The sequence below is a fragment of the Pholis gunnellus genome (assembly GCF_910591455.1).
Source record: "Pholis gunnellus genome assembly, chromosome: 1".
NCBI lineage: Eukaryota > Metazoa > Chordata > Actinopteri > Perciformes > Pholidae > Pholis > Pholis gunnellus.
In genome coordinates, this window is record NC_136528.1 from 28078775 (window position 1) to 28150487 (window position 71713).

Below are 71713 nucleotides of genomic sequence, written 5' to 3' on the forward strand. Positions count from 1 at the left end.
TCAAAAGACACTGAAAGAATGATTTCTCTTTTATTGGGAAACTTTAAACCCAGGAGAGATATGCGAGACATCATATGGTGACAAGTCAGCAAGTGGGCTCAGGGAAAGAGACACTGCCATGAAGCTAATAAGCTAATATGAGCAACCAAGTTGCCAAGATTATCCCAGTTCTAATTCCGAATCAGAGGTATCAGGAATTTCAGACAGGTACAATGTCTCCTGCTTGGTGAAAAGAACTACAGAAAGTGTCAACTAACCGCCAACCAACCTCAAAATGGCTGAAAAGCTACCATCACTGATAGTTACGCCCCAAAAAAATACATTGTAAAGAGTAATAGGATTGATTCAGGTAATTAAAAAGGAGCTATACAGTTTGTATCTGTTTAACGTTGCAAAAACCACAAACGTAGCTGATTTGAGCTTTATTTAAATTATTTGACTACAAGGCTCGAAGTCCATCTTGAAATAACAAAAGTCAGAATAACTGAAAGTTTTTCCCATTCTGCCAAATAAGGTGAATGCAGAGGACAAACAAATAAATGTCAAATTTGCGCAGGTGGGATGGAAAAGCTAAATTACAATTACAGGGCATCACCTCATCTCAAAACATAAACAAGAAAAATCAATATGAAATGTGTTTGAATGGGATCGTTTGAGTGTGTGTGAGCACACCTCCCAACCATTAATCGACCTTAAGTGATTAGGTGCATTGAGAAGGGAAATTGATTTAGCTTAGCGTGTCTGCCTGTAATGGCTTCGGCATGTAATCTACCGCCACGTCACACACAGTCTGACTGACAGGGAATATCTTGTAAAAGGTTTATTCTAAAGGTTTCTTCTGGCTGGAGATATGTCAAAACGCCCACTTTGCAAACACATGTGAGCTGACATGACCTCTGACAAGGAGTATGTTTATAAGTAATAATGTTCAACAGTTAGGTTAAGTTGTACTGTTACTGCCTAGGCAGATTTTTAGGCTTTTTTACAATAAATCTGATTCATATGCTGATAATCTTGATTCAAAAATAAGGTAGATGTTTGTATCCAGAAACAGGTTAAATAATTAAAGTGAAACAGTCTCTTATTTTTCATGTTAGAATTTCATAATTTCTGGGCAACATGAATAGTGGAGAATAGTGAAACCCCTCGTGAACTTTTATGCCACTGGCATTAGTAGTTTTTGTTGCTTTTTTATGTGAAGGGAAAGACGTGCATGACGGAGTGAGGAGGAAAGAAAGAGCATGAGTGGGCAAGAACGAGACTTATAGAGGCAGAAAACAAAAAGTTAGAGCAAGAGGGAGGTATTGACAGATAAACCAGTAGGTAGAGAGTGTATGTAGGCCATGACGGAAACGATTAATATATAGATTAGATGTGTTTAATCAACTTGATTGGTAATATAGATCTACCGTCCTGAAATGTGTCACATCAATGACCACCCTGCCATTTTGCCAGATAGCTATTAATATTAAAACAAAGAGCACAATGTATCTTGAGTGGGCCTGAGACAAGCTGTCAATCAAAGTGACTTTTCTGACAGTTAAAAGTAGTCGGCCATCTGGCTCCAGGCAGAAGACTAAGTAACATTTAATTACCTGTCAAACTGACTCATCAACCAACAAAGCCAACTTCACGAATACGCTTTAATTGTTATCTCCGCCAGGAGGATCATGCGATCGGTTGCGTGTGTGATTGTGTGTGCGTCTGTGAGTGTACGCCTCTGGTTCTGTCCACTGCTAATCTCACATTCTGCTACAGCCAACGGCATTATATTTTGGGTGGCCAGTTATGGCTGCATGTACAAAGACCTCTCGTGGTTGTGCAGACTCACACGTCCTCAAAACAGGTCGGTGTGTTTGGCTAACAGCTAACAGCTGAACTACCAGTTCACACACTGCTGAGTACCTCTCAGCCACTGCTCTGCGGCTCATTTCTATTGTTTTGAACTATGTGCTAGGCTAACCGCTAACAGCTAACGGAACTGCCAGTGCACACACACTATACTGTGCTTGTATTATTGTTGATGTCCATCAGGGTTTTGTGTCTTTTGCAGTAACCTGGCTGCAAACTAATTTCCTAAGTGGGCAGACTGCTTTGTGGGTTTAATTTTGTTTCTGCAAGATTCTATGAAGTGTATTATGCAACGACTTCTAGCCAATTGCCTGCATACAACGCCGCTTGTTTTCAAGTTTATATGAAGTGGGTTTTACAATGCCTTACAGGTCATTGATGTCTAGGCGGGGGGTTAGCCAATTGTGGTTTGTATTAATTCAATCACACAATACAGCAGTTGTCTCTGCAGACACACGTGACGAAGATCTGCACTCTAGTGAGTGCACCTACTAGTTTGTTTTTATTAATATGCTGGTTCTCTCTCCTTTACGGGTTGGAAGTTTTATCAGTTTAATCTAAAGCTTTTCAATTTAAAGCTGCAGTTTATAAGGCCAGTATGTGTACAATAACTTTAATGTATGCACTTAAAAATATCTTTAAATCCCTAATTATATAAGTTATTATTTCATCGCCCTTTTTTCAGATGCATTCCGGCTTTTTATACATGAAAGGTCAATAAAAGAAAACTTAATTTGCATATTAATATAGACTGGGTTTGAACTACATTGAACTTTTAAATTAGATTCAACTTGAGTCTTAACAAGACCACACCTTATAGTCTCATGCAAACGCCATAGCACAGAATACAAATTAGGCAGAAGTGCATTAATACAAAGCCAATGTCTGTTTTTTTTGCTGTTTACAACTACAGTGTGTCCACATGACCGGACCAACATTATATAGAAAGCACCTACAAATGCTCAGAAAAGAGACAGCCAAAGTACACGGTGTACTGATGTGAATATTGCGGTTATTACATTTAAGTTAAGTAAAAATTTGCAGTCCGGCTTTTGAAAATAGAAAAGCGCTGCAAGACAGGTTCACACTGCTCCTTCGTTCAACCACGCGTGCATAATCCGGCTTTAAGTCGCTCTTCAGGCTGAGAGTTATTTATTTTGTACTTCCTGTTCTTGATGAGAAAATGGCAATAATGGAGAAAAATAATGGTGGATATGGTTGATAACACAGGCGGTTGTGAGCTGTCGGACGACAAGACCATGAATCAGACTTAAACATACATTTGAATGTTTCTGTAATTTTAACAGTACTTATTCATGGTTGAGGATACTTTTTAATCAACAATGTGAAGAGGTCTCACTGTGAGTACTTTTTCCATTTAACCAGGCAAAGCTCATTGAACTCACATACAGCTACACATATGGAAACCTTCCAAGGTGACATACGTGTGCTGTCGTGTGTCATTTAATTTATATTTGTCTCAATACTAGCTAAGTTCTACAAAATACCATAGCTGCTCCTTTGGTAGCCTTAAATTGCAACTTGTGCAACATTTCTTTTCAGGTAGTAAAACAGCTCAAATGGCACATCAGCAAGTGACAGGTTGAGCCTGGATGGAGATTCTACTGAGAGATATTCTATGAACGAGGGTTCCTTTCATCTGAATATATATTATATCATCTACCGACTGCACACCTCCATCAGCCGTGCCTCGGAGCAGCACCGGACAGTAATGACTTAATTAACTGTTTTATTTAGCGGTTAATCAGTTAATTAAAAGCAGAGTAATTGGGTTTTTAGAGCTCCAGAGAGAGGACCTGGCAGACGTCAGTAGCAGGATGAGAGAGAGGAAGAACACTGCAGAGGTGCTCACCACAAGTGTCAAGGAATAAAGTTGCATAATCGTAGTCATGATGCAAAAAAATAATGTAATGATTTACCACTTCTTCTGGGTATTGAGGGACAGGTGTTAATAAGGGGATAGGACACAGGTGTGCTCAATGGGCGGCGTGTCCTCAATCATATTTAAACATTGTGAGAGGAGCACATACCTGATTCATCAGACATTTAAAAGTCAGAAAAACAGTGTGATTGTACAGTCATCAAATAGCACAGAGTACTTTACATACAAGAGGACAGAAAAACAGATAAAGACAACATTCGGGAGTGCGTACCTGTCTGCGTGTGCATCTGTAATATTCTGAGTGAGTGCAGCCAGGCTGTATGCATTCTGTGTTGGTGTGTAGTTGTTAGGAAATCTGGAATTATTTGTGGTGAGTGGGAATGAAATTGGGTTGAGAACTGCCAGTACTGAACTTGGCCACAATAGTTAACTGTTCACTGCAGTTTCCCTGAAGTTGAATTTAGACTTCTCCATAAACCTCCAACGACAGCTGTCAAATCATATTCTGTGATTCATGTTTATTCATGTTTCACAAAGTTAAGGTTATTATGGAAAAAACCTTGCTCACAGGTGAAGACAATTGTCCAGCCTTTGCATGAACCCTTACAGGGAGCATCAGCATAGACGTATATGTTTCACTTAGCGTTAGCTTTAGCTTTAAATCATATTGCTTTTTGTCCACCACTTTGGTCCGGACTGAATCATCTCAGTATTGGATAGATTATCATGACATTGTGTGCCCAAAGTTATGGCTCCCACATAAGGAATCCTAGTAACTTTGGTGATCCCTTCAAGGTCCCATATTTGAAAAAGTAAGATTTTCATGTCTGTTTTTATTCTAAACCATGTAAAAGTATCGAAAGGCTCAATCCATGGAGTAATAAACACAGCCAGTATTCAGAAACTGTGCCTGTAAACGAGCCATAAGGATTTCTTTACGGTTGTGATGTCACAGCCTTCCAATATAGAGATCATCTTACCGTTTTAAATGTGTCCCATTATTTCTGTTTGCAGTGCATGTGATTGACATCAGCTGACAGGAAGTAAACATGGACCCACGCTATTGGCTAGCCACGCTGTTCTGTTAAAACATGCTAAAACAGGGAGTTTCAGACAGAGGGTGAATACAGGCGTATTCAGACGGACAGTATGAGAAGGTTTTCTGATGATTGAAGCATGTAATAATGCTCTAGTAGAAACCCAAAATACAAGTATCAACCTGGAAACAAGCATAATATGTCTCCTTTAAACGTCTACCAAGCATCAGGGAAATTGGTAACAAGAGGTGCCTGCGAAGAGCCTAAAGCATAACAAAAGACAATACCAGCCAATGCTCGATCACCCTGCTGCTGCCGAGCAAAAGATACAGAAGTATCAGCTGCCGTACCACCAACCTTCAGAGCAGCTCATTTCCTCAGGCTGTGACACGCCTTAATTCAGCCTCTGTCCTCCATTTTTATAATATTTTTCTTTTTGTGTGTTTTTCTTATGTTGCAAAACGGGACCACAAACTGCATTTTGTGGTACAACCCTGTTGTACAATGACAAAAAAAATAACCTTGTAACTTACAACATTGATGATGATCATGGTAAACCTGTTAAATATGTCCCAAGTATAGCCTTGCAGAGTTGCTAGCATGGCCGACTCTTATTCTTGTTAGACTACATGTGACGCTATGGTTTGATAGTATGAAGGTAAGCATGTATTCCACTTTTCTTGTCCTCACTCATTACCGCATTAAGGATACAGCATCTGTGTGTGTATGCATCCTCGGTCCACACCTCAGTAGATAACAGAGATGAGAAGATGGGAAGTCTCCGCCATGCTTTATCCTTGATGATGGCAGCTGATTTTTGGAAGCCAAGTCATCAACGAAGTCAGTGACAGGAGGTTGGAGTATGAGATGCATTTTGGACAAATGAACACGCCCAAGCGGTTTGTCTAAATCCACTGCCATCTGCCAATCTGGTCCCGCCCTTAGCTCTCCTCCAATATTCCCGCCTAAAATGACTGCCCTACTCTTTTGTCCTTCACTGATAAACCCAGTCAGTCTTTCCTATCGGACTTAAGACTCGACACACGCTTTTATTGTTTGCACACTAGAACGCTGATTAATTCTGCAGAGCTGACGTTTTATGGGTAGCAAGAGATTGGAATGAACTGTAGTGGAAGTACTCTTTTATCAGTTTTTAATTACTCTGAATAAATTCAAAATTTCTACATTATGAAGTAGCGATTGATTGAAGACAAATTAGTTTTAATTTCAGCCACGTCAGTTTAATAGATAATGACAACCTACTGCTAAAAGTGTGTGTGTGTGTGGGGGGGGGGGGGGGGGGATGTGCCCACCAATGTACTGTGTAGCGGGCATACACACATTATCATGTGTGAGAATTCATGTGTTTGTGTGCTGCGTATGTTTGTGTGTATTTATGTTTTGTGCAAGTAAGTTTGAGTGTGCATGTTTGTCAGCAAGAAACAATGACTCAGTTCATTGCCAGCAGCATTAATTGAGTCATCAATTAAAGTAGTTAATGAGTTTGTTTAATGAGATGAAAACTCTGGTTGTGTTTCTGACGTCAGACTCACCAGACGGGGCTGTTCCAACCAGAATAAAGTCAAACTATTTAGCTTTTGCTCTTTTTCTTCTATTCTCCAAGTCTGCTGTGTTCTCTTTCTGTCCCTTAGTCTCACTTCCTTAGTGTTGAAAACCTCTAACAACGCAGTCAGCGACACAAAGGAAACTCTACGAGCAGACTGTATGAAATTGTTGTCGTACTGAACATATGCATTTGCTCTGTCCTGTGCTGTGCAGCAGACGGTGGGACCATGAAGACTGTGGTGGCTCTGCTGCTGCTCTGTCTGTGTGATCCTGGACAGAGTGATTGCCAGGCGGACTGCGTGTCCTGCAGCAACATGCTGCCTAAACAGCTCAGTTTCAACACCGTGGTGAGGAGTCCACACACACACACACACACACACACACACACACACACACACACACACACACACACACACACACATACACATACACAAAGACACTGCAGATTGCACGACTGGAGCTCCCATCCCAAAACACAGGGGGGAAAGTCCATTGTGTCCGCTGGCATTACAAACTGAAACTAAGTGGAAAACAAAGCCGGTCTGAACTATTAGTTGTAGCAAACCCTCCATCCAGACAAAACTAGATTACACTCTCACAGTCAAAAACTCACTCAACTAAAATCCCTCCACTCCCCATGCTCACCCCACCTTCCTACATTCCTCCCATCCTGACTCAACGCATTGCCCTTTTGCCGTTTTGCTTTTAATTTGTTGTAGCTAATTGATTCCTGGGGATAGATGTGTGTTTCTCCCTTCAGCGCCTCTGCCTGGTGGTTGTTTCTGTCTGGATAACGACATGTCTGCGTCTCAGACGTTTTGGCAGGAAGAACACAAAAAGATATTAAAGGGCACATGGCTTGGATCATAAAGCTTTGAACTGTTAGAGGTCATATTGTTAGGCACTTAGATCCCTCATATTTAAATAACCTCAAGTGATCCTTTTGAATTGGACATGTATTGCTTTGTAAGACATAAGATCCTTAAAGAAAGACGTAACTTGCTAAATGTCATCACCTGACTTACTGCTCCCTTTTCAGAATCCCTGTCTTCTTCTGCTGATTCTAATTTCTACTCTCCTTTATCTCCATCCCTCCCTCCTGGCTGAAAGGCATTTTATTAGTAAATCAATAAGCGAGCATGGACCAGACCTCCATGACTAGTCGGCTTCATGGAAACAGTAGATGATGGTCAAAGCAATGTTATTTTCAAAGCAAAGGTATTTCATGTAGTATCAACCTTTAATCTTATAGGGACAGATACATTCCCTCACATAATAACACACACACACACACACACACACACACACAAGCCTATTGAACCATTGAAGTGGAAGATAAAGACGATAAACGAGCTGGAAATCCAATCAATTTCCTTCTGCATTCTACTCAAACAACCCTAGTAAATCAGATGCTTTAGGTAATACTACTGTAGCGTGTTTATTTGTATACTGTTCCATACATAATCTAGATGTAACATTAAATCAAGTAAGTCCAACAGTCTATCCACGCTAACGACTGAGCTAAATGTCAACATCGGCATGCTAACGTGCTCACAATGAGATTGTTAACATGCTAATGTTCCCTATCTTAATAAGGCTTGTTAGCATGCTAACATTTGCTAATTAACATTAAATGCAAAGCCCGCCTGAGGCTGATTAAAATGGTCATGGGTTTTGCAGGTAGCTGGCCCTTAACCAAAGTTGTTGGCGCTAAATGAAAAGTTAAGGGATCATCAAAGTCATTATTCATTCTGAGGGGAACATGAATGTGTATACAAAATGTCACAGCAATGTGATGGTACTGCGACAATGCAGTGGACCGACCAGCTATAGTCGCCCTATACAGACCGACACTGCCATCCCGAGAACTAGGCTAAACGCTGTCCACCGTGAGGTCTGTTATTTCATGATACGAATGAGCTGACCTCATACAGAAAAATGAAGACGATCTCTTGTCTTTATCTCTGCCAGGTGTGTCTCACTGAGTGCGAAGCCGACATCTCCCCGGCCTTCTCCTGGGACTTCTGTCGTAAAGTGATGTCATCTCCAATTTCGGCCCTTACTGGTACCATGTGGAAAAGATCTCAGGAGGAGGTGGAGGCCCTGTTTCCTGAGGAGGAGCCGGTGGAGGGGGATCTGTTGCCGCCCTTTGCACTGCAGGGGTACGATCACATGACCCAGGCCCTCGGGGTGGACGAGAGGGATCTGGGCGGCAGGGGCAGCCAGCCGAACACTGCCTACAATGCCCAGAACGCCCTGTTTCCTGAGGATGAGTATGAGGAGGAGGCGGAGCAGGAAGACGGGGCGGCTGACACGGCGGCAAGAGGACAGGGCGATGCAGGGCTGAGCGTTTTCAAGAGGTTCGGCGGCTTCGTCAAAGGGAGGCACGGCTACAGGAAGCTGATGTCTCCGGGGAGATCGTACCAGAAGAGGTACGGCGGCTTCATCGGCATTCGGAAGTCCGCCCGCAAGTGGAACAACCAAAAACGTTTCAGCGAGTTGCTGAAGCAGTATCTGGGGATGAGCACTAAGGCCACTGAGTTCAACAGCATCTCAGAGGACCTCACCCAACAGAATGAAGTTTAACACACCTTTACGGCACTGACATGAAACAATTTGCTGATGTATTTCACCAACATGTCAAACTAAAGTTGACCTATTCAAGTAAATTACCAAAAAGTGAAAACTAAGCCCGTAATCCAAGAGTCCCATTGCAAGCCTCTTTGTCTCAAGACATAAGAATTGCCGCTTCTGTTTTCCATCCCTTTTAATTATGATGTAAACAAATGATCAGACCTTGATTCATACATTCTCAAGTGGCTGAACGCTCCAGTAGTACAAACAACTCCTTCTGAGCAGTGACACTCCTGTCCAGCTCTTGGCCCCCTGATTAATTCGGGCCTCCCATTTAGTGCCCCTTGTGGGATGTACCATGGTTCAATTAAGTGCCCAAGCCCTGATCCTCAGAAGCTTTGAAGGAAGCTCTCACTTTGGGAGTTCTTGGTAGTCCTGCAGTGATATGCAGTAAAATATAGGCTTTAATTTATTGTTTAATATGAGCTGCTAGGTATTGGCATAATTATTGCTTTTTTTCCGATTCCCATTACACAGTTTACTTTCCCAATGAATTACTGTGTTGGGTCATGTGTTGAAAGTGCTTAATCTTCTTACATTGAGGTCTCTAGCTTTGAGGGGGGGGGGGGGCATTACTGTTGACAGGGTGTCATAGGTAGAACCGCTCCCTTTATCATACTACCATCTTGTGGCAAAATGCATAATGCAGTCTCTTTTAAAGGACAACGCCAGTGTTTTTTTCATGCTCTGCCATAACGGTCGGGGTCATGTTAGCAGTAATGTGAAGTATATTGTATGTGATTTGTGGTAAATAAATGAAAACATGCAAACATCCTTAAATGTGGTGCGATGGTGAAGTGAAAGACAACACAGCACTCAATATTCATACATATATGCTACATATCTGTCTGCCAAACTGACGTGATGTACAAGTGGCTCTTGTGTCCAGATGCCAGATCTCGATATGTACAAACAATATTTGGTCTTTTTTTCCCCCTTCAAATTGTAATGGTGTAAAATGTTGCCCACAATGAGAACTTGTAAATAGCTGAATTTAAAAATTGTCAATAAAAATAGTTTACTATTTCCGTCGTGGCTTGTTATGTAGCAACTGATTCTGTGTCTTGAGGTGTTTTGTTCTTAGCATTTTACATTTACAGTGTGACAAGTAAAGGGGGTTATCTTAATCTCACTTCTTTTATGTATATACACTACCGTTCAAAGGTTTGTGGTCACCCAGACAATTTCGTGTCAATTTTCAGTTTCTTCGCAATTTCTTGCATGGAATAGCCTTCATTTCTAAGAACAAGAATAGACTGAAATGAAAGACATGAAAGTTCTCTTTTTCTGGCCATGTTGAGTATAATCGAACCCACAAATGTGATGCTCCAGATACTCAACTAGCTCAAAGGAAGGCCAGTTTTATAGCTTCTCTCACCAGCATAACTGTTTTCAAGGGTTTTCTAATCATCAATTAGTCTTCTAAGGCGATTAGAACACTGGAGTGATAGTTGCTGGAAATGGGCCTCTATACACCTATGTAGATATTTCATTAAAACCAGACGTTTCCACCTAGAATAGTCATTAACCACATTAACAATGTATAGACTGTATTTCTGATTAATTTAATGTTATCTTCATTGAAAGAAACAGTGCTTTTCTTTGAGAAATAAGGACATTTCTAAGTGACCCCAAACTTTTGAACGGTAGTATAATTAAGAAAATCACTGTAAAATAATCCAGCGGGCTTCTGGCGCCTCCTCGTGGTCAGTCCTGAAGGTGCACAGCTGCAAATCCTACTTCATATTGCATGGTAGAAAAATGCTATTTTGAAATATATACTATCTTTGATAGTATTCTTCAGCAGTGGAAGAAGCAGACTACTCCGATCTGTTAAGTAAAAATAGTAGTCACACTGCAGCACAACAATTACTTTAAATGATTAAGTAACTTAAGCGTGGATAGCTGTCTGTCTCTGTGTGTCAGCCGTGTGATTAACTGGCGACCTGTCCAGGGTGTGGAGGCTATGTCTGCTGGTGTTGGCTCCAGGGGATGGATGGATGGATAATCATTGATAGACTAATGTACGTATAGGCTGCCACTTTAATGCAGCAGGTGAAGTGGGACAAATTCTAATTGGTGGCTTGATATCTACTAATATATAATATTTTATTTGTTGATAATATTTTGTACAATTTTGAATCTGCAAAGTATAGCAACTAGATTTGTTAAATAACTGCAGCCAAAAAAGTGGCCAACAATATTTCTCTTAAAGTAGTGGAGTAGTTAGTGTCAAGGAAATAAAAAAGACTCAATTAACGTTACCTCAAATGTACAGCAGCATTACTTGAATAGCGTTAAATGTAGTTACATTTCACCACTGTACATAATACATTATTTTCAGCTTCCCCAATGACCTTAACTTATCTAAGGTAATCAGGTTAGTCAACGAAAGAGGCCCACTAATGTATTTTTACTAGTAAATTGATTATACGTTGATTGACGGTTTATTCGTCTATTACTGCATCCCGATTAAACAGGCGGAAGAATTCTATTTTGAAGGTTTAGACCGGAAGTGCCAGTCGTGATTGAAGCTAGTTTGACATTGTTTGACTTCTGAACCCAAACAAGACTTTCTGTCACAGCTCTCAGTCTCTGGTATATCTGTCCTCAGAACATCATAACGTGTGGACTTGGCTGACTCGGTGAGTTATAAACATTGAAGGAAGCGCACGGTTGACGTTTAGCTAACCTAGCTGACGTTTCGGGGGCGAATAACCAACATTAGCTCTTCGATAGCCTAAGCTATGTAACGTTACGCTAGCTACTAGTACCACTGAAGGTAACTTTAACCATCTCTTAAAACACTAAATGTCAAGAAACGTCTACGAAACTTTACGAATGTACAGGTGAGCTAAGACTCTTCAACGTGACCTCTAAGTTAAAGTTCTAAGATAATTCACAGAGTGAACGTGCTCTAGCTAAAGCTAGCTATGCTGCTAGATGGATAACTACGGTTAACGTTATATGACTGACGTTAAAACTAACATTAGTCTGCAATATAATTGTGACAGCTGAAGGACTATTGTAAGTTAACCTTGCTGGCTTCCCGGGGCCACGTCGTCGTTGCAAAGTGTTGAATGTTACGTTACTGTAACATTGTTAAACGTCAACCTGCGTTAGTTGAGCTAACGTTGAGTACAACAACTTGATAAATGGCATTCGCGAGATTATTCTCCTAAAACTACAACCGAATTAAAAACAGCACCGACGTACATTGTCATGTAAACATGTGCAGTGTCGTCACCACGTTGTAACGTTACAGTAGTAACCTTAAACTCTTGAATACGTGAGCCGTAAGTGAGAGTGCGTTTTGTTTGTGACTGCAGAAAGCACAGCTATGTGCAGCTGTGTGCGGAGCTCCAGGGCTCTGTCCCCAGTTCTGCTCCCCAGGCTGCTGCTTCCGCCGACGGGGTACAGATTGGCCGGCAGGGGACTCTCGACCTCCCCGCACTGCATGGCTGTCAGTGGAGACTTGCAGCCGCTCCCACTGCCCAGCCAGGCCCGCGTGGTGATCTGTGGAGGAGGCATTGTGGGGTCATCAGTAGCCTTCCACCTCGCCAAGATGGGCTGGACCGATATAGTAATGCTGGAGCAGGGCAGGTGAGATACATGTCTTTAATTTCATTAGTAGGTTTTAGTGGTTGGGGTTAACATTTTGATTTAAAAGCTAAGGGAGGGATATAGACAGTTGTCTACACTAGTAGGCAATAGAGGATCGGTGGAAAGAGTTGTTGATTGGATATTGTTCTGCTAATGCTGCATTGCCCTTCCCTGATGTCCTGTTGGCAGGCTTGGTGCAGGAACAACCAGGCTGTGTGCGGGCATTGTGAGTGTGGCCAAGCCTATTTCCATCGAGTGTCAAATGGCAAACTACTCCAATAGTCTTTATCAGCAGCTGGAGGAGGAGACCGGAGTCAAGACAGGTCAGCCACTTTGATATGTTTTACTTTCAGTTAGTGCTGGGCTGTACGACCAAAAATGTATATCATGGTATTTTGCAGAACTCTGGCGGTACCGCGGTATATCACGGTACTCTTTTCAAACTCATACACCTCACCTTAAGTTCAGGTGTGCGGAAAAGAAAGACTTTGATTGGAAAAAGAAAGACTTTGATCTCAACATTTTCGCAGCGCTGGTTTGGGAATTCGGTCTTTTTAGCAATTTAAATTGCTTTAATCAACCACAGATATTTTACTTTCACATACAGATTCTCATGATATCTGCTCTATGATGTCTTTCCTTGTCTCTCCTCCCTGTGTCAAGGTGTGGGTACATCTCACTGGAGTAAGGAAACGTATCAGAATACCCTTATTTGATTGGCTAAACTGCATCACGTGACGTGATTTACAACACATTGGCCTGTGTTTTTCCTGCACCGCTGAACAAGTGCCGTAAATGCTGGAAAGGAGCGTAAATAACTCCGCTGCTTTAAGGCAAAGGCCCGCGACCCACTAAAAACGGGTCCGTGACTACCCACCACCAGTTGAGAATCTGTTCGACAGGATCGTAACCGGTGAACAGCTGTTTGTGTGGCGTGTCTTCCATCTCTTTCGGTTTCCTTCATCTATATTCCCCAGGGTCCTAAGCCCCTCCGAGTACAGCTTCTTATCACCCTCTATGTACCAACATACATTTATAACAAATACCATACATGTTACACGTAATCAGCGTTGCATATGTGTCAAACTCTATCGGTGCATCTCCGGTCTGTCTATGTTTATCCTGCATCGCTGTTCTGTAATGTAACGTTACTGGAGGACGGAGCCTCTCCCAGCTGTTAGCAGACTGTTGTGCTAGCAGGCGAGTGAGCTGTACCCAGCATGCAGTTCGGCGGTAAAATTTTATAAATGTACAATTATTAGTGTTACAAATTGTTTATGTGTCACAGACTGTTGTGTTGTGGTGTTTTGCTCTGTTAAAGAGCGTTAGTTGTGGGTTGTTAATTGTTATAAAGTTATAAAGTTATGACCATGACTAGGGGTCCGTCTCAATACAGATAAGATAACTAGCTCCACCACTCATGTTTTCGGTAGTAAACATGATCTCTAGCAGCCTGTTGAAGACTGTCAGCCGGTCTCCTGGCCTCCTGGCTATGCACGGTATGACGGTATGTAGAAATTCATATCGTTGAAACTGGTATACTGCCCAGCACTACTTTCAGTCATATTTAATTCATCCTGATGCTATTCGTGAAAACAGAGTTTTGCCTTATGACTTATTTTGTTATCATTACTGCTTCCCATACATATTTTCCAGATGCATGTACCTACCTGTCCTTTATCTTTTTTTTAGATATTGTTAATATTAAGAGCATTTGTAATTTTATCTCTCCTGGGAATATAGAGGCGTGTAGTGCATCTGGCTTTTTAGACAATGAAGCAAGCATTCACTGCATACTCATAGCATTGTATGCATTTGCACTCATTTTTACAGTAGTGCAGCTGAAACATATGCACGAGGCATGCACTATTTTACATTTATTATAGAAGCCTGAGATCGTTTGATGTGCCTTTCCATAACATTTCCTCTATGTTTTGGCCTTTTTCTAAAGCTAGAATGATATACCCTTCAGTTTTGAGGTGTATTATCCTATTGGCTATACTGTTTTTTTGAGTAGAGTGTTTGAGTGAAGACCAAACATGGGTAGTTTGATACCTGTCACAGAATATGTGGTTTTGTGTGTTTCAGGTTATGTAAAGACAGGCTCTCTTTGTCTGGCCCAAAATCAAGATCGCTTCCTCTCTCTGAAGCGCCTGGCATCACGACTAAAGTAAGACCCTAAAACCTCCAGTCAACATTTAGTAGAGAACCCTTTGGCAACTTTGGTGTTGGGCTATTTTGAAATTCCCTTCCCGATGATATTGCTTTAAGAAAAACAACGATATACGAAATATATCGGCCCCCCCAAAAAAATGCTTGAGAGAGAAACCCAATGGTGACGCAGTTACAATACCCATAAGTAGCCACAATGTACAGGCCCCAAACGCTATTTCTCACAATATTTCATATGCTGATGATACACTGCCTACATCTCCGATTTGATGAGATATTTCAAATGATTCAGAGGTCTGGAACCAGTTTAGATATGCAGTGCCCTTTTAAATATAGATATTTGTGAGTATCAGGCCTTCATCTTTATCTCCTTCACTTTATTCGTAGGGTAATGGGGATCAGCTGTAACATCATTAAGCCTAAAGAGGTGGCCAAACTCCACCCTCTTGTCAACATTCATGACCTGGTGGGGGCGCTCCACCTCCCTGCAGACGCTGTGGTGTCTTCACCCGACGTTAACCACGCCCTGGCTGTGGCTGCTGCTGGACACGGTGAGAGACTCACACTTTCAACTTGCCATTGATGGAGCATTAATGGGCAATTATAACACATGTCTTACAAGCATTACTTATATTCTACCCCTATGCTGTTTCTCTGTCTGATTCTCCCCCTCTTCATCGGCATCTCCTTCCTTCCATCCTCCACCCTTATCTCCTGTTTGCTTCCTCCTACATCTCCTTGTCTCCCTTATCCTCTCCAGGGGTTCAGATCCTGGACAGAACCACGGTTCAGCAGGTGCTGTTAGAGAAGGGTCAAGTGATGGCGGTGGAGACTGATCGTGGCTCCATCGAGTGTGAATATTTTGTCAACTGTGCTGGACAGGTAAACCTCGGAGTGGGATAGAAATGTAGGAGCACCAACAAGTCCCAATGCCAAATTAGATCAAAGAGTTAATGAGGGGAAATCTTTGTAACCGTTTAGGATATTATTCTCAATTTCAGCCTTAATTATGCATAAATCTTGATCTGATTCTCGCCTACATCATGCTCCTAGATAAGAACAGTATGACTCAACACATTTACTTCCAGGACAGATTGCAGTGTCTCCAGTATTTGTCCTGTCTGTCTCTGCTCTAGTGGGCTTACGAGCTGGGCCAGGCAAGTGAGACGAAGGTGTCGATTCCTCTTCATGGCTGTGAACACTTTTACCTCCTCACCAAACCTCTCCAGGAGCCACTCTCACCCAGCACGCCAGGTCTCATACAAGAAAAATTCACTTTTTCTTTCAGCAGGCACAGTCGCTAATGGATTATAAATCACAGCCAAATATGACGCCTGTAATAGAGAAGTACTTCCACATTTTGATTGTTTTTCTTTGGCAAATTGGCTGATAGAGTAGCTCATTGCGCAGTATATTACTGCAACAATCATCTCTCAGCCTGTGCCCTTGTTTTCTCCTCAAAGATGTAGTTCCGAGTTAACAACCAATGACACAATTTGTTGAATTCAATGTCTTTCTTGCAGTGACATAATTTAGCCACTTGACCCCTTGTTTTGATTGATAATTTACACGGTTACACGAGGTTACAGAGGATCTGATCTCACCGCGCGTGTGTCTCGTTTCCAGTTGTGATGGATATGGACGGCAGGATATACGCACGGCCATGGCAGGGCGGCCTTCTGTCGGGGGGCTTTGAGAAGAACCCCAAACCCATCTTCACCGAGGGCCGCAACCAGCTGGAGATCCAGAGCATGCAGGAGGACTGGGACCACTTCGGTAATAATGGGAGGGAGGAAGAAGACACATTGTTAAGTTTTGCGACACAATGGGGTGTCTCATTTGTACTTAACTGATCTGAGTAAAGTCATTTATTTAAGCATTTGTCTCCCAATGAGATCAAATAATGTTGTAGGTGGAGAGTACTTTTTAAATCTTTGTGAAGTATCAAGTGCTGGTTTTACAGACTCAGCATCTCTATTTTAGGAAACGTGTTTTTCGGCCCCGTGTAGCCCCATATCATTCCTGTGCTGATGAACCCAGATTTCCTTTCTTTGCATTTTGGACATTTTCCGGTGAGGTTAAAGTCATGGTGTTCAGTTTATTTTTATATATTGTCTCCTTCATTGATTGAAAACAATATTGTCTGAGTCAGTTCAGTTTGCGAAATTCTTTTAATTTAACTGAAAGCAATGTCAGTTCCAAGTACACACACACACACACACACACACACACACACACACACACACACACACACACACACACACACACACACACACACACACACACACACACACACACACACACACACACACACACACACACACACACACACACACCTGTCTTTTGGCCTTGGCCTTATGATGGTAATCTGAGATTCCTCATGCAGCTTGACGGGTTGTCGTAAAGACGGCCCTATATCACCAGTCAGCCCTGAAGTGGAGCAAGGCAGAGGGTCAAACCAATCCGTCTCAGGAGGGTCTTACATTGCCCAACATTTGCATTTTGTACTTTAAATAAATATACATTACATGGATTGAACACCAGCTTACCTCCTGTCAACAATTGTTGTTATGAATGGAAGGTTGCGTAATGACTGGAATAGAGTTTTCCTTTTTGTAAAAAACAAGAAATCAACATTAAGATCTTATGTGTTGCATTGTCTTATCAAATGATTACCAACAAGAGTGCATCACATCGCTTAGTTTCTCCTGGCAATGCATTTTTTACATTGTGCTGCCACATGTGACCCACCGGGTCAGCTTTCATGGATTGTTTACAGCACAACGTGAGGAGAAGGGTGCAGCTCCGGCTGCGCAGCATGAGCTTCAGCTTGTTGAGTCTTTGCAACAGTGGATGGTTTGGGTGTGGTGGTGGTTGGGCAAAGGCAACTTGGAGCCAACTCGAGTGTTTTGTTTGTTTTTGTTATTTGTCATTTGAAAAGCCACACAGAGGGCCAGGTAGTAGACAAGTAGCAGCTTCACTTTCGGGGCAGGAAGCAGTTGGATTTTGGCAAAATGTGGCTTTAAATGCTGAGAATACTAAGACTGACAATACAGTTGGCGTAGCTTTAGGCCAACCGTTTTCTTGATCATGATGTAGTTTGTGTAAGTGTAATATGTTTATTAATAATGCAATATATTGATGTGAACACAGCACCTTTTTGTTTAGAGGATTTCTTATTAGAGATTGTATAGAAACCGTATTGTCTTCTGCTTCCAGAGCCGATGCTCAGTGCCTTGCTGAGGAGAATGCCGGGTCTTGAGTCAGCTGAGATCCATCAGCTGGTCAACTGTCCGGAGTCCTTCACCCCTGATATGCGCTGCCTCATGGGGGAGATACCCGGTGTCTCTGGCTACTACGTGCTGGCGGGGATGAACTCCTCTGGCCTGGCCTTTGCTGGAGGAGCTGGCAAGTAAGCATGGGTTTAAGTGTATTTGTCAGGGGATAGCCTACAGTGTTCTTTTAAGTCTAACATTACCAAGTGAAGACATTACTGCTCTTTATTCTACACCTGAAGACATTATTTAAGAGGCTGAAAAAATAATTGAAAATAGAAAATAATTCTGCCTCGGTTTTATCAGTTTCAGTGATGAGCTTTGCGATCTGGTCATGCTTCGATTGCGTCACAATGAAGCACAAACGGCATTGTTTGTGTGTTTTGGTATCCAGGTACCTGGCCGAGTGGATGACCTACGGCTACCCCACCGCCAATGTCTGGCCACTGGACATCAAACGCTTCGGCAACTTGCAGAGCAGCCGAACCTTCCTGCGACACCGAGTAATGGAGGTCATGCGTGAGTAGCGAACTCTTGTTGCCGTCTTGATGTTTGGCAAGTCTTAAACGAAGAGATCCATTCCGATCAGGATTCCGGCGATGGGAGACAAAATCCCCCGTCCTTGTCCTGCGCTAAAAATAAATGTAAAGTTCAGCTGAAGATGATGTGTCTGTACCAGATTGTATGATTGAGCTGTTAGCACAATTACCACCTGATAAGTCACAGATTCATAATGTAGTGTTTCCAACACCTTAAAGGTGAAGTGTTTTCTAGTTCTGCTTCTGTATGATTCCGTGTCCGTGTTTTGCTTCCAGCCCTGCTCTACGAACTAAAGGTTCCGCGCTGGGACTTTCAGACTGGGCGTCAGCTGCGGACCAGCCCTCTGTATGACCGCCTGGACACCCAGGGAGCTCGCTGGATGGAGAAACATGGTTTCGAAAGGCCCAAATACTTTGTTCCTCATGGAAAAGGTACAGAATACTCACCTGCAACACACTACGCTCTCTTTATCCTGACGTCCTCAGTAAAAAAAACATCCTGTGTGTTTGTGTGTGTGTAGATTTGCTGTCTCTGGACCAGAGTAAGACTTTCTACAAGCCCGACTGGTTTGACATTGTTGGAGCAGAAGTGAAATGCTGCAAAGAGGCCGTCTGTGTCATCGACATGTCTTCCTTCACCAAGTTTGAGCTGACTGTAAGTCACGATGCGCTGGTTTGGACCACTCGTAGTGGTTCACCAGCAGGGACAGAAAAATCGCAGCAGATTATGCCGTTCTATTCTATATCGATGAGTAATGCATCCGCTTTTGTGCAGTAATTTAAGTAGAACCTTGTGATCTGTCCTGATGTCCTAGTCACAGAATAGCCAGGCCCTGGACCTGCTGCAACATCTGTGTGCCAACGACCTGGATGTCCCCGTTGGACATATCGTCCACACCGGCATGCTGAATGAGAGGGGGGGCTATGAGAACGACTGCAGCGTTGTCCGCGTCAGCAAGAACAAGTTTGTAACACCTCGGCAATAGTACCTCAGACATGCGGTTGGATATGACCATTTCAAACAACTTATAAATCATTTTTGTCCCATCTGCAGCTTCTTCATCGTCTCCCCGACAGACCAGCAGGTCCACTGTTGGTCCTGGATAAAGAAACACATGCCCAGTGACCCACACCTCCACTTAGAGGATGTCAGCTGGAAGTACACTGGTAAGCGCACCCCGCCATTGTTGATTTCCTTGCAGTGACGTCGCCATCTAGTGCCCACACAATATTAAAGGGTGGAGGTAATGCGCCAGTATCCCACATCCTCTCTCTGCTCTTATGAGTTTGGTGTTACAGTCAGACACTAAGGTTAGGTTAATTACGTGTCCAAAATCTAATGTGCATATCTGTGATGGGATTACCGTAACTCTCTGAAATGTGAGCAACACTAGGCCTACATTCTTTTTTTAATTTTATTGGCAAGATAAAGACGCAAATTGAAGCTCTATCCCAAAACTTACCCATGGCCTTGTACAGTATGTCCCCACACTAACGATCCAAATATTCATTGATGATCATGATGATGATGATGTTGATGACGATGATTATTATGATGATTATGATGATGATGATGATGATGATGATATTCATTTCCGACAAAGTTACAGAGTTAGCTCAGGTTTTGTAAAAAGTATGAAAGAACACATATGACACACTATCTACTCTGTATTTTCAGACTCCAATTCCTTGCCATTTTCAAAGGGGGATAGCTTATAATAATAATGATAATTGTTGTTTGTATTATTACTGAGTTATTTAGGCAGTACTTGGGCTGAACTTTGTAGGAGAGGAAGTCCAAAGTGCTTATAACTCATAATTCTTTGCCCACAGCTTTGAATCTGATTGGCCCTCGTGCAATGGATGTTCTGGCTGAGCTGTCATATGTTTCCATGACACCTGACCATTTCCCCTCCATGTTCTGTAAGGTAGGACACAAAAATCTCCTTTCAATAACTTTCATAGAGTAATTATCCTCCTGGTGGTGAGAGCAGTAGGAAGAGCGGTGATATTAATTGTTCGAGGAGCTGGAATATTTGCAGCTGCAGCACTTTAGACTGCACCTGTGGTTCTATGAGTGTTTCCACTCTGTTATTAGCCCCACATTCAACAGTATTTAACCGTGTTTGCATGCGCGTTTACAGGAGATGAGCGTTGGCTATGCCAATGGGATCAGAGTGATGAGTATGACTCACACGGGAGAGCCGGGGTTCATGCTCTACATACCTATAGAGGTGCGACACACACACACACACACACACACACACACACACACACACACACACACACACACACACACACACACACACACAAAATATGAATCCAGTCACCATTCCACAGGATGGATGGTCAGGTTTAAGAAAGTGCTTCGTACCGTACAGTACATCATAATTCGCTCTGCTCTCCACAGTATGCCCTGCACGTGTACAACGAGGTGATGTCGGTGGGTCAGAAGTACGGGATCCGCAATGCGGGCTACTACGCGCTGCGCAGCCTGCGCATCGAGAAGTTCTTTGCCTTCTGGGGTCAGGACCTCGACGCCTTCACCACCCCGCTGCAGTGTGGACGAGAGTTCAGGGTTAAATTTGACAAGGTCTGTTGCCAGTTCAGCGAACTGTATGTCATCTGCCGGTGTGGATAATGACTGCTGCTTTCCCGTTTTGGGGTTACAAGAAACATTTTATTGCCAATTATGATGTTTCGGTCAACAGCAACTCCTCGCACACTATTACACTACGACTTTGCCAACCACATTTACTATTGAAGCTTGAATTTTACACTACTTTTCATGCCTCTGTGCTGACAATAGCCAAGAATCATCAAGGATGAACTGATTTGATTTCGGTAGTCAAAGGTCCCGTCCCGTGGGATACCTCAGGACCGCCTGGAAGGAATTTCTTCAAATTTGGCTCAAATGAACTGTTTAGACTTTGATGGTCAAAGGTCCCTGTGACAGAATCCATATGCTAATTTTGACAATTTCAGACAACAGGATTTGTTCAGCCGTGGTTATAAACTGCAGCCGGTTGGCAGAGGCATACAACAGCTAGGCTGTAATGTAAGTTTTTACTTCAAAACGGTTGGGAAAATGAGGGAATGATTAACAAAAGGCACTATGCCATCTGCTTTGCTTAAACATCTGTTCAAATTGTCACCAAGCTGCACCTGCAGGCACAGCAGGTGGCACATTTTGGAAGCAGTGGAACATCAGGTGTGCTGCTGTCTGCTGCACACAGTAATAATTGCAGAACAGTATTAATGACCGGACCTCACCGTGTAAAATTGGTTTCACAGATTGCTTTCAGATGTGTTGTCGTATTTCGTTTATTTGAAAAATGTATGAAATAAAAGTTTTCTGTAGCTCCCAACGGGACTGTGCAGTGTTTGTATATTGTTGGTAGACCATTGTCCCAGAACACTTCATGATCTTCATTCTCGCCTGTCCTCTCTTTGCCTCACACCAGGACACGGATTTCCTCGGTCGCGAGGCCTTGCTGCAGCAGCGTCAGGACGGCGTGTCTCGGCGATTCGTCATGCTGGTTCTGGAGGACCACGACACCGAGCTGGACCTCTGGCCGTGGTGGGGCGAGCCCATCTACCGCAACGGCCTGCTGGCCGGCACGACCACCAGCAGCGCCTACAGCTACACCCTGGAGCGCCACGTCTGCCTCGGCTTCGTGTCTCCGCCGCCGGGCCCGGAGGGACTCCCCACGCCCATCACCCCGGACTTCATCAACCGCGGGGACTACGAGGTGGACATCGCCGGCCAGCGCTACCCGGCCAAAGCCAAACTCTACCCCTTCAGCTCGCTCTTCACCCAACAAAAACGCCGCAAGGAGGACATGGAGTTCAGCAACCTCCAGGGGAAGTGATGCACTTACCCGGCAGTGCCAACCGATTTCTTAATGCTCGTAATCCAAGGGCTGTGCGCACAAGCACTCCTTGTCTCTCTAGTATCTAACTTCCACGCAGCATCTCCCTTCTTTTCTGTTTTTTTTCAAAAGTGCAATATTTAAGAGGCACCAAATGCTTGAGCTGTTGGAACCACAGCAATGCAACAGCACTCGTGTGTCGTCAAATTGTTGTTGTTTTTTCCAGCCCCTGCCCTGCCTCACACTCAAAAACATGTTCCACGGTTTACCGGGACAGTCTGCGCCGGTCTAGTGCCTTTGTCAAGGCAGCATCAACAATATTTGTTGACCTAAAACCCATCGAGCGGGAGTTTAGACAGACAATCGTATCCGGCGGTGTTCCAGTCACTGTAACGCTTCGACAGTCTGAAAGGAATGTCGTTCGACGCCGACACGGTCGATATGCAGTTGTTGACTCTTTTTGTCAGTTTACAAATTGTAAATCTGCTGCTGTAAATAATACGAGTGATGTGATGTAGAGTGCGATGTGGCCCAGTTCAGATGCTTAATACTGTCCACCACCACCATCCCCACTACATTGTCCAAGAATCAAGCAGCCTGATAAAACCATGAGCTAACCAATATTTACTCCTCTTGAAAAGGCTCCTAGAGGCCCCAAAGCAAAGTGAGCTTTAACGTTGTCTTTCTCATCAACTTCCAGCTGTTCTTCTGCTGTGTGTCGAGCTTGTGGGAACGGTATTCACGGTAATATAATCCGCACTGTTATTTATGTTTTGTGGTCGTTGCGATGCACCGTTGCTCTTCTGATGCTCAAGTGTTGCCTCATTGTTTTGCTGAATGTGTGGCTGACGTTAGTTGACCCACAAATGAGGGAAAGCTGCGACTGGAGCTGTTGGTTTGAGTCCACAACATCTTACATTAGTGATTGTTGTTTGTTTGTTTTTGCTTGGTCCAGAGTTACGATGTTTGTATAAAGGAAGGACTTCAGGGCGATTTGAAATAAAAATATATGTATTTTTGTATAGCTAGTATGTATAAAATCTCTATTTTCAGTACCGCACCTTTTTTTTTTTTCTCTCCTCCCTTCAAGTCGATGAGCTTTCAGTCACAGCAGTGTGAATCATCCGGACCACGTCAGTTGTGTACTTAGAAACGTCATTCGTCAGCCACAGCTTGGTGTTTTCTTACACGTGTTCACCTTTAAAGCAATCTGGTCCCCTAACTCCCCCCCCCCCCCCCCCCCCCTTTTTTTTAGTACTTTGCTAACATCTCAGGCTTTTTCACTACAAACGGCGTACTACACAAGCTCCACTGGCGTATAATATTAGTTTCTGGTGTATAACGTATGAACTCAGAATGCGGGGAGTCAGATATCACTTTTTTTTTTAAAAAGGGCTAATTTCTCTTTATGTCCGTTAAGTTTGTAAAAAAAGGCGTTCCTGTTAAATGAAGCGTCTTACATGTGAGAGTGCAGAGAACCACCATCAGTCTTTGTGTCAGTAGTCTGGTTTCACGCCGGGTGCTTCAGTAGCAACATTTCTCTACATCAGTAGAACTCTGTGCTTTGGCTTCATGTGACACACTTTTGGGTCTTACTTGATTCTACTTTTCTCAACAGTTTTCTCATCTCAGTGTCTAAATAAGCGTTCATATCAATCCCAGTTTAACTGCAGCAGCTTGTGCTTTAATAGAGTTCCCTTTCAGTGTAAGAGCTTCACCGACGGCTTCATGTTGAGTCCAGCAGCTGTGAGCAGTTCTGGATTCAGGGTGAAGGTGTCTGAAACGCATTACTGCAAAAATCACTTAAGATATCATTTTCTTTGTTTTTTTTTTTAACTCTCCTGAATGTATGATTGAAGGGAAAAGGCCCCAAGCATTTGCACTAAACGAGAGCAGCGTGCTGTTTTCTGTTACTGTACGCCGTCACAGGATCTCTAAGGTGTTCTAAGTATCCTGGAGTTTGAGTTTTCTTGTATTTCAAAGGTAAATTAAAACAAAAATAACTACACACTATAGCATGTGGTGCAAAGAGCGCTACAGCTGAATATCAAGTATGCCATCCAAAACGTTTAGGCAAAAAAAAAGTTAGAAATTGAATGTCAATGGAGGTCTGGAAAGTGTTAAGTCTGTTGTAATGATCACTGTGAAGTGGTTGTGTTGAAACACAAACACTCCACTTTGAGTTTGGCGCATGTTTGTCTCACTCAGTGTTTCAATTTCTACGCTGACTGGACTGATCTGATCTGTCAGCGTTTTCTTCAGAGCTTTACGATATTGTATTTATATCATGTGTCTGGCTGTACTTTGAGTGAAACATAAAGAGAACTTTTGTTTGAATTTGCTTCGTGTGTTCACTTCAGATGGTTCACTCGCGTGTCCACAGTCGCAGCAGATGACTGAGACGCCTGCGCTCTGCTCATTAATAACACCATCTGCAATCATCTCCGCTGGTGAAATTATATGTGAAGGTTCAAGCTCGGAGCCGGGAAGGTTACACAACAAAAAAAACTTTATTAGCATATTACGACACAACCGCGCCCTCCCGGTGCATTCTGGCTGACGGAGATCACGTCCTCCTGGCTTTGCGCGGGCGGCATCCGTTGTGCGGCACGGGGGTGTTGTCGGTGATCGATATCACCTCCAGGCCTCCCATCGTCAGGCCTTTGATCGCGGACTAAGCAACGGAGGAAAAATACATACATTCATTCATTAACGAAGCTAACGGGGACAGATCAAGATGTCTGGCTCCTCAAACAGCCTTAAAATGACCTCATAAAAACGACTGACATGAATGAGGTCTTCTTTCTTCATGCAGCGATTGGGTTATTTGAGTTGCACTGCCACTGTTAGACCAACAACACATTATTTTAGGATCTTATTGTGCCTCTTTATACTTTCATGTATCCTGTAACTTTGAAATATGAGGCCAGGAAAATGGCGAGGTCAATTTCCCACTTTTGTCCTGATAATTGATAGACTAACTTAAATAATCAAGTATTATGTAACAACATTCAAGATTTCTAACAGTTGAATGAGATGTTTTGGGGCCCAAAAGATGCACAGTAGAAACAAGTCTTCTTTATCTACTCACCAGACGTCCAGGACCGAGACCTTTGACCACAACTCGGACAAACGTCACTCCCTTGGCTGTGGCTTTCTGTTGGGAGGAGACGCACAGAGGATTGATGTCATCCATCGACCTCACTCGGCTATTCACAAACGCTAGAAAACTGACTTGACTGCATTGTCTTAATGCTAATAAATGTTTTATTATTTGTACCTGACAAAAATAAATAAATGCCATCAACATTTTGTTACATGATTGATTAGAGCTAAAACGATCGGTTCATTAACGCCAAACATACACGAGTTACAGCTTCACAATTCTGAGGATTTGCTGCTTTTCTTTGTCTAAAAGCTGAACAGCTTTCGGTTTTGGACCTTCAGTCACACACACCACCTTGGGATTCCTGATTGGCATTTTATCAATATTTTCTGACTGGTCAACCTCTAATCTATTTGGGGATTTCCCATCTGGGCTTTCAGTCACAAACAAAAACAAGAGATGAAGCTCCTATTAACATGTAGTCACCATATTTCCATTTTCTGCTCGAGAACATCTTTAAGACAGCAGCTCAGAATAATCTGCCCATGCAGGTAAAAGCTACGGTAGCATCACGATAATACGCCGTGTTTACTGCGAACCAGTGTGACCTTAACCCTGTCAGCCAGCAGCCTTCATAAATCAGCTGAATAGAAAGTCTAAATGAGCGCTTAACACCGACGGCTGCGCTCCGTCACACTCCTCAGTGAGGGCAGCTTACCTGCAACAAACGTTTAATATTCATCATAAATTACAGTTATGATGCTCTAAAAACGCTACAACTCACTTTATTATAAAGCAGCTTGAAAACCCCCTTCAGCTTGTGTGCTGTAGATAGACTAATGATTATGGAGATTAGCTCAGTCGTTAAAACCATACTCCCTCAGATCCTGTTGAAACGAGCTCAAACAGATGGAGGCGGTGAACCCCTACAGTATACGATCAGATGCTGTCCTGTGTTTCTCATAGGAAGACAACAGCAGGTGAAAGTTAACTCAAGCTCCTATAGGCTGCGGAAGCTCTGCCCTTCTTTTCACATTATATAGCAATGATTGTAGAGACCAAAATATATATTGTGTGTGTGTGTGTGTGTGTGTGTGTGTGTGTGTGTGGGGGGGGGGGGGGGGGGGGGGGGGGGGGTGTAGTGCTACGGTACTTGTGTTCTCTCCAATGCTCTAGAGCCATTTATCCTAAGGGAGACAAGAAAGGCTAATCCAATATAAATGATTATGTTACACAGAGTGGAAGAGCAACAATTTGGTCTTAACTAATATTGCATTCATTTTAAAAGAATACGAGTCCCGCTTCTATAATGGAGGGGGGGGGGCCTAACAAATCCTCACGTGTTGTTGAGAAACACACTGAACCTGATCCCCCACGGTGAGTTCCCGGGGGTCAGAGTACCACATGGGAAACGTACCGCAGCAGCAGAGATGCCCGCAGTCTGAGCAGCGATGGGCGTCGACTTCTTGATATTCTTGAAGCCCTCTGTTCCGCAGGACGTCCGGACCATCGACTGCCCCGTGCTCTCCGTCAGCTGGATGTGTGTGCTGGTGCAGGATAGGACAGGACAGTTGACTAGATTTTTATTAGTAAAATAAATAAACCATATATTGCCTAATTGGGGCTAAGGACCTTTTCTGTGGCATGAAGCTACAAATGTATTCACTCAGTCCACCAGGAAGAACTAAATAAAGCTGAACTTCTGGTTTGTAGAAAACTTTTAGAGATTAAAAAAATGAATGTTTGACAGAAAGAAAAGGTGGAACTAATAATAATGTTCCAGCAGTTCAGTACATCTGCTGTAAAAAGGATCTACTCAGTTTTATGTTCATATTTGTTCCCACTAGTACAATTTGGGATCCAGCAACCTTACCTATCCTAACTGATTTGAGGATGAAAATGATCTGAGTGAATCACTGTTTATTTGTCACATTTGCAGATTCCACTTACTTGTTGTATGTGGCTTTAATGTGAGCGATCGGTAACTCCTCAAACTTCTTTCCACCCCATCTCAGTGAACTCTCCTGGCCAATCATTGGAGGAAAATGGCTGGAGGTTTCAAATTGAGGTCAATATCACATCAACATGCAGTACGCAAACACATACATTAATAGAGGAAAATACAAGATATGAATCCAGAATTATTCTCTCAGTAGACGAACGTGTACATGAGCATGTGTGGCGTTGTCTGACCTGAACTCTCTGGAGGTTTTCCCAGAGTCTGTGATGGACGCTGCGGTCTCCTGAAGTCTGGCTGCACTGGTACACAGTGTTCGCTGCAAGCCAATGCTTCCACAACTGTAAACACAGAATCGCATTAGCACCATCGTCAATCAGCTCAAAACTATTGTCTGCTACGATCAAAACAAGTGCCATCCGGACATTAAGTACAATGTTGTATAAAAACCCATTGCTACATAACATGCAGCAAACTGACTTCATCAGGACTAACTGTTAGCCGTTAGCCAACAAGGATGCTAGTAAAACATACCCATAGAACACTTTCTGAGAGCTTCCACTTGCATTTAGGGAGGCAGACAGCTGTTGGCACACGTTACTCAAAGAACTAACTAATGTACAATTTAATTTATACATGTTTAATATATTAAGATACAAATTCGCTTTCAGAAACTTAGCTACTTCTCACACAACAAATGTGACATTGAAGGTCTGCCTAGACCTGGGATATCAATAATTGTTGAGGGGGGGGGCAAGGTCATTATTACACTATATACATTTATTACACGAGAAATACATGTACCATTTGTAAAGTGGATTGGAAAATAAATCTATTATGAATATTAAAATGTATCTCCGTAATATGTAGAGTGAGATGTTTGTTTTTAAAAAGTATATTAATATCAGCCCCCCCACACTTTTATCTGAATAGACCGTTCGTCTTGTTGCATGGAATTGTGGGTAGAAGTAGAAACATGCTGCCTTCACCGCCTCGTAAACCGTCGTAAATATAAAACCTCTCTTGTGAACACATATTTGATCCCTTCAAGTTACAATCATTCTGACTTAAGCTTTAGAGAACACACTTTTTACCACCAATCGGGAATTGGTGGTAATTTTTGCCACCGCAGGGAAAAACGTGGTAGAAAACCCCTCCTTCCGACATCTATAACACCAGGCTGTTTTCCTAAACAGTAACCAGGATTAGGATTTTCTTGGATGGACATTAAATGTAGCAAAAAAAGATGGCTGCGCCCTGTAGAAGGATGGCCAGTCGGTCTCTCTTACAGTTTCTGTCTTGCTTTACTAGGACAGCGGTCGGGAACGCGGGGTTTCGTCAGTTTTCCAGCACTTCTGTTTGTCGGGCGACTTTAATGACCCACAGTGTGATGGAAAGAGCTCGTTCTCCGTGGACTTTGATGGCAGCCGTGTGTCTGCAAAGGCTTCCGGTCATTTCAGCGGACTGCACCCCGATAGAGCAGCAGTTCAGACGGCTGATGCGCCAGGTGCGTTTGTTCAGCACGACACACAGGTGTAGACCGTGAAATGAAGAGTTATCTATCCCGTACAGCATGTGACCATGTTTACCATCCAAATACTGTTGAGGCATCAATTTTGGTAAAAAATATTTCCAAATGCAGCATGTGACCATGATAAAAATACATGCGGTGGCAAATGTGATTCCCAATTAGGTTTAATGGGTCTCAGAATCCTGGGTAACACCCGCTTTTATTTAATACATTTACATTTAATTTAGAACTCTCTCTAATCTTGTGGGGAGGCTCTTGAAGTTAACATACTGTAAATAAGATTATCTAACAGTATGTTGAGTTTATGGAATCAATTCATATTTTGAAATAACGTGCTATGATCAGTGAATCATGTCTGTGCTTGGATTTCTCCCCCTCCATGAACTCTGTAATTTCCAGCACATACAATTGTTGCAACTGTGCAGTCAAGAGGGGGAGAAGGCACACGTTAAACCAAATACTTAAATTCAGGTTTAGCAATCTATCTTTTTTGATTCCTTTTATTAGGATCATATCCTGAAGTAAAACATTGTAATATTTCTGTTGCCTGAATGAATAACAAAAACACTCTCAAATTGGGATCTGAAGCAAATTAAGACTTCATATACCGCGAGGTTCATTGGAGTAACATTTGATCTGCGTCAGTGTACCAGTACAATATGTATAAGTAATTTAGGATTATTGTGATATTTGAACTTATTGTGACATCAGCAGTAGAGTAACGTTCAGCTGCAGGAGGATATGAAGTAGATGACAGTCCCATTGCTCCATTCATCAGATGACACCCAGCAAAGATTTCCTTCTCGGCCCAGTAAAATAGAGGCATGCGAAGGGTCCTTGAATTTGAGATGGAGACCTGCTCCGACTTGATTTTCAGATGGAGCTGGAGAAAAGCTTGCTGTCGGACCACGAGCTGCGGCTGCTGGAGGACGCTGAGAGGATGAGTCGCAAGCAGGCGGACGACTACGACTCGGATGAGGACGACGACCACGGGGACCAGGAGATCGTGTTGGCTCAGGACCTGGAAGACTCCTGGGAGCAGAAGCTGAAGAGCTTTCAGCCAACGCCGAGGGTCACAGGTCAGCATGGGGAAAAATGGGGCGAACTGTTTGTCTAGTGGGGTGAACAAGTATACGGGAATGTACGTGGTATGAAAATCTACTTAAAGGGACAGTGTGCAAGATTTGGGGGCATCTAGTGGTGTGGTTGCAGATTGCAACCAACTGAATACCAAGCGTTTAAGAGAACTACGGCAAGCCAGTGTTTGGTTTGTCCCTTCTGGGCTACTGTAGAAACTTGGCGGACTTCGTGGAAGAGGACCTGCTCCCTACGTAGATATAAATGTCTTTTTCTAAGCTAACAAAAATGCAACAATTAATAGTTTCAGGTGATTATTCACTAATGAAAACATAGTTATGAGTATGATATTCCATCTCTGCTAATACATCTCCAGAAATGCAACACACTGGCACTTAAAGTATTACAAACGGTGAAGTATCTGATAGTATTCAGTCTTTTGCCTCGCTCCAATCATTAATCAAGTGAAACTGAAAAGAAATTGAAATAATGTGGGTTTTAAGGAAATTTCCAGGGAGGAAAGAGATTTGTATTACATTCAGTGCAAGATTAAACTTTTTTTTTTTTGACATTCACGAAATCTATTCGCTGCAGCACTCTCAATTTGCATTTTATTCCCAGTTGACATTTCCAAAGTTTGTGTCAAAGCTTGCCGTACAGTAGCAAGAGAGTCGATGCCGTTGAGTGGCGGCTGACGTTCCCGTCTCTTGTTTAGCTGATGCAGATGAGGACTTGACCTCGTTAGAGCGCTGCCTGGCCGACCCTCTGTTCCTCCTGGCCGAGCAGCAGGTCGCCGGAGAGAAGCTGTGGCTGCTGCCTCAGACCAGGTGGCAGGACGGAGAGACGCTGCGGCAGACGGCCGAGAGAGCCCTCGCTTCCCTGCCAGGTAACGTGGCTTTTTAAGGAAGCGGATGCAACCGCTGTTTGAAGGAAGCTGCTGATGTTTTGTGCTGATATTCAGTCTGCTGTTTTTAAACCATCAAAATGAGTATTTAGCAAAGTATTCTAGTCTTTTTTTCAGATTGAAATTTGCTGAATCATGAGCCACTGAAACCACTTTTCTTTCAGTTCCATTATTGTTTAATGCAGCTCGTGGAGACTTTAATTTGTTTTAAAATGACTATATATAAAATATAGATGTGTAGACAACATTGGTTTGAATCAGAAATGTAAAGTTCCATGTGCAGATATGTGCATAGATCTGTTCTCCCTAGATATAGAATTATTTTCATATTGTCAATTAATGTCCACAGTAAACTGTAACCTTATGAATGCTATTCACTTTATTTAAATACATTCATGTAAAGCCGTATCAATGCCCGAACGCTACTTAAAATCACTGTTGCGCCCATTGCACTGATAGAAATCTGATACTTTATGATGTTTTATTCTCATCTTAAACCACAAACGCGCTGAGCTTTACTGCCCTACCCTTTTTAATTTACGATCAATATAGCATCTTTTTTTAGGAAAATATTAACTGTCAATAAAAGGATACTGCAGTGTGAGAAGGTGTGGAAATTAGTCACAATGTATTTCGATTAGCCTCAAAGTCGTCGCTTGCGGCTGCATATACGGTTCCATCCATATCCTAAACATCAGCTTTTATAGGTTGTTTTATTGTCAACACGCTCCATTTGCTGCTTTATCACCGTATCTTCATCCAAATCTCTTTTAGCTGTCATGACCCAGTTTCATCCTCCGGATCATTAAAGTTTGATGCTGATCTTATCCAGAATAGCTGCTGTGCTTCTTGCACTGCAACCGTCCTTCAAACCTCCAACCGGCGTTTCACCAACCACACTGCAGCATGTTGTCACATCCGCACTTAGACCTCCAAAGATGAGGCTGCAGCTCACGGATCAGCGGCATTCAGCAGACGGCAGGACGGACGTTTGGGGTCACAGCTGGCCAACATGTGGACCAGCAATGATCTATCCCACCAGATGTTGAACGTTCGTCTTCTTTTCTCTCTCTCTCTCTCTCTCCTGACGGAAACCGAGCCTTTTAAGCTCCTAAGCATTTACACAAAACGCCAGTGACGGCGCATGTTAAACTGTTCCACAACACCGCTCGTGAACGATTAATGTGCCAACTCCATCAATCACTCCCCATTAAGACTTTCCACTTGACATTAACGCGTGCCATTCGGCGGAGGGTTTTTATTTAAAGTGCCTCACTGTGGCAGAGGTCGATCCATTTTTAATACAGCCAGACGGATCTCTTAACACGGCTGCGTTGGCTCCTTCCTCCGCACGTTTAGGCCAGCTGGGAGCATGTGATTCAGAGGACGTGAGGTTTGATTCAAACTTCATTGAGAAAAGTCACAGCGGAGGATGGGAAACAACAGTATCGGGGTAACACCGCACTTGATACGGCAAAAACTTAACAGGTGCAGCTTCTGCGTTAAACTTGGGAACATCTGCACTTTAGCTCACCTTTAGTCTCCAGCCGAACGAGCTCACACCCTGTTTTGTCTTCCCGCAGCAGCTGGTCTCAAGGCGACTTTCCTCGGCAACGCCCCCTGCGGAGTGTACAAGTACAAACTGCCCAAAGCCGCTCGGATGGAGAGCACGTTCGGAACAAAGGTGTTCTTCTTCAAAGCCGTCCTGTCGGACAGCGGGCCCCCCGCGGCCCCAAACGCTCCACTTCTGTGGGCGAAGAAAAGCGAGCTGCAGCGCTACCTGAAACCAGCGTACATGATGAAGGTCGACCGCTTCATCCTCGGCCTGTGACACCCAAACACAGAGCGGGGACACCGGCTCACGGAACAATAATTTATGAGGCGCAGAAAGTTAGCCTTGCAGTTTATCTGTCGTCTTGTATCATAAAGTGTTACGTCATCCGATATACGTGTTGTATTATATAAATAAATTGTTTTTTCCAAACACATTGTGTAGATTCCAAGGTTGGCAAAACCCTCAGATTTCACCTCTGCCTTACACGACCAAGTAATATCTAGGCTGTTACGGATACTTTTCAGAAATTATCTTAAAAATTAGTCCTGAACTTCGACTTATGAATAAAAAAGATCAGTAAAAGTAGCCATTTTTCAACAGAAGCCCAAAGTTGTGTCAAAGCAAAGTCAAAGTGTGATTCTTAAATAGTAAGTAAGCTACCCACAAGGCCCTCCCTCAAGCACAGAAACACCCAATAGCGAGCCTCAGAAGATGAGAAGCTGCGTCACATCGTCACGCACACCGTGTCGCGATTAAGACTCATCCATTGTGTCGCATGCTCCAATGTGCTGCAACATGCGAGAGGGAAGCTCACATTAAATATTTCCCCTGCAGTTGTGTCAACTCGTGCTATTTGAAAATATCGCTCGTAGAAATCGTAATGAGTCAAAGAAGGATATAGTAAGATTTAGCGTGAGAACCATCTGTGGAGGTCCTAATAAGAAGTTTGTGTGTCAATCAAATGTATGTTTGTTTCTGATTTTCTGATAACTTCAAACATTTCTGTAACCAGAATAATAATTTAATCTGGATCTTAATTATTATGTTTTGGAACTATGTTACTGTCCCTTAAGTGAGGTCGACAGGTGGTCAGATAGCCGTTTCTTTTCCTCTGTACACAGAAGAATGCTAGGAGAGTCAATCTTATCCTTAATAAACGATCTTTGTTTCTCCATACACAGAGATCGATAGAAGTGATAATCCGTTTTTTGATTAGAGGATCTTTGTTTTTTCCGTCTGTGCTTTAGAATAGTAGAAGTTGTGAGGAGGGAAAAAAGATTAGTTAGATTCTGAGAGAATAAAGTTAACTTTATATTGAATGTTAGACCACGAGTCACTGAAGAGCTGCAGTTTCGCCTGGAGATTCTTAGAACGTTTGATATCCTGGTGAGTGAATTGAAGTTCAATGCTTTTACCGTTGCATGTTAGCTTTGTTAGCATGAATGCTCGACGATATTTAGGAGTAAGTTTGTATGTAAGTTGTATTTTACGAAAAGAAAAAACCAGTCAGGATAAATCTGAAGAGGATAGGAAAAAAAACCATTCATGAAGATGTAATGATTGTAATTGAATGCCTTGAGTTATGTATGTTCGCTAATTAGTTGTTATATTGTGTGTGATGTTTACAGCCATGCGGGTTGCAGGCCCAGTTGAGTAAATTTAGTAATGAACTATTGTCCTGCATATGTGGCTGGTTAGGCTGTTTTTTTTTGTATCGCTTCTTCGCTGGAACCGGAGGTGTCGTCCATCCACCGTCCTGCCTGTCACCACTCTCTCCAATCATCGTACCATCTACCTTCACCTGAGGGAATCTCCATCTCAATCGGACATCACAGTTCACCTGGAGTCCATTTCACTGGACATTGTGCACAGGGGGGGCGGTAGGACATTTGAGAACTGAACTCTTTCTTTTATCATTTTTTTTTCAATTTAATTTTATTCCTGAGATCTCAGAGGTTTGTGTTGATTGTCATACTACATGCGTGGACCCCCTTTGGTGTTTGGAAATGTGTAGCAGTCAAACAAGTGACATTCACCAATCTCCTCATTGAACCTAGATTAGATTTGATAATTCCCCTAATTTCTGTCTATTCTGCACTGTCTCTAAAGCGACAGCTGCAGGGGGGTACATTTCCATAAAACTTTTTTTTCAATTTCTGATTTCTATGTTTTGCTGAACTACAGATAATAATGGTATGACTGCCATTCTAACCTGAAGTATAGCAGTTGTCTTAACGGAAGTGTTATTTATTTATTTATTTTTACACTTGCAGCAGTTAATGAGCACACCAAAAGCCGAAATGTTGCCAAATGGTGTTGCTGCCGCTTGGAGTGCACACTTACTCATGAGCTGCGTCGGCCCGGCGGGCCGGCTGGAGGGGATCTGTTGGGCTCCGGCAGATTCCCGTTGTCCGACAGTAGATGGCAGTGTTAGCACACCGGCGCCGGGAGAAGCTCTGTGAGGAGCCGTGTAATTACGCCTGTGTGGCGGTGACCCCAGAGGGGGGACTGCAGAGAGAGCTTTTCTGATCAACTTGGCTTCCTCTTACTCATTCTGAAAATATGCATCGTAGCAGGCAAATGTTCCTCTGGAATGGCTACGATAATTCGTCTTAAGTAAGAGCATTCTGATGTTCCCGACCCAGCCTCTCGGATCAGCCTGTTCTTTCTATTTGTGTCTGCCGGGACAAGGAGTTATTAATGTTGTAGACATTGGCATTAGATTTTCCCATCTTTATTTTTCAGGGCTCGTTGAAAGCCCCGCGGCCCGAGCTGCTTGCGAGATTGGCTGAGTGTAATGCAGCCCTGCTCCGTCTGTGGAGATGTGAAGGTCAGGGCGAGGTAATAAAGGCCATTTCTAACTGTTAAGACACTTTGGTCTGCACACAGAACCGGAGCTTCCTCTTCTGCCGGCTGACAGAGGCCTCCTCCGTCCGGGTTATGGTGCCTGATGTCAAATCGAGGTGTTTCCGCAGGTACAAAAAATGAGCACAAACAGTCGCTGCTTTCATCTCCAAGGGGAGTCTGATGAAAGCGTCCTTTCCCAGGTTGTTATGAAAGGGCCTAAGAGGTTGGAGAAATTGGCTAGGGATCAGAAGGTTGTCGGTCTGAATCCTGAAACCATCAGGGAGTTGAAAGGGACCGACTGTTTCTCTACCTCCCCTTTGGAAAACCAGTCAAGGTGCCCTTGAGCAAGGCACTCAGCCCGCAGTTACTCTTGGTGAATTGCTCAAAAGACACAACCTGTTAGTGGGCGGCTGGTGGTGTGAAATAACTCAATAAATGCTAAAGGGCGTTCTACCAATAGCTACATGTCAAATTAATAGTCAAGTGACGTCCTCCATGTCTCTGGAGGAGCTTCGTCAGGTCTCAGAAAATGATCCCGATAACGCCATCAGTCAGGGTCTACCTAAATATGCTATCGAGATGCATTATGGGAAGGGTTGACTAAAATGTTGACCATTTTCTTTTAAGATGTGTCTCTGTTGTGAGTGTAATTCTAAACCCCCTGGAGGACTCTTTAAACGTTTTTAAAAGGAAAAAGAGTTCTTTGTCCAAATCCTTTTTATTATGATCCCTCACCAGAAGTTAAAGGTGTAGTCCGGCAAAATAATATTGCACTTTCATAAAGTTGGGGGACTTTAAAGTGAGGCAGTAAAAAAGAATGGTAAAAAAGGCAGAGGTCGAGATTTCTAGTCCCGACTGGTTCAAGCTCCCAAAAAAAGGATCCTACATTCCCCATAATGCAACTCGGTAGCATCTTGCATTCGACTTCCCCTGTCTGGTAAATGCGCACATCTTTTGATCTTCATGGCCCAGTTTGTATTACAGGCTTTTTGTCATAAACTTTTAGTCTCCACGCCCAAGCTGAGATAACCCTGATGACATCACCATGACATGGTTACTTTAAAAAGATCCCGGACGTTATGCAACTGTTTTCACAGGCTCAGTAGTATTTCTTCATGGGAGTCGACTGAAATTTGTGTCACACCGGTGGAGTTTTTCCTCATTTTCTGGTACAGTTGATTAATTTTCCACCGTCCCCCCCCCCCCCCCCCCCCCCCCCCCCCCCCACCGCTGCTTGTAACGGTTGCACACATATGTGAGGATGTCACATTCACACTGGCCTCGTTCTCTCTGGGGATTTAAAACTGATTTTGAAGCAGCCCAGTGACATATTTTGAACCTTATTCTTGATGATCCTTTGAAGTTCAATGCAATGAGTGAGGCCCTGCCAGGCTGAGGGGCTCAGCTCCATGAGGATGTCCTGCGCTAATAATAGCTCACTTATGGCACTGTCGGGCCCCGTCGGGGGTACAAGCACAACACCAAATGGCAAACGGTAGCCTATCTCCTCTTCAGTGTTTATATGTTGCACAACAATTCTCATATAAAAGCTATGAAAATCCAATACAAACCGTTTTTACACACTGACATTTTTTTTCTTCCATTCTTTAATTTTATGCAAATCTATGACTGGGATGGATGTAAGCAGGCCGGTCGTCCACGGCAGCTTACTAAACAATTTGATAAAGAAGCTTATCAAGACTCTTTATGTAACACGTAGAAACATGCAGGTAGAGAGGAGTGCGGCTCAGTGCAAGGCTTCTGGATCCCAACCGAGCCAGACCACCTTAAGCTCCTTAACCACCGCCCTCCTTAGTTCCACTCTCCCAGCATGCAGCGCTAGCAGCACTGCGCTATATTTCTTACCCTTAATCATTCAGTGACAGTCAGCTTAGCATGCACACTTTTCAAGCCCCGTCCTGCTTCGCCTTTACCCACAGTGAAGTTTTGCCTTTTTATTTTGTTAGTCACCATTACATTTTTAGTCACTGGCGTTCCTACTACCTAACCATAGATTAGATTAGATCCAACTTCATTGTCATTGTGCATAGTAAGTACTACTACTAACATCTTACCAGGGAGTGGTAGTAACGGAGTAGTAGGTGATATTTAAGGGGGGGGGGGGGGTGAGGGAGGAATCCATCCTCTTGAATGACAAAAAAATGCATCCCCCTTGTTAACCTCCATCCCCTACTTCCAGGGGGAGGGCAGGGCCAGAGGTTGTTTAATGAATGTGTTAGTCTTGACTGACTCCTTTATCTGACTGAGGTTAGTGAGAGTTAGAATCTATGGCTCCAGCCATGGCTCAGAAACATCAGTAGTGTAACTGTGCTGTGGATTGATACATCCATGGTGCTGTCCGTAGTGCTGAAGAAGTAGACAGATTTGTAATTGCGACTTTCTTTCTCTGAGTGCCGCTCCTCTGTCAGGTTTTGTGTTGGTTCTGTAATTTTCTTTAAACTCTGCACTATACTGTATATAGAGATATATAAAGATAAACTGTAATATACCCCGGCGCAGCCAGCCAGCAACCACACTGCCCACAATTCCTTTCTACCAACAAGCACAACAATGTGCTATCTGCAACAATATGCTAGTATCAAATAAAACCATCGACCAGGGTGGAAAGAAAAAAAAATGTCTTGACAAGACAGCCCTTCAAAATATATATATATTTTTTAGGCTTCAACTTATTTACATAAATAAATAAGCAACAACTCGGAGAAAGCAACCCCAAACTAAGCTATTGTTAAGAGTTTAAAGCTAGGGTTGGTAATCTTCTTTGGCTTTGGAGGGAGGCCTGAAGGGAAGGGCTGTCGGTGTTGCTGACTTGGCGACTTTTTCACTAGACTTAGCGACTTTTGGAACTAGTGCTGCTAGTTACTTTTATTGATGCCAAAACTGGGCTGGGTTTTTTGGTTGGATAATTCTTTAACTCTAGCGTACTCTTGCAAGTTTTTCAAGATTACCAACCTTAGCTTCATCGGGACTGTGTAGGTGTGGTTTTATCAGATTTGATTGAAGGTTGCCTGGCAAAAAAAGCAGACAACCCCTCAACTGACCTCTAATGGAAAGGAGCTTCACCAGGAAGATATTGTAACTTTCTTGAATTACCACTTTTTCAGTGCAATAAAAACAAAAAACCCAGAACTTTCTACCTCTAGCCCGGTAGCCACTTTACAACCCCAGAACACAGTTTTACTACCACAAGAGCAGACTCTTTAACGGTGGCAGTGTTAAGACACAACAACAAACACACTACCAGCTGCGTTGCTGAGGACTTTGTAACAGCCAGAGAGGCAGACTGCAGGAGGAGGACCTGTATTTCTTAGCGACACGTTGCCCTCACTAATGTCCCTTCGCAGAGATGTGATTTCTGTCTCTCCCCCGGCTGGATAGACATCTTCACCTCCAATCATAAGCAGATGGTCAGAGTAGAGTATATTTTCCTGAATGTAAAAGCTGTGGTGTCATTTGGGGGCAGCATGGTGGAAATGATTGAAATACATATACAGATAAGGGCTAATATCAATGATGAATGGGAATAAAGTGCATGTTTTTTTCTTTTATTGCATGGTTAAACTTAATATAATTTGAGTTTGACTTCACACTTGAGAGAGGAGCCCTTTTAACTGTTACACTGCCAAACGGTATGGAGAAGCAAAGTCCCGCCCCTTTCCGGTTCACCACCATATTTCGGGAAAAAAGACGTATATACGATAGTCAACGGCGAGAGATAAAAAATGTTTTGATCCCATTTGAATTGTGCCATGAAATAACCTACACATACGATGTTTGTTCAAAAAACTGTTGCAGTATAACAATGTGAAAATGCATAATTAGAAAGACTAGATACCGAAAAGTCGCGTAAGTGACGTCTCTCGCTGAAGCTACGATGCCTGTGTGTTTCCTACCAGGATGTACTCACACGAACAACAGATCGTCCTCGTTCTTTCGCTCCCCGGCTGAGTAAAACAGTCGCTGGTCAAAACACATCAGATAAGATAACGCTGCATTTGTGCGTCGACCATAGCTAAGTTACCTTTGCTATCTAACGGCCGTGCTGGTGACGAACATTGCGTTACGAACAAAACTAAATGAAAATACGACAAACTGTGACTTTCTTGACTTGAAATTGACAAACAACAGGAAAGGAACAGCATGCTGCGTAGAACTCGCTCTCTGACGCTCGCTACAATATTAACAACATCAAGAACATTTTTAGAACAGGCACTGCACGAGCGTTGAAAAACGAAAACGCATTAATTTTCACGCGGACTTCAATTGATGAGAGACGAACTGGAGTAGTAAGCGTGCCGTGACGCCATATCTTCAGTTGAAGCAATCCATTAAATCATCACTCAATGTTTCATATTTCACTTTTGGCTGTTCCTGTTTAGTACAGCTCCAGTGAGTCTGCATGTATTAGGAAGGAGCGAGAGATTGTGTGTGTGATGTTGTTGGGATGGAACAGTTGGAGATGGCAGACGCCCCTCCTGCTTCCTCCTGTCCCAGTCTCCACTCTGCAGTAGGAAGCTGTGGTCCTCCACACCTCCGTCTATCCTTCCTTCTCGCCTTCCTCCCTCCCATCCCTCCTTCCATCCCTCCATCCAAAGCTGTGTCTCGCTCAGTCGTTTTCATTATGAATATATCATTGATTTGCTTATTCTGCTGTGATTTTGCGTATGTGATGTCATTTATATTTCTATATAGTTTGTTGTCTATGCATTTGTACAAGTTAGTGTATCCTTTATGTGTAAGATGCAATTTTCAGTTTCTTTTCTTGCTTCTCTTATTTCTTCTCATCCGCTCCAACACACACACACACACACACACACACACACACACACACACACACACACACACACACACACACACACACACACACACACACACACACACACACACACACACACACACACACACACAGAGATCCGTTCATACTGTGTCTGGCAGGCAGACCTCCGGCCTGCAGGGTGAGTCCTCCTTCCCTCCTCTGACTGTCTGGATCTGCCACCTCCTTCCTATCCTCCCCCCTCGTTTTCTCTGGGAGCTGTCAATCCAAAACAGACTGTTGAGTGGGTAGCGTTAGAAGGGGTGTGGAGAGGGGAAGGATGGACGGATGACAAATGGGGTGTTAGGGTTGAAAGTGGGGTGAGGAAAAAGGGAGTGTGAATGGACAGCAGGGGGGTTAAGGTCACATCCTACTGTGCGGTAAGATGGCATCGCGTCAGGACGGACGACCCCTCCGCTGCCCTCCACTTCCTCCATCACTGTCACCCCCTCATAGCGCCCCTCCGCCGCCTCCTCCTCTTCTTCTAGCCATACAGGCCGTTCGATTGGCTGGTTAGCGCTTCACCGAGCGTCATCACACCTCCAGGTCACTGGTAGCATATGGAAGGAAGGCTGGAACAAGTTCACTGGTTCAACACTGTGAATTAATGTAGAAAGAGAGGAGGCAGAGGTGTTTGATTTTAATGCGGTCAAAGAGCTGCAAATGTAGGACAACTGCCAACACAAAGTCAAATGAAGCTGAATCAGATGAGTGGCCTTTAGATACTTCTAAACATAAAAAAAAAGGGGAACCTTCACACGCAGCGGTTCATTGATTGGTGTGGGTAATTTGTTGGCAGCAGCCTGTGAAGGGGCGAGTCCCCTTCCAAAGACCTTTCTGATGAAGATCAATGGTCCCTGAGGGACTCCTGAATGGCCTCGGCTTTGGCACCCGCTCCCGTCCGACATCCCCCGGGAATTCGGGGGGGGGGCAACAGCTGCTGCTGCAGCCAAACATCTGGCAGACAAGGTAGGAAAGTCAAAGTCTCGTCTGGAAGGTTGTCGGTGGAGATGCTGGCACCGAGGATCATGTAAGACGGCGGCGTCATCGTTAACAGAGACTGCAAACAGCGCGGCACACATCTCCCCAGACAGAGGAGTCGTCTGTATCTTCAAAGTGCTGCTGAACATTCCTGCAATGATGAAAGATACAGGGGTTTTGATAGGAAATCCTGAGGGACTGTGTTAGTCTGCGTTGCATACTGCATGCATGGTGGCAGTTGGTGTTAAGACCCTTTTCTTTTTTACTGCCTGCCTGCCTACTGCTTGGATCTTGTCATTTCTTTTCACAATTCTTTTCACAATTGTTCCGTGAACAAACATATAGTGGCTGAGAGAGCCAAATGCAATATTTTGTGTCAAGCAAATGAAGAAAAGATCTTCACCAATAAAAACACGTGTGCAGCATAAACATCCTAACCACATTTGGAAAATACAGAGAATGAGAGTGAAACGCTGCAAGAGGTACACAACGTCAGAATTAAGTAAAAACACTATAAAAATACCAATGTGATGTCATGCAATGTCTCGTTTTATCCGGCCAACACTCCAAAACCAAAAAGTATTGAATTTAATATTGCTTTAAAGCAAGTAATAGTGTTTTTTTTAATTTGCAACATTCAAAAAGAATGAATTTGCCGACGTGTCGCCGCAGTGGTGAAGATGCTTTCTCCCTTTGCTCACGTTCTGCTCGACTTCTGTCTCTCGAGTTGCAGTGTGTCGAGCTCTCTCAGCTTCCGTGCGAATGAAGATGAATGGTTGCCAATGTGACCAATCCCTGCGCTTCAATGCATAAAAAGAATCCAAAACAGAAGCACTTTCAAAAGCCAGAGTCAAAGGCAAATCCAGCCAACATCAGTCTCCTCAAACAAACGCTCTTGTTACTATTCAGTGGAAGGAACTCTGTTTCTTGTTCCCCCAGGCCAGGGGTCGGCAACCCGCGGCTTCAGCCCCTCTGTTGCGGCTCCCTGAGTCTACATCCACGCTAATACGTTTTAAAAAGATCTCCGTCCACACTCGGCACTTCAGCATCGTTTTCGAGACGATCTCCGTCCAGACTAACACGCCTGATATCGAATATCACGTGACTTCACGTACACTGGGCATGTGGGTGGGTGCCGGTGTAAACAGGAAGTAGATTGGTTGCTCAAAGCCGCTAACGTGACTTCAGACGGACGCTCCGTAGGTCTGATAACACCGCTGGACACGCTGCTCATTGATCGCTCCAATAACAGCTGCCTCCTTCACAATAATGCAGACTTTAACTGAACAACAGCTGCTAGTAAAGATAACAAGGTCAGTAACACCTGTAATCAGTTGTCCATGTTAAATTAACCTGGTAGTTGATCGGTAATCAATGTTGTTGTTTGTGAACTTCCTGGTAAGGGTCACGTGATGGGGGTGTGACGAATTAGGGAAGGACACGTCAAGACTGCTAAGAACCAATTAAGTAGCGAACGTGGGCGTCTACCTCATCGTTTCCAAATGTATGCGTTTACGAGGTAACTCAGTTTTCGGAGCTCTAAAACTCCGGCGTAGTGTGGTCGCTCAGTGTAAACGTAGCAAAACATATTTGTTTATAAATGGAAACGTAGTATTGTGGACATGGCCTCAGGCTTTGACAAAAAAGAACGTAAAAAATAAAAAATGTTTTAATATTTTGTCAACTAAAATGTGTGTCACATCCTGTTACATCGCTGTCAAGCGCTTTTCCCTGCAGGTGGCTGATCATGATCTGCAGACCCCCGCCCTCGGTAAACTATCAATGGATAAATCCAAGAAAAGAAAAGTCACAGAGGAAAATAGAGAGTTGAATTCTGCGTGGACGTATTCATTTGCTTTCACTGCCAACGATGCTGGCTTACCTGTATGCTTGATATGTGGCGAGAAATTTGCAAACAACAAAACATGTAATGTTGAATGTCACTTCCAGAACAAGCACACAGCATTAGCTGGAAAGTGTCACGCTGGAGATGAGCGAAAAAGAGCCGATTCCTCAACTGCTGCAGCAAACTCTCCTCTTCATGAGAGTTTGATATTGTTAGAACACGTAGAAATACAATGTCAAGAGTTGTCTTTATTCTTGTTCTATATTTTCATAAATACAACAAACTATAGTTTTTGTATATATAATATAAATATATATAAAACTTTATAAGCTGTGATATCAAATAGCTTTTGCGGCTCCAGACAAATTTTATTTGGTGGAAAATAGAGCAAAATGGCTCTTTGGATAGTAAAGGTTGCCGACCCCTGGCCCAGGATCGCCGAGACCAAGCTTGTGCATTTGACCAAATTTTAGGTTTCACAACCTAACCAGTTCTAATTTAACATTTCAGCCTGCTGTTGATCCTACACGGCGTGCTAGAAAGCACACAATTTACCAATAGAGGCTAAATTCAGAGGTGGAAAAGACATTAATGAGATTGCAAAACTTCATTGGAACTTATTTTACGAGTAAGATCTTTTAACAGCTGCATTTGTTTCTGTACACCTCTGCAATTTTGAAATGTCACTGCAATTTATTTATTCATCAACGCAGCAGAACTTTAAATGCTCCGAGGTGAAGCAACACCTCCTGCAAGACTGCGTGCGAAGACAGCCCGTCTACAAAAAAAAGATATAAACTCTTACTCCGCCTTTGACAATCATTTCAAACACCGTTTCTGGCGATGTCAGTGTCTTGTAGCTTTCATCCCATCATGCACTATGCATTATCATAGCTAGTCAATGCTCTTCCAGCCATTTTTATTTAATTTGCCCTTGTCAGTACTTACCCCCACTTCACTCTGATGGAGAAGTTTCCACAGGAGGTTGCTGAGCATACATTCTTAACAGAATCCCTTTTCAAATTAAATTTAAATGACCCCCTCAGCTCATAAGCAGAGGCTCTCCTGACAACTTAATTCATAATTCAGTGCTGAGCCAGGGCCTTGAGGGCCATAATGACGGCCTAAATGGAGGAGAGATGCTACTAAATGGGCTGTTTGTTTGCACCTAAACCTCTTTACAGGCCACAAGTCCACAGCTCAGCACTGTGGCGGCGAGGCGGAGAGGCGGAGGGCCGAGACAGTTTGCTGACCGCGTTGCTTTCGTTGTCTCGGGTCGCCGCTTGCCGCTTCACTGCAGTGAGAATGGCCGCGGTTTGTTGGTGTGTGTTCGTTGAGGAGACAGAAGCGCACTCGTGAGATATTTATGTCAAGGAGCGGACTGTGTGAATGGTGTAGCAGCAAAGCCACCAAACTAAGGCCGACACTTACAGGAATCAACTAATGGGAGGGAACATCGCAGTCTGTCATGCAGCCTCCAATCTGTGATAGGGATGGTGATGGTGGGGGATGAAAAGGAGAACACTGTAGAAGAGGAGAGCATGGTGTAAGAGGATGTGGAGGAGAATGCTAAAAGAGGGATGAGGTGGAGAAAACTCCAGGAGGGAGAGAGAATATTGGGTACCACCCCTGCTGTTTGTTTGTGAAAGTGAAGCTGCACTCCAATGGGACAAGGCAACTGTATACCTGTCTCTTTAAAGAATACAAAAAATAACATATGGCTGAATCGGACCAAACCTTCAATTGAAAGGTCTATGAATAAGCTTCCATAAAGTGACAGTGGGCTTCTGGGGACTAAACTGTGTCTAAATATAGAAATGTGTGATTGCAAACAGACCGACAAAAACAGCAACCCACAATTATCATTACTACAAAATACTCAATAGTGAAAAGAAAAGGATTAGCATCCTATTTGAAACTGCAATTTCAGTGTGACTGTTTTGTTTGCCTGTTAGTGTGCCGTAATTGATAAATGTTCTTTGGGGCGGGTAAAGTGTGCTGCAGAAACGAGTCCTAAAACCCGGAAATGAGTTACAATCTTGTAACTTCCAGTTCATGTTAAAGCTTAAGAGATGTGAAGTCTAGTTATACAATATAAAATACGTCAGTTAAATAAATGACCCGGGCTATGTGCTTTCTCTCTATCATTCATTGGAAGGACACCCCAAAAAAATAACAACTCTTCCCCACCATCGCTAATCTGTGGTCAACCATACATGAGCCTCACCATCCACGACTCGTCAGAATGAATGCCTACAAAGAGCTCTCTTCTCTGAAGAACACACAAGACGAGGTTGTTGCCTCTGCGTTACAACTGACAGCCGGACAATTGTAGCAAAGGGCACTTTAGAACTCGACCCCACTGCAGCGCTACGGGCAGGGTAACCTTGGTAATGCTACTTGAAAGAATGAATGAGTGCACAATGCGTTTGTGTTTGATTTACATTACATTACATTACAGTCATTTAGCAGACGCTTTTATCCAAAGTGACTTACAATAAGTGTATTCAACATAGGCATTCAAGAGAACAACTAGTCACCAGAAGTCATAAGTGCATCTCCTTTGCTAAACAAGCATCTAAGAGCATAAACCAGGGCAAACGCACAGTGCAACATACAATAAGTGCAACGAGCTAATACGATTACAATAAGTGCAATAAGCTAATACGAATAAAATAAGTGCTAGGTGGAAGGCTCAGGGTAGTACTTCTTGAAGAGGTGAGTTTTCAGCCTGACTAAAGATGGGCAGCGACTCCGCTGTCCTGACGTCAGTGGGGAGTTCATTCCACCACTGTGGGGCCAGGACAGAAAACAGCCGTGACCGGGTCGATCGGCCACAGGGACCTCTGAGCGACGGGGGAACCAGTCGCCTGGATGCAGCAGAGCCAAGTGGTCGGGCGGGGGTGTAGGGCTTGACCATGGCCTGGAGATAGGAAGGAGCTGTTCCTTTCACTGCCCTGTAGGCTAGCACCAGCGTCTGAAACTGGATGCGAGCTCTTACAGGAAGCCAGTGTAGAGAACGGAGAAGGGAAGTTGTGTGGGAGAACTTGGGGTGATCGAACACCAGACGAGCTGCAGCTTTCTGGACAAGCTCCAGCGGTCTGATGGACGACGCCGTGGCTCCGGCCTTTGATAGAAAGGCCCTCGTCAAGAGATGATGCTGAAGCAACACAAGGTCATTTCACTCAGTTTTGACAAGAAGATCCCGCACTTGATCTGCCAGCTAGAGACTATGAGGGAGGCCTTGAAAGCACTGCTTGAGTTCACTGAATCACTCTCTGGTGACTCATAGCTAAGTGTGTCCTACCTCGAGCCATCTCCATCTCTTTACTTCACATATTCTAAAAAAACATTCTCAAAAACAACACACAAGACATCAGTCAGTCAGAAGAAAAAAAAATGACGACTCAACAAAGGACGACCGTATTGGTGTTGCAACATTGAATGATCAACAATTTAACAATGTAATGAATCAGCCCGGACAAGACTGAGGCCACCAAAATAAGAGCGGTGCCTGAAAGTATAGAGCCATTTTCACCTCACAGTGTTTAATCAGAGAGGAGTCAGTAGAAGAACATCGAGCTGCTGCAGCTTTACCGACGTAGAAGAAGAAGATGAAGTCACTTTAAAGCTTGCCTCAGGACTTGATTACACACAGACAACAGCTTGAGAAGTAGTCACAGACATTGAAACTCTCCAAATAGAATTGTTTTGTGTTTTTTGGCTCTGTTTATTGTCCTGTAACAATTGACAACGAAAAATAAGCGCAAAAAAGCAGTTGATGTGTGCTGACAAAATTTGAGATTTAACTTTCTGGTATATTTTAATTGATACATTATATGCTGTCCATAGGAAAAACTGCAGTTATTTACCAATATGTTAGGAGTAGTTACATTTACACAGTCTTATATTTACAACCGGCCCTTTGAGGGCAACCATGATGCTGATGTGGCCCAGAGTGAAGATGAGTTTGAGACCCCTGCTCTACACGCTACATATACAGGGGTGGGGATATGTCTCGAACCCCAACCACATGAGTCAGGGCACCACAGGGCAGTCTTTAACAACCACCACACCTTCAAAGGAAGCCTATAAGAAGACGGACGTGTGGATGTTGTGGCGTAGCCTATGGGGTGTAATGAGACAGGTGTTGTATTTGAGTAAATAAAGGTCAACACTGTGATAATTTCAAATTAATATTTTTTCCCCAGTCTCCACATTAAGCTAAGTGTAAATAAACACAAGTGCACTGTGCAGGAAGGGCCAATCAGAATGATCTGCAAGATCATTATATATATATATGTTTAAAACTGTTCTACTCTTAGCCTAACTCAGTCAATTCAATTAGGCCGTCCCAAAGGCGCCTATAACAGAAACCAGGATTTGTCAGTATTAGTCCTCAGGCAGGTTGTTCTAAAGTTGAGTCCAGCTGAGTTAGGACCCAGTAAAATAGGAGCCCAACACACATCTACAGAGAAGCTGCTGTTTCCTAAGAGGGCTGTTGCTTTTATGGAAGCCAGACTACCCATGTCTTGCTGTGCCATTACCTACTTTAACGGCGGCGATTCGCCGGCGACTCTCACTGGCACTCTGTGATGTAGGTTTGGGAGTGAGCTCTATTAAAAAGTCATTAAACTTGAGAGAAAGCACGGTGGGTTCAACCCTCTTGGCGAAAGGCGCCTCTGGAAATTACTCCATCCATCATAATTACACCAACCGGACACTGCCTTACGGAGGCCAAGGGACGCAGATCCCTTCATGACCTCACTGAACTAGACTTATAGAGAGGAGCGGAGGGAAGGAAGGAAGGGAGAAAAGGGAGGGAGGATGTGGAGAAAGTGAACTAGAAGGAAAGAAAGAGGGGAGCAGACCTGGAGTGAAGCATTAGGAGGATACAGGAAGTGAAAGGAGCAGGAAAGGTTTCAGGGAGTGATGAAAGAAAAAAGGAAGGAAGGAGGAAAGCAAGATCACATAACCCTGTTTGAGCGCAGTTTAACGGCGAAGAAAAACCGCTGTCATGAAACAGATGATTAAAAAAAGGAACAAATGTCCTCAGTATTTCCCTGCGGGCTCTGTTTCTGCAAATCAGTGGCACAGGATGTGAGTGCACAGGGTGCGGCAACTTAGTTTTTGGTAATTTCGAGGCTGGAGGCAAACCGCGAAGCTGGAAATTAGGTTGGATTTAGAGAAATGCATTATCCGTGTATCTGGCTTCAGTCATGACCAATCAGATAAGCACTCTCCTTCCTTTTAAAGTTAGAAAGGTTGTGATGTGATAGTCCAGAGCATCGCAAGAGCTTCTCTTGAAAGGAAACTAATGTCATAGTGTGGGAGGTGCAGAATTTCCACAAGTGAATATATGGTTGCTTAAATAAACTACTTAGGGCTGTTGATTGTATTTGTTGCCGTGGCCGTAGGGGAACAGTTGCCCTGCGCAGCAAATTATATTAGACAAAGAGACAATCAAAGGTTGGCAACTAGTCGCAGTGTTAGCCCACACTATTGACTCCACACTGTCCCAGTGCACATTGTTGAGAGAAAATGGAAACAACCTCGATGACCCGTCAGTCCATTATAGGGCCAACGCAGATAAACACACATACATATTCATATCCAGGGGAGAATTACACCGTCCTCTCCGGAGTTGGAGGTTGATTTTATCGAATCCGAATCCTACATCCCACATCCAATCCCTTGTTGAATCCAATTAATTCATAATTTCCAAAGGTGAAATAACTAAAACTCATTTATCTGTAATCAGCTTCTGTTGGCTGAGATTTGCAGGGGGTGTTAACTTTAATAAGAGACCGCTGATATATCTATTTTTCACACAAGATGTCATCTTTTCTGAAAAAAAAGAGACCATTCTCAGTATAAAGGGGCTTTCTCACCGCTGTTCATTAACTCGCCCTCTCCAGTCAATTCGGGCTTCTGGATAACTGCCAGGCTTTGTCCAATCAAATGAATCCAATGAAGGAAGCGAGCATCGAGAAAATAGGAGGCGGGAGGAGAAAGAAAAGCGACGGAGGAGCGATTGTACAATACGGCGCTAGCTGCTGACAATCAAAAGCCTATTTTCTTGGGGGATTATTTAGACGGTGCCAAACTACCTTGCTCTTTTGCCAGAAGGCCTTTATGACGTGCACTGCAGCACCTGAAAGCCCTGGGCCAGCCCTTTCTCACTCCCAACGGGTCAAATACAGCAGCTTTGTCAAACTATGGCGCTCCCATGGCTGGATGGATGGGTCCAAAAACACAGGACTTTCACGCAGGAGACTTGTGTCCATGTCCCGTGTGAAACCAAACGTTGACGATGACTTGTTTTCAGTCACTTAAAGTTACCAAGTCGCTTTCATAACATAGCATATTAGACTAAGTAATAAACGTACTTATTTTAACCCAAACCACAATTTTCTCTGAAACCTAACAGAATTGTTTCCTGTGCAAATGGAAGTTTATTTTGAAGAGACAGTATTTGTATTCAATGAGCAGAACATTTTATAGCTACGTAGTGTGAGAATTTGGAATATTTGGAGTAAAAACGTTTTTTCCAGGAATCATGACCCAATTAACCAAGACTGCTGGAGAGTATGCTGGAGAATGTGTGTATATATATATATATATATATATATATATACATATATATGTATATATATGTATATATTGTGCAATATAACTTCTAAATAAACCAATGAATCTGGTTTATCAGTAGCAGACTATTTTAACTCACATAATGAATTCAACAACCTTTTATATAACAACAATATATTTCATTGTTACATCCTTAGAAATAGTTTCTAATTCATTGTGTACTTTCTGTGAGACCATTAGTATTCTGGGAGCTCACTTTGCTATTTGTGTTGCTGTGTGCAGATTGCTGTCTGGATTTTGGTACCTGTGTGTCTGGCCCGATCTAACTCCTCCATCTCTCTCCGTGCACCGGAGGCTCTGAGCCTGGCAGTGCTGCCAACGGGCTGGAGGAAACATCAGCCCGGAGGCACAGGAACACGCAGCAAGAGGGACCGGGGTTATTAATGGTGACCGCTGGAGCCCGGTAGAATGACAAAACAGGGGAAACAAATAGCGTGTGAAATGCACACCTGTCTGCTGAGTCTCGGAGGAGGCAGTGAAGTAGAAGGTGAGTTCTATGAAGATGGACGAGGAGGTGCGGGGCACTGTAGAGGAGGAGGACAATGAGGTGGGGGGGCAGGCGAGGAGAGAAGGGTGTGGTAGAGGCCAAAGGAGGTGGAGGACAAATAAGGAGGTGTAGAAAACAATACACTTCGAGGAGCTGGAGGGAGGATGTGGTGTAGAACACCACAGAGAAAGAGGAGGCGTATAATAGTGTTGCAGAAAAGGAGTAGGTGGAGGAAGTGAAAGCCGCAGTGGACGCTCTGTTCAGTTGTTTTTGAGTCGGGAATAGAGTCATGTCTGCCAGGGTCTGCCAGAAAAAGTAGGGAGAGGGAGAGAGACGGATAGAAAGGAAAGAGAGACAGAGATGTTAACCCATATTTCTATTACTATGTGGTGTCAGTGGTCAGTGTGTGAGGTTTCCTGTTGCTTAGTTACTGTATCGCAACGGCAGCGTCAGCGTCTATTTGTATGTGTCATCCTCCCAGCGGTGGGTGTCTGCACGACTCCCTCACTGCTGCCGCCATGTCTGCTGCCTAGAAACTATACCGCTGTCGACAAGAATCTCCCCTTTGACAGAGAACTCTCCCCCCCGCCTCCCCGTTTCGGTTCTTATAGGCGCCTCCACCGCCTTGCTGCATCTTCTGCTCCACACTGTCGGTACCGTAGAGGGAATAGCAGTGGCCCAGCTGGTGTTGAGGAGCCTACATGCTCCCTGGATGAGCTGCGTGCGTTGGCCCAGGTGCCCTGTCGTAACCCCGCCCCATCAATCACCATTGTCTGACAGCCCCCCCCCCCCTTCAGGGTGATGAATGAGGATGGAGCGCTGGGCCCTAAGGGCTGGGGCTCTATGGAGTGTGAAGCTGCATGGAGGCATGTAAAAAACACAAGGTGGTTACTTCCTAAAAACAAGGTGGTTACTTCCTAAAAACCATTGCAGGGTCTAACCTCTGGTGTAATATATTCACTGTTTGCATAATCTCACATAGCCTTGATTAGAACCAGTAGGAGGCAGTAAGGATGCCAACTGCTGGAAAAACCCCAAAGAAGAAGAAGATGTCACACAGGCAAACAGTGGTCAGGTGATCTGTTTCCTCAAGGATCACAGGTTTAAGGGGGGCGTGACCAGAAGAACGAGGGGAAGAGAATTGTTTGGGGTGGCAAGAAAAGTTCAGTTTGTGGAGGACCATAACTATTGAGCAGAGGACTGAGCCAAGGCTGGATTACCATTTCCCAATTCCATGTCTGGTGAGTTTGATTCATTTTGAGGGTTTTTAGCAATGCATAGCTTTTCCTGGTTTGTACTTTTGTATTTTGAAGGGAGGACATTTATTCCGTTTTGGTTTTTTTGGACATTTTGGTTGGATTGTGCAGCCTTGTTAAAGTGGACTTATTTTTATTTATATCACAAACCTTTTGGGCATTCAAGTGGACATTACATTTCGACTATTTGAGGATGAAGATGCTTTCTTCATTATTAATGTTTCCTTTTAGTACATTTCTTTGTTCAGCTTTAATAAAGGACCCACATTTTTGAATGTTCTACTTTTAACCAGGTCTTAGTAGCACAGTAGCTCTCATATTATATTTGGAACTAGGCTTACAACTTAAGCTGGTTGTTATAATGTTGTCTCTGCTTCAGGTTGACTACTATCATAGCACACCTAAACCTCCGACCAAACTGTTGACGGTCGAGTTGCATTGTGGGTAATGCAGGCGCCAAGTTTTGACAAGCAATAACAAGGACATCTCTGGTTCTGTTTCATCGATTTCGATCCTTTGTGTAATCTGTCTGTCTTGAGCCTGACAGTTTTATTGGAGTGCAATGCTATATCAGTGGAGTACCAATATTGGCTCCAACAGCCAGAATTTCCTTCTCAGTGGGATTCTCGTGTTGCTCTGTGTCTGTTGGATGTGCAAGTAGGCAGTTGTTGTTTTAGGCCTTGGGACACCAACTGTGTTTCAGGACTGTGGCCCATCATCTTTTCTTGTGACAGCTGTTTTTGTTTTTGTTAATGTATTACCTGCAAATTTCCAAATACCCATGTATGACACGAATGAACAAATTCAAGCTGCTTTACAGTACTCTCCTGCATTTTGAAGGCAAATGCACTTTTCACTTTTATCTGACACAGCTTTAGTACTTACTTTACAATTATTTGTATGAACAAAATAAATTATGTTATGTGATGAATGTTATAGGCTAATGTACCGCAACATTAAAGTAATGCTTACACGTACATGAATCTATAGTAATCCAGTAAAATGTTTTACTTTGGATATTTCGAAGCTACTGCGAGGAACTTTAATTTTGTGTTGATTGTGGCGATCCCTGTAGAAAACCTCATTTTAATGCAGCAGGGTCTGACAGACTTCCTTGCTCTGTCCTGCTTTTCCCGTGCCTCCTTATATTTTACTAATGCTCAGAACTTTTACATATTTACGTATATATATATATATATATATATATATATATATATATATATATATATATCTACACTGTGCTATTGTACTTTTGCATAAGTAAAAGATCTTCTCCCACCTGAATATTAAACTGCACATTTCTGCCGGATCTTTGCTGTTTTCAGTGAGAAATGTACAAATATAATATGCAGTCTTGTGGTCACCAACATCCCTCTCTGTTTAGCCCCTGTGCACTTTGCATCAATAAGTGTCTCATATCTGGAAGATGTTGTTTTATGACGTTAGGACACCTCTGTGAATACACAAGCACTCCTGAGGGCCTTGTCTCACCTTATCTAAAAGGTTGCTTCCACGGCATGTCTTTGGTTCTTTTCATGGCCACTGGTTTTTAACACACTCATAAAACAACATATGATATCTCTCCCAGAAGACAGGCTCTCTAAATGAACAGTGGCAGCCGAGAGACTCGCGCCGAGAAAGAGAGAGAGAGAGAGAGAGAGAGAGAGGGAGAGGGAGTCGTGCTAATAAATGTAAAAGGGATGAACAGTTGATTTTCGCTGCTCCTCTTTCAGCAGAGAAACGATAAGAGTGAAATTAAGCCCGTATGATTTGATGTTGTTGCGGGCCAGCTGCAGCACACTGCTCAGATTATGCAAATGTATTTAATGCCTTATCCTCCGAATAAACAGTTGCCGGCAATCATTTTTTTTTCTTCCCAAACTCGTGTTGAGATGTGCTCAGAGCCGCGGTGCCCCGTTTTATTCAACAGACTGCAGCTAACTGCAGTGAAGAGGATTTTCCCTGTAGCGCAGGGGTGGCCAACCAGTCAGAGACCAAGAGCCACATTTTTTACTGTGTTACCGCAAAGAGCCACATCATACACATGGGCACACATGAACATCACCCTATCCCTTCCTCACACACACACATACCTTTGCTCAGCCAGATTTATTGTAAATGTCACACACCAATATGATAATGACAGAAATTGACTCCTAAGACCACAGGCCAGTCATTTTCAACAATGAACATTGTGTACACCAGGGGTGTCAAACTCATTGTCGCTCTGGGGCCACATCAGCATCATGGTTGCCCCCAAAGGGCCGGTTGTCGGCGGGGGGGGGGGTGCTGCTGCTCCTTCTTCGTCGGCGGGGAGGGTGGCTGCTGCTGCTGCTGTCACATACGCTGGTGGAGGTGTGCGCGGCGCGTGCGGATCGGGGAGGAGCTCCGCCTTGCGCGATACAACGGATATTTGTAAATTGTCCGACTTTTACATTTTTACTTAAAGCGGGGCTTTCAAACAGTCCGTCTCGGCGTTAAATGGGTCGACGAGGAACGTAATCTGTGGCCGCACATGCGCGTTTGACGAAAATACCGTATTTAACTCAAGCGAAGCGAACACGAACATTAAAAAAACACAAATACAAACTTCGATATGAACGTAAGAGCCGCATGAAACCGGGCAAAGAGCCGCATGCGGCTCGCGAGCCGCGGGTTGGCCACCCCTGCTGTAGCGTGTTGAAAAATGAGAAACATTGTCTTGGATAGCATAATGGCCACAAACACATGGCCTACTACTGGAGTTCTGCTGAACACATTAACTGCTTCATAAATGAGCAGACTTTATTTGGACCCTATTAGAAGTGTCAGCTGCATGATTTAGATGGAGGGAAACTCTTAGTGGCGTAATTAGATCCTCATACAATGGCCTGCTTTGCATCTCCTCTGTCCCGGACAATGTAAAATATGGAAGCCCTCATCACAGAATGGAAGCTAATTGCTGCCCAGTCATATGTAATATTTTAAGCTTTATGGATGACATTTTCAGGCTCAGTATTATTTAGCATAAGAGGGTAAAAAATGTCAAATGGAGTAGGTGTTAGAGAGTTTTAACATTCAATGAGTTGTGAACAAAATGAGCAAGTGGAACATTATTGTTTCTTTTTCAGTGGGGATAACGTGATGTCAAATGTTCTGTTGCACAATCGATAAAGTGCACATTAGTGCCTTACTAATGCTCACAAAACAAACATTGATAGTAGATAAGATATGATACATTGGATACAAAAGTTGATTACATTGGAAAAACTGTAATGAGTAACTATTAAAACGTTGAACCACTCAATGAGGCAAAAAAAAATGTAAACATATGTGTGTGCTTCCAAGCTAGCAGTGAAAGAAAGCCTTCACTGTAGCTCGTTGTTTAATAGCTACTCCTTCTTTTGTCTGTAAAAGGTGAGTATCCTATCAAGCTAACGAACATATCATTTTGCCAACCAAGGACTTAAGTAACTATCCTTCAGAAAATAGTTTATTGAATGAGTGTCGATTCATTTCCCATGTGATTCATTTGGAAATAAACTTTTTGAACAAGTTCCCAGTCCTGGACTCTCCCGGCTTTACTGTCTTTAAAACTTAGTGCCAGCACTTTAAGACCCCTTTATTTGATTCAGACGGAGAAACATGCTCTCTTTCACACGCTCCTGCTCTCTACAGAGAGAGAAAGAAATACGGACAAATTAGACCTGACGACAACCTCCGAGACAGAGAGCATGTTGGATAGGATTTTCTAGTGCGTTGCCTTACTGTGCCAGTCCCACAGATTTGCGGGTTAACAGCATCGGTGTGAAGTGTACCGTGGAGAGGATTCTTTGTTTTGATTTTAAGCATGGCCGTGTTAATTATATATCAACTTAAATTATTCAGGCTTTAAAGGGGACGACTCGCACTGTTTTGCAACGGTGCTCTTTTTAGACTTGCTATTTGTACTACTGAGCGGCTTGACTATTGAAAACACTTCTAAAGCAGGGGGTATAGTGCAAAAACAGTCTGCCATGTCGAAGAACAGGAAGTGAATCAGCAAGAGAGGCAATGAACTGCTCTTCTTCTCCCACATGATTGTCCTCAACTGCAGGAGAATAAGGTCCCAAATGTATGTTATAAATGAAGCATTTAACAATGTGCCCCTAACACTTCAGATTGAAAGGTTAACTTATGAGGATGAGGTCGTGGTTGTAGGGATGTTTAGATGGATGGCAACAGTTGCTGCATTTCACAGACGGGGCAGTTTAAATGGCATTTAACAAACAGTCAGGAGCCTCAGTAGTGTGTGGAAGAACCATACACATCCACAACAGCCTGGCTCCTCCTCCTCATGCTGGTCACCAGCCTGCTCACACACTGCTGTGGGATGGCATTCCACTCCTCAAGCAGGATTTGTCGCAAGTCAGCCAAGGTGGTTGTGCACAAACAGCACGCCCAAGCTGATCCCACAAGTGTTCAATTGGGTTGAGGTCAGGACTGTTGGCAGAGGATGGAATGGCCTGCCAACAGTCCTGACCTCAACCCACTTGTGGGATCAGCTTGGGCGTGCTGTTTGTGCTGAAGTGTGACTGTTTGTTAAATGAATAAATTGTAAAATTGTCAATATGTCTCGTTTCTTCCTTGTTACTGATAGACTTATAGACGTTACCAGACTTAAAGTGATATTTCAGGTTCACTACCTGTCTACCTGAGCTCACGTTGGTCCGTTTATGTTCATGATATGAAGTATAAATCATCTGTAAAATCATCACAATCTCAGTAAGATATTATTCAACCTCTGAGGTTTGAAAGTGAAGTTATTAAAAGTTACTTTAAGGCTTAACTACGGTCGGGTGCAGGCAGCGGTAAAGTACAGTTGCAGCTACATGGTTCACTTTTTTCACCCCTGACTTGTTCTGAGCCTTTGAAAGAAAAAATAAGTTTTTAAGTCTGTTCATCCCTTTTTATGAATCTACAATAATCAATATTAATATCCTGCATGTAGTACCATTAGTCTTCTTCTTTTTTAAAGCTTTGTTCATGACTATGCTCTACAACTCATCCATCCTACATCTTATTGCCTTGTCTGTTGATGCAGGGATCTGTTTGTAGATTTTGGGTTACACTAACAAAAGTGATTTGATTGATTTTTATTCGACAATAAAAATATCAAATGAATACATCATATGGCACTGTGGGAGCCATATTCTATTTGCTGTTGCATGTTTGCTTGTGTTTGCATGTTTAACTTTGGTCGCATCTGTTTCTGCATTGAATGTTACAGGGATGTTATAGTTTGTTACGGGAGGTATGCGTGGGTGTCAGACTGACGTCACTTTGGTTACACTTGGCGACCGTTAGTGACGGTTGGTTGGTAGTGGGTGGAGTGACGACAGTTAGTGACGGTTGGGAGTTTAGGTAGTATCTGAAGAATGAATGGAGCGGCACAGTTTTCCGACCGTGTCTGATGGAATGTGTTAGGTGGATGAACCTGTGGATCCTGTGCGAGGTAATCGGGATAACTTTAGGAATAAAGGAAGTCATTCTCACTAACGTATATGGATTGGATCAATAAAATACGTATTGCTTTCCTTTACGAGCGGTATCTGTCTGAGATTTGTGTTTAGGACCAGAAACACGCGTCAACTGAAAGTTTACATTCTGATAAGGTTTGGATACTACAGGCACCATGTACAATTTTTTTTGAAATTGTCAAACGTAACACAATTAAGTTAGTGGGCCTATCCATATTACCATTGTGGGCCTTGATAGAATGCGTTACAAGAATAGCTTATTATATTGAACCTGCCTACTCCATCAATTTCCTGCATGGCTTTTGGTAGCGAAAGACTGTAAAATAGCAGTCTCTATAGAAAACAGAGCTGCATGTTCTATTTTTTCATAGGTCTGCACCTACTTTGGCTGTTTGGAGTGATATGGATTGGATTCCTGGATCAATAAAACGAAAATGAGATACGAAAAGACTGCGGAATCCTTTGCTAAATGTGTCAGTTTACAGGGTCAACAAGAAGGTTTATCTTTGGAGTAAATTGCAAAAATCTCCATGGGCTACAGAACTTCATGCTGTCTTTTAGGAAGCTGAATTAAAATATATGTACAGCAACAATTAATCATGCAGCATGATCACAGTTAGAAGAAAGAAAGGCCTATTTCATTTCAATGCTTATAATTTGACAACCTTTTTGTTTCTAAGATTTGAAAAGAAAGTCAGAGTGGTTTATTTGCTTAGTATTATGTGCAATTTATGTTGCTAGTAAAAATGTAATCATATAAAACTCCATAGAACAGTCGCTCAGTATTAAAAGGTTTTCTTGCCAGCGAGTGTTTCAAATCTGGAGGATACCAAGGTCGGGCAAGCTCCTCCTCGTGGCACATCTATGTGTCTGCTGCGTGGGTCAAACATGTGATGTTACAATGCTAATCGTTTATCCAGTTGGTCATCCTGTGGCCCTCGAGATCTGTGCACAGCGCTGACGGACCTGATTTGTTCTAGCTGGAGCGGTAACGTATTTTGGAATGACCACCGAACTCTGATGACTCAATCGCAGCGCGCTGGTCATGCTTCATTGCCTCATCTCATATCTCATCCCAACCAGCCCCTCCATGGCTTTTTTTTTTGTTCTCCCTCTGCTAGTTTTCTCATTACATTCCTGGCACTCCTAAGGAAATAATACAGAGCTTTTCTATTGGTCTCCGTGGAAAAATGTATTTCCTTTCATCTAGCCGTACGTGTGTGTGTGCGGAATCCACTACCTGTCCTATCAAAATGTGTATGCAGCCCCCTCTCCCGCTCTCCACCCTTCTTAAATAGGCTATTTTCTCCTCTAATGTTGTTTCCCCCCTTCTCTTCCCTTGTATTGATTGGACAAGCTTGCCGGATCAATAGATTGCTGTAGATCAGAGCGATTGCAGCTCGGGCGGGCTACCGCATCTCCCAGCATTCAACACGGCCTCCCTATAAACCACTCAGAGAGGCTCTCATTTCTGCGCCAAAGGTTATGAAATACAGGGCTGATAAAAGTTGACGGTGAGGCTTGTTTGTTTTGACCAATGAACAGGTTAACTGCTCTGGCATTGTAGCAAGCCTTCCGCGAGCGCTCTGGGTCTCACCTCATTGTGGAGCAAATTACCTTGAATCTATGGTCTCTTTATTGCACTCACAAATCCTGAAAGTTGTTAGAGCCACAGGGCTGAAGAACAGAAGGGAAGATTGTATACTAATGGCCACATGATGCCTGTGTTAGTTGTTTTTTTTTATTCAGTTGAGATCTCAAACCATCAATCATTTTGCTGTTCTATTAAACCAGAAGTTCTTCCTCACCATCGTTTCACTCGCTTTTCTTTTCACTTTTTTTGACATTTGGCTGACACTGCATTCTCGTCGGTACAAACCCAGTACCTCCACTTTAATTTCTCCTGCATTCCTCCTGTTTGAATCGGCAAACAATTCTTTAGTGTGTCGCACACAGATGGCAGCCTTCAAAAAAAAAATCCTCATCATTTCCACGAGACCCTGTAGATTTAGAGAAGAGACCACACAGTTGCACTACATACTAAAAATCCCTAACGGCTGCCGATCTCTTATACATTCAAGCCATGCTAGTGGCATTGTGCTAGGGATGGCAATGTTGTTCCTGGTTGGTTCAGACTGTTAGAGGAGCTATTAGATGGATTACGAATAAATGTTGTACATTGACCCCAGAGGGAGAAGCTGTTGACTTTTCCTGTAGTGCCACAATGAGGTTGACTGTTTTTTTTTTTTTCCAGTGAAATATTCAACAGCTATTCAATATATAATATTATTATATTGATGGTTATAAAATGATACATTCACTGTGCCCAGAGGTTAGACCAGCAGGTCAAAGCTTTCACTGATCCAGTGAAATATCCTAACATCTACTTTATGGTTCACACATTCGTGGTTCCCAGACAATGTATCCTAGTATCACTTTTCCTCCTCAATGAGGTTCACAGCCGTGGTTTTGAGTGAAATTTCTAAACAATTTCTGGATGGATTGCCATGTAATTTGGTTCACACATTCATAGCGTCAACATTTTGTGAAAAAACTAATGACTATGCCATCTAGCTCCAAACACATGAAGCAAGCACCTTAACACTAGCAACGCAACAAGCCATGTTTTTTTTAACACACATACGGACGTTTTTAGTAAAAAAACATATGTATGCTGCTGTTTCAAGTAAATAGGGCTGTTCAGTGCTGTTTTTTGCATCTGACGAGCATTGATAAAAGAGCGCTTTTTTATCTTTTGCAGACCGTGAGACTTTTATCCCATCTTGTTTATACAACTGCACCAAACTGCACTCCGGGTTAAATCAAAGGTTGTTCTCTGAGCTGCGGCTTGTCCAAAAAATGTGAGCAAGATGCAAGGCTTCTAACAAGCTTTAAAGAGATTGCGAGCATTTTACTGTTTTCGCATTTCTCCAGCAGCTGACGGCTTCAGAAACAAGTTAATGCACTGTGTTCTGTTTTGCTCCATTTGTCCGAGGTATTAGTTTATGAAGTATTTATTCTGTCTAATGGGCTCCTCTTATTGTCTAGGGTTTGCAAAGTTCTATTTGAGTATCAATTATATGGTGTTTCTGCTAACCTGTGTCCTCTTTTCTGATTAATAAACCACTTGAAGCATGTCAAATGTGTCCTGATAAAAAACTTTGCCTTCTGCCTCTAGCATTGCAACTGGCACTGCAGCTAATCATGATTGCCGTCCACACACTAGTCATCAAACACATTTTTTTGTTTTGCTGCCGGCTTATAATGATGTATTAAAGTCTTATTTCCATAGTGGAGTTATTTTACTTCAATAAAAGCTGTTTCTTTTTTAAGGGATACTACAAACTCCAAAGCCAACTCTAAAACAAGGGGGAGCGTTTGAGTGGGGAATTGGGACAAAGCATTATTATTTGTATTATGACAGAAAATGGTTCATTTATTGTGGTAGCCAGCGTATAACAGACGAGGTCTTAATGAGGCTCCATCCATCTTTCTTGCCATGCAGCCTGCGAGCACAGTATCCAGCAGTCCAAAGCTCTGTCCGTTTTTAAATGACTGGCTTCTTCACCTGTGCTACATGCTCTGGGACATTATGGTAATGTCCCATCCCCTCGCCAGCAGCCCTGACTGCTCTCTGCCTGTAATCACAAGTGATTATGCACCGTTGGCTGCAAACGCTTCTTCAGCAAAATATAATTCACAATGACCATTTTCATATTAGGTCCTGGTGGGACGAGGTGAGGGCAGGGGGGGTGGACAGGTGTAGTTTAACCCAGAGATGCACAACAGCTGCGTGTTTGGTGGTGTTTTGGCTGTGGCGAGGAAAATGTCAAGTGAGGGAATTAAGCCAGCGAGTTGGTTTCATCATAGTCACGAATAAATTATGAAGAAAAAAAAAAAAAATGTTTTTCCATTTTGGAAAGAAACTCAACTTGCCCTTTTGTGGAAAGATCTCTCCCTAAAGTTGGCAGCAAGACCCTGTTGCCAACATACCTGCAAAGAGCGACAGCGGACGGCCTTACCATACACGAGACCACCATGCTGGTTTGAGTTCCGTTCTTCTTGCGTCCCTGTCTTCTTGGCACCATGGAGGCCTCATTACAGGGAACAGATTCTGCACTGATGAAAGCCTGTTGGCCATGCAAGATATCTGGTTCAATATTTAATCATGCCCTCACGGCAGAGACAGCAGCGCTCTGCAATTCCTGTGAACCCCCATCTCGTTTTCTAAGCTGACATATCTGTATTTTCACTCATTTGGTCCATTCTCATCTGCCTTTTGTCCTTTGTGTTTCTTTCCTCTCTTCATCTATTTCCTTCTCTCCGGAATGCTGTTCTCTTACATTATTTCTGTTTGGATCAAATCATGGTAACCAAGGGCACTATAGAGCACACATTTTAAAAGCAAATTGATGCAGCTGAAAGTTTGAAACCTGTGAGGACTTTAAGTTTAAAGCGCTCCTAGCATGGATATTATGTGTTACAATATGTTTACTTGTAGAATGTTTAAACTAAAAGGAGTTACTGAATGTATTGTGCACTGTGAGAGAAACCAGAGAATTTATGACACCGCCATAAAGTGATAAAAATCAGTGAGAGGGGAATGTTACTGAAAGGTTTCTGAGCACAGCCTTCAAGGAGGGAGGAATGGATCAAGAAGATGGCCGACGGATGTCCGAAGGGTTCAGCCAATCACTGAGCTGATCGATTGGCTGAGAAATGTGAAACAAGATACTTTTGAGAGACTCGGCAGGAACAAAGGATCTTCGAATTGAAGATCCTCAGACCTCCTCCTGGCCATGGGGCAGCCATAGCTGTCTGTCGTGTGGCCCGAACGGGGCCTCATATTTCATGGAATATTATGTGTGTTTTATCATTCATGGTGTACTTCAGTTTGCAATTGTTTTGGCTTCTGTTAAATATTAAATACTTTTGATTTTAACCTGAATCATTTGATTCCGGCCCTGCTTGCTGATGGAAGAAAGAGAGCAAGGGGGGGGGGGGGTGCTTCTTCTCCTCTGAGAAACTTTTGAACACAACAAACCTGATACATTATGTTGATTTTGAAACATCAATGACTGGTCCTCAACATGTATTTGTTCATGAGCCGACATGGTTCCTTCTCCTTAAGACAGATTTGTCATCACACTGGTGGAGTTGCGTTATCTAGCAGTATTCATTGGTGGCCTGTGCTTGCTTGCTAACATGTTATGCTAGCTAGCTCACTCCTGATCCATTTCTTGGACTTTCACCTTTTGATGAAACCCTCGTTGTTGTCATTTACTTTCTCTAGTTCCACCTTCTAACAAAGATCACTTGGTCGGAAATGCATTGCATGCAATTTGAAAATTGACAGAGGCGAGACATAAAAGCTCCGTCACACCCGCATTCAAACCAACGATGGTGCTAAATGAAATCTCTCCCTTTTCAAGACAATCATCACCATCCGTAAATCCACACATGGTTCAAATTGAGATTGTCTCCACACACATTCTAGCGTCCACAACGGTCTTTGGTGGGTTTATGAGGCAAACTCCTTGTCATTGATGAACTGTGTTAACTTGTCCACGTTAGCCTGCTGTTGCAAAGCTGCTCTCTTTTAGACAACCAGGCTCAACAGTGCGAGCTTCTTGTGGAAAAAGAAAAAAAACAACCTTGTTTGCTTGATTGTAAAATACGTAGATAGGCCGAGCTTTGAAGCAGACAAATCTGTCACTGAATCTTTTCGGCTCACTCTTACTTGCAATAAGTTCAACCGCAAATGTAGTTGCAACAACTCCAACACAGTTTGCTTCTGCTCTCTGGCTGATCGCATCAATTTCAAGAGTTGGAACCTCTTTTCATTCATATCATATTAATAATTTAACCTCGTCACCTAAAGAGTTTTGAATAAAGCCCTTTTGATATTTAAACGAACGCATACCTCTGTGACAAAAGAGGTATGCCAAATTTAGAAGTTGGTATAGTTCAGTGTGTCAGATGCATTTTTCATCATTGCATATATTGTAGCTTTGTTGTAAACTGGACAGATGTGTCATTTAAATTGGACAAGGTATCGGCAGATACTCCATGTTAATTGTGGCCCAAAAAAACCTCTCTAGCAACCTGTTAGACACCGAGCTAGCCCTGCAAGTTGTCACTGTGTTTGCAAAATTCCAGCACAACCTTTTTAATGAGGACATGGGAATGAATCTCGCAATGCCTGTTTCTGTCCTGACCAGGGCTTCATACTCGCCCTCATGTAGCCTTTAAAGTGTCAAGCTATGGACCCGAGAGAGGGAGTAGCCCAGCTAACAGCTGTGTGCAACTGCAAGTAGCTGCGTTGATGGCTAGCACAGCCAAATAGGCGATACACCATGGGCAACATTCTGCTCTTATGCTGTGTTGCTGCCACAGCAAGAACAGCGCGACTGTAAAAATAATTCCTATTGGACTGACTGGAAACTGGACTCTTAAGCGTGTGTGTGTGTGTGTGTGTGTGTGTATATGTGTATATACGTATATGTGTGTGTGTGTGTGTGTGTGTGTGTGTGTGTGTGTGTGTGTGTGGACCTGGCCTGGCTCCATCCATCATAACCCAGAGACAGAGAACATTATTACACTCATAACCCTGACAGCCAGACTCTACACTGTGACCAGTTTGGAGCTTGTCATATTGTTGGTTGTGAATTGTTGAAACAAATGCTGAAGTTCCTCCAAACTGGGTCAGCGAACCAGTGAATCACTGCGCTGCATCTCATACCCCCACCCACATCTTCCTCCTTGTTCTAACTCCGTGAAGAAATAGCCTAACTACCTTTTCTCATTCTGCTGGGTTTTCTTTATAATATTCATAGAGCATCTGTCCCAGGAATATCGTCAGGCTACTTAGTGTCCTGCATTTCCTACTTGTAATATTTGTGTAAATTTGACGTTTGTTCGCTTTTGCACTCGCTGTAAGTCGACCTGGGTAGCTAAATTCATGAAATCTCATGTTTCTAATAGTAAGACTTTAAATCAGGATAAGTAAGCATCAGCTGATCCTCTTCTGAGGGTTATTGCAGTTTCCAAACACCCCACAGGCTCACAGTGCCAATCCCTGAGTGTGTTACAAAGAAAGCTCAACTAAACCTGAATCAAAGTCAATCGCTTCCGGCTCTCGCTCAAATACGAATTGCCTGTGGTGGGGGCCCCAAAACAGGTGTGTAATCTACATAACCCAATCACCACATAATCACAGCAATTACATGCACACTAAATTGTGGCTTGCATTAAAATCCACTCAGTGTTGTCGCTTTCTTTGGTATCGGGGCCCCTCTTGTGCCTGGACTTAACTGCATTCCCCTATTTTCTACACTCGCATTTCATTTAGCTCCGGAGCAACATCACTCAGGTAGAATAAACTTGTGGGTGCTCAAAAATACAAGCAAGTAATGGCGATGATGATCCGGGCTCACGGTCCCTGAGCACCGCGACAGTGATTTAGCATTTGTGGCGATCAAAAGTGACAAACGTGTTAGATCAAAGTAATTGATTATATGAATTAGCAGGAGCCACATGATGACACTGGTGCAGCCCAGAGGACAGGGATGAGGTTTTAATTAATTTGCTTGATTGTTTTGACGCCAAGTTCCTCCTAAATGGCTTATTTGAATCTTTGTCGTTTACTTTTCTCTCTGAAGCCCGACTCACTCTTACAAAGTTAAAAAGGTTTTCTGTTACTTTAACGTATTCACCCTTAGATTTTTGTTTTGATACGTCGCTGAATAGAGGAGTTGAAAATGGACATCAATTACAGGAACATGACACCGGTTGTGTTTTTTTATCTTTAGTGCAGATGAAACTATATCTCCTCTTAAATAATATATCAAGCATTATTCTTCCAAAAAACGATTAAAGACCGATCAATGACCCGCCCTGCTGCAGTGACATGCTTCATCATTGCTATGAATGGGGGCCCTGTAGTTTATGTTCAATCCCATGTACCATCTTGGCGCCATTAAATACTCACAGGACACCACATGTGTATTAATCGGCAGTTGAAAATAGACCCTCCCAAATGCAGGATGTAAGGTTTGCTAAAAACGACAGTGCCCAGCAATTCTGGGAATGTGTTTACTGTTCGCCATTTTCAAGGTTCGTGTGACATGTAAGCATCGCATAGTCTACTTAGAAAATTCCCTCAATGGCATGGTCACTTCTTTCTGCTTACAATCCCTTAAAGCATTGCATCACATTTTTCAGTCATGGGACTCTGAGTGTTTATTAAACAGGTAGTGCATAATAGGACGATGGAGGGATTTTGTTAACGGCCTTTGTCTATTCAAGTGGTTTGTTGACGATATCAAAAATATAGAATACTGCCAGCTTTATCATTTTAATGGAGCTTTGAGAAAGCGAAGGTTTGGCAGGTGAAATGGGAAGAGGACGGGTGAAGAAGAAGAGGAAGTCGAGGTCGCTAATTACGTCCGCTCAAGGTTTTTAACAGCAGATCTGCGGGTTGAAAAGCAGCTTCACTCTGGAGGCTGTCGGGACAGTCAGGTAGGGTTGCAGATGATAGATGAATCAGCGTATGGCTGCTTGTGGACCGTTAAAGAAAGCTCGTCAGCAGCACGTCTATTGAAGACTCAATAGTTTGTGGGGGCGGACGGTAGCCTTGAGCATTTGTCGCCATAGAACTAACTGTTTTTTAAAAAAATGTTATGATCAAGTCAATTTAAAAGCTGCTCTCCATACAATTTTCATTGACAAGCACGATATCAGGCGATTAATCAAGGAAGGCTGAAGGGTGATTGGTCATCATGTATTGCTTAGTTCTCATCAGCAGCATCCAATCAGACAAATGGTTCTTTAAACAGCATCCCTTTTTGTATTCAGTTTGAAAGGAAGATACTTTTTGTTTACAGCTTTAAGCCATCTGCGTTAATCTGTATTTGCAGAGTTCTACACGGATGGATATTACACTGTCACCGTAAAGGGCACGGGCTTATTATATTGAATGAATTGCGGGGAGGTTAAGAAGAAACCAAACAGATGGCAACAGCAGAGCCCGCTGGCCCAGAGCAGCACCTGTAGCTGGTTACAGCTCAGGTGTGATTGATCTAGAAAAGGGGTTAAGAAACGCAAGTTGGGAGACGGGGAGGCAATTCTATAAATCAATATTAAATAATAACTGAAAATCTTCCCATATAGGCTAAATCTGTTTGTGTCTCTACACTTATGCGTGCATTTGGATGTCTTTGTCGTGATAATGTGCAGGTCATAATGTGGTATCACTGCAGCATGCTTTGTTGTGCAGATGGGAGTCTTTTGTCATGTTAATGGTCCTCATATTGCTGATAGGGGCGGCAGGGTACTAGGAGGGGAGAGACAGACATCCGTCACCGCAGCCCCGTTTTTTTATCAGGTTTTTGTGGGCTGAATGAAATTTTGCAGCGTTAAACTCAAAAATCTCAAACTGCTTCTTGCAAGACCTGACTGAAAGCACCTCTCTCCGTGGCTAAAAATGTAAAACCTATTTAACACTTTGGAGCCGTTTGTCTTCGACAGTGCAAAAAGCTTTCCAGGATTTCTTCATTAGTCATTCCCGTCATAACCTAACATGTCATCTGAGTGTAAAATAACCTAGTCCTATCACGCTTGTGCACTTGATAGCATACGTAAGTATTAAAAAAAAAAAGAAGAAAAAAAAGAAAACAGGGCTCTGGCGAAACACACGATAAAGCTCCTCATTCCAACCTGAGGTAAAACAAAGTTGAAGTCACAGCAAGTGAATGCAATGTCTAATCCCCCCAGTTTTTAATCCCAGCCCGAAGAGAGCATCAAAATGCTGACAAACTAATGGTGTGGGGAGAGAATTGCTTGGACTGAAAATGCACATTCGCTCAACTTAGTATTGACTGTGATGCGAGGTGGCTGCTGGCAGTGATAATCCAACAGGCACCGTGCACGTGGATGGAGAGCGCAAGGGTTTGTGTCTGCATCATTTCATCATTTTCTCTTGTGATTTAACCCCATTCACCTCTACTGAGAGGCCAGATACACCAACAGCTGCCTGCTCCGTGAGGAAGTTAATCATATAATTGTGATAATGTTTTACGATATGACGTTCCCTGAGAGAGAAGAAGGATTTTTAAAAAAAGTTTTGTTTCTTAACCTTAACAAAGTTGTTTGTCTGCCTTAACCAACAAAATACATACGTAATGCATTTGGAAAAATAGAACAAAAAACACAATATCTGCAGTGACAGCATGCTGGACACTGATGCTGTAGAATACAGTACTTCAATGTAAAACATTAGTACAAACCATGAGAGGCCTTTTTAAAGACATGCATAATGATTTTATTTAAATTAAAGTAAAAAAAAAAGGTTAAATAAGAGGTAAGGGAGCATTTAGTCAGCGGTAAAACAAGTCATTAATCATTCCGCCTCCTCACAGGATCCACATATACACTGTTAGAAATGTTTCTTTATATTCCAGTTGTGAGAATATCAACATTCAGACACCACATACGATTTTAGTTTATCCATTTGATAGGTTTAGTGGCCAAAATGCTTCCACACTGTCTCTCAACAGACTTTCCCTCTAGTTTTGAAGTGAAAGAACATTGCTCCTTGTAGATTAGTAAATTGTCTGTTTTTTCACAGAAACTGTCTCGAATGTGAGCAGTCAGAGAAGAAAATATTATAAATCAAAAACCAAGAACCTGTCTGTTCCTTTGAGGGGCCCTGTAGAGACTTCATGCATATTGAGAACAGGTTGCCAATTACTGTGGAATATGACGTGGAAAACATGTCTAAGAAATCTGGTAAATGCTGATTTTTTAAAAAGTAAAACGATAGATAAACAGGCTGTCAGGCTTTTTTCTCGGGGTCATCTACAGGGTCATCTACAGGGTCTTGTATATAGCACCTTTAATACTAAGAGTTTCCACCGCTGCCTTTTTATCACGTTCTCCAACTAAAGCTCCGTCTAAATGCCTCCTGTGCTCATCAGTTTGAGTCTTATTGAGTATCAATGCGAACGTTTTCAGCTGTCATGCTGATGTTGTACGACTGACTCACCTCTCAAGGTGAACATCGCATTGCTTCAGATTCATCTTTTCTTTTTTTTGTAGAAAAAAAGTTTGATCTTGCCATTTATTTTATTTATTTTGTCTTTGTGACGAGCAAATCACACCATTCACTGATGACAAGCACGACTTTCTGCAGTAATGATGTAAATGAGAAAGCTTGTTTTCTTAAAGGCCCTCTGCACCCACGGTCCACCCACACAGGTAGTGTTAATTATCATGCATGATTAGACATTAGAGGAGTGTGTAGGTTTGCACAGACTGAAATCTGTCTGATCAACCCATTAGTTTTGTGGCACCTGTTTGGGTGGAATATCAACACCTTGATCATTCCATGCAGTTTGTTGACCTCGGATAATTCCAGCATAGCTCCACCTAACTTCCACCTGAACAGAAGTCTATTCAGCTGGCAACGTGAAAACACCCGAGAACCCAGATTAACGCAACTACTTTCTCCTGGAGAAACCTGCTTTCTTAAACGTGTGTACACTTCACTGGAGTACCAATAGGTATTTTTTTTCTTTTTTTACATGTACAGGAAAAATACTTTAGAAAAGGAAGGAAGTAACAGTAGTGTGGTGGGACACAAATACTTACTTGTTAGCAGTGTGTTCTCATATACAAAACAATAAAATCCAGAATCTTAAACCAATCAACTTAAACCAACCAATCAATCAAAATGAGTCAGTTTCTACAGTTTGTAATATCCAGACGCGTGCACACTGTACGGAAAAACTGTGCTGTCACACTACACAGCCTGTCCTCTCACTGCACCGTCAGTCCAAATGTTCCAACGAAAAAGGCTGCAGACTCGTTTCACAAATTCACTTAAAATGAGACTGTCTGACTCACTAAAAGGATCTAGGAGTAATCTGATTACTGACCTGCTGAATGTAAAGTTACCAGCTAACTGCAGTGCATGTAAACACCTTAATCTGATTTATTCTAATAACCTGGTTTCCAGCATGCATGCAAAAAACAATATTTCAATTAGAAGAGACAAGTTAGATGAAGAAAAGATGATTGTTTATTATTAACAGATGTGATGATAAAGTCTTGACAGTCTTTGGCGCTTGGACTCTACAGGGAGATTTGTAATCGAGGGGCGTCCGCCCTGAGCAGCAGCAAGATAAATCCCCCTGTGGAGTCCAGACACTGGTGGTGGCTGATGAGGCTGATAGAATGAGGAGTTGATGAATCTGCGAAGATTGGGTGGAGATGGGGAGGTGGAGGGGTGCGTAACAGCAGCATGAACTACTGAAGGTAGAGAGACCATCCTTAAAAGAGACAGCAGCAAGATGATAGGCTAACGATGTCATTGTTTCATTGTGCTATTGGATAAAGGAGACCAGCTGATCTAAACTGATATCATGACTGACAGCCTCGAACAATGACAGCAAGGACATAATGAGTGAGCATGCGTGAGGAGTCAGTGGCAAATGTATGAGAAATAAACTCCAATCTTATAGGCATGCAAGAGTATAGTCTCCCTGACTGAACTTACGCTAGAGCTTCATTTGTTCTTTCTGTCTAAATTCATTGTGTTTTGGGCCAGTCCTCTTTGCGCCTATCATTTATTTATTGTCTCATATCCCCATTAAATAATAACAATAATAATATTAATATGACTACTAATAATAATTGTATTATTATTAATACTAATGGCAGCAGGCAATAATTAATTGGCAATCATCTTAACTAACCCAATTTGCAGCACCTGTGCCAACTCCTGGTGTTGATATCCAAACGCCAGCGTTAAGACGTCAACCATGAATAATCAGACTGGTAGTTGTGTTTGGAGCATATCTATGATCCCAGGGTCCTCTGTTCCGCAGCTCAATATCCTCCTCTCAAAGGGTTTTACTGTATGTTCTCAGCAATACTTTTTTACCCTCGTTCAAATGTTCAATGTGTTTCCCTGGGTCAGTTATGTTGCAATCACCCACCTACAGCTTATGGACTACGGTTGTTATACTACCTGAAACCTGCGCCCTCAAATTTGCGGACAGTTGAATTTAGAAATTGATACCTCCACAGTGCAATGCATTTTGACCATTTATCATAAATCCGTCTTTTGAACTGGCGAAATAACCCTTTAGCGTCTCCTACAAAGAGGACCCTGGGAACATAGGGATGACCCCGTTATGTTCACCAATTGTGGGGAACCAACTGTCCTCAGATGGAGTCTGTGCCACAATGTAAATTTAATCTTAAATTGATCACGTGATACAAGTAGATGGTCTCTCCTGTCTTTTTAAAGCCTTGTGTGCAGTGTGACAAACTGGCACTGACCGACTCAGGCTTACTTGGTGCATATAAGAGATGACAAATAGGTGGCAACTCTAACCGCGCCCACTCCATATGAGGTGAATTATATGTGATGGCCTGCGAACATTACAACTACTCTTTAAATAACTGCAGCTCTCAACCGCAAATCATCTTGTAATAGAGTTCGCTGCTTTCAAGAAATACAGGACAATATCTTGAAACAGGCAGAGTAATGTGGTGAAACTGTCACGGCTCCGCTGTGACCTCAGCTCGTCTCCCCTCTGTTCTCTGTGTGTGTGTGTGTGTGGCTTCAATCATCCGGCACCTGGGCTCATCTCCTGCCATCATCTGCCAACAATCAGACCATCATCACCGTCAACTCAAATACCCCGGCTTCCTGCAGTCTCATCGCCAGATTTTTTTCATCAGCTCAGTGGTAGCTACAACCTCGGCCCTTCTGAGGTTGTCCTCTTCCTAGAGTGATTTAACCTCGCTTCTCTGAATTGCCACTAACTTGTGTTTTCTTGTGCTCCAAGATTCCCGTGCCACGCCGCCGCCACTCACGCCGCCTCGCCTTCCTACCTGCATGTTTCCAGGCTCCACGAACAGAGAAATAAAACCTTTTTATTCACCAACCCTGTTGTCCCGGTGTCTGCGTTTGGGTCCAGAATAACCAACCATAACAGAAACATCCTGAAACTGCATTGAGAAGAGGGCAAAACTGTCTGACTCCATTAGCACTTTTTAAAATGCTTTTAGAAAAATGGAGTTATCTAAAACAATGATAAATAGTTAAGAGTGCCCTTTTTGCTGCGTTGCACGTAACAAAGTTTGCAGCTGACTACATATCCAAAAAGGCTTCTGGTAAACCAACTACAAGCCACAATGTCTGCATTGGTGCTAACTTGATCAAATGATCTCGTTAATATTGAACTGCAACAGCAACCCGAGGCCTTAAACATCTCCTCATACGACTGGAATGCATTTTAGCTTTACAAATCACTCTGTGATTGGACAAAACATGCTGATATGCATTTTTCTTTTGAAGGCGGGGTAGTAGCATTAGTGGTTTGGTACAGCTGGAGAGGGAGAGAGAGAGGTTATTTGCAATAATTACATTAAGAAAGTGATACTGGCTGACTTAAAATGGAATAAACATGAGTGCTTAATGGACCCCTGCATTATGCTTCCCATCCCCCTTGCATTGTTCTTAAGAAATTGGGCTTCTGAGAATTCATAATTACTTGTTTTATTCTTGGCCTAGCTTATGAAAGATTCAAATTGTGTTTAAGGCAGGCTTCTGCCTGTGTTGTTGCAGAAGTGCTTTTGTATGCCAATATCTGGGGTACTTATCACAGACACGGACATCTCTTGAACGTACTCGCGGCTACTCTGCCAAATTTGTCGGCCT

The 71713-nt window shown here is 43.0% G+C and overlaps 4 protein-coding genes across 4 annotated transcripts; 3 read left to right on the top strand and 1 right to left on the bottom strand.

Annotated features, from left to right (window-relative positions):
* Positions 1-6584: 6584 nt before the first annotated feature.
* Positions 6585-8943, top strand: pnoca (prepronociceptin a; the record flags this gene model as incomplete). Its single annotated transcript, XM_079186446.1, has 2 exons — positions 6585-6704; positions 8329-8943. The coding sequence occupies 2 exons, from the start codon at positions 6585-6587 to the stop codon at positions 8941-8943; spliced, it is 735 nt and encodes a 244-aa protein (XP_079042572.1).
* A 2578-nt stretch (positions 8944-11521) lies between these two features.
* pdpr (pyruvate dehydrogenase phosphatase regulatory subunit) lies at positions 11522-24789 on the top strand. The gene is made up of 18 exons (XM_079162598.1): positions 11522-11636; positions 12321-12594; positions 12784-12917; positions 14683-14764; positions 15154-15317; positions 15527-15648; positions 15903-16020; positions 16393-16542; positions 17986-18178; positions 18436-18560; positions 18857-19012; positions 19102-19235; positions 19396-19544; positions 19635-19747; positions 20414-20508; positions 20725-20814; positions 20991-21173; positions 22045-24789. The coding sequence occupies exons 2-18, from the start codon at positions 12332-12334 to the stop codon at positions 22450-22452; spliced, it is 2679 nt and encodes an 892-aa protein (XP_079018724.1). The 5' UTR covers positions 11522-11636; positions 12321-12331; the 3' UTR covers positions 22453-24789.
* Positions 24790-24943: 154 nt separating this feature from the next.
* mrps11 (mitochondrial ribosomal protein S11) lies at positions 24944-28214 on the bottom strand. The gene is made up of 6 exons (XM_079162611.1): positions 28050-28214; positions 27752-27856; positions 27509-27607; positions 26976-27105; positions 25544-25609; positions 24944-25126 (listed from the first exon to the last, which is right to left on the bottom strand). Exons 1-6 carry the CDS (start codon positions 28151-28153, stop codon positions 25019-25021), a joined length of 612 nt encoding a protein of 203 aa, XP_079018737.1. The 5' UTR covers positions 28154-28214; the 3' UTR covers positions 24944-25018.
* Positions 28215-28758: 544 nt separating this feature from the next.
* Positions 28759-33314, top strand: mrpl46 (mitochondrial ribosomal protein L46). Its single transcript, XM_079162623.1, has 4 exons — positions 28759-29022; positions 29924-30125; positions 30839-31009; positions 32611-33314. The coding sequence occupies exons 1-4, from the start codon at positions 28762-28764 to the stop codon at positions 32856-32858; spliced, it is 882 nt and encodes a 293-aa protein (XP_079018749.1). The 5' UTR covers positions 28759-28761; the 3' UTR covers positions 32859-33314.
* Positions 33315-71713: the final 38399 nt, after the last annotated feature.

Excerpts from the sequence above, each read along its gene's own strand:
- pdpr (XM_079162598.1), top strand. The coding sequence starts at position 12,332 with ATGTGCAGCTGTGTGCGGAGCTCCAGGGCTCTGTCCCCAGTTCTGCTC. Across the intron at positions 19,545-19,634 it reads GTCCGCGTCAGCAAGAACAA|CTTCTTCATCGTCTCCCCGA; the intron begins GTTTGTAACACC and ends TCCCATCTGCAG. Across the intron at positions 21,174-22,044 it reads TCAGGGTTAAATTTGACAAG|GACACGGATTTCCTCGGTCG; the intron begins GTCTGTTGCCAG and ends GCCTCACACCAG.
- mrpl46 (XM_079162623.1), top strand. The coding sequence starts at position 28,762 with ATGGCTGCGCCCTGTAGAAGGATGGCCAGTCGGTCTCTCTTACAGTTT. Across the intron at positions 29,023-29,923 it reads TCAGACGGCTGATGCGCCAG|ATGGAGCTGGAGAAAAGCTT; the intron begins GTGCGTTTGTTC and ends CTTGATTTTCAG. Across the intron at positions 31,010-32,610 it reads AGCCCTCGCTTCCCTGCCAG|CAGCTGGTCTCAAGGCGACT; the intron begins GTAACGTGGCTT and ends GTCTTCCCGCAG.
- mrps11 (XM_079162611.1), bottom strand. The coding sequence starts at position 28,153 with ATGTATAAATTAAATTGTACATTAGTTAGTTCTTTGAGTAACGTGTGC. Across the intron at positions 27,857-28,049 it reads TCTCAGAAAGTGTTCTATGG|TTGTGGAAGCATTGGCTTGC; the intron begins GTATGTTTTACT and ends CTGTGTTTACAG. Across the intron at positions 27,106-27,508 it reads ATTAAAGCCACATACAACAA|CACACACATCCAGCTGACGG; the intron begins GTAAGTGGAATC and ends ATCCTGCACCAG.